The 62,454-nt window shown below is 27.9% G+C and overlaps 6 protein-coding genes and 1 long non-coding RNA gene across 13 annotated transcripts; 2 read left to right on the top strand and 5 right to left on the bottom strand.

The window, feature by feature from the left end:
- Window positions 1–2,319: 2,319 nt before the first annotated feature.
- On the top strand, window positions 2,320–12,995 carry LOC118441413 (facilitated trehalose transporter Tret1-like). 2 transcript variants are annotated; one of them, XM_035865762.2, is made up of 2 exons: window positions 2,320–2,612; window positions 10,360–12,995. In XM_035865762.2, the coding sequence occupies exon 2, from the start codon at window positions 10,402–10,404 to the stop codon at window positions 11,812–11,814; it is 1,413 nt and encodes a 470-aa protein (XP_035721655.2). In that variant the 5' UTR covers window positions 2,320–2,612; window positions 10,360–10,401; the 3' UTR covers window positions 11,815–12,995. The 2 variants fall into 2 exon arrangements, with proteins under 2 accessions (XP_035721655.2, XP_035721654.2); XM_035865761.2 differs by lacking the exon at window positions 2,320–2,612 and adding an exon at window positions 9,989–10,162.
- A 152-nt stretch (window positions 12,996–13,147) lies between these two features.
- LOC118441412 (cytochrome P450 4C1-like) lies at window positions 13,148–25,026 on the bottom strand. 4 transcript variants are annotated; one of them, XM_085660353.1, is made up of 13 exons: window positions 24,925–25,026; window positions 15,502–15,660; window positions 15,285–15,394; window positions 15,044–15,134; window positions 14,779–14,970; window positions 14,614–14,707; window positions 14,428–14,530; window positions 14,226–14,340; window positions 14,035–14,150; window positions 13,903–13,971; window positions 13,643–13,808; window positions 13,386–13,565; window positions 13,148–13,321 (listed from the first exon to the last, which is right to left on the bottom strand). In XM_085660353.1, the coding sequence occupies exons 2-13, from the start codon at window positions 15,653–15,655 to the stop codon at window positions 13,161–13,163; spliced, it is 1,551 nt and encodes a 516-aa protein (XP_085516479.1). In that variant the 5' UTR covers window positions 15,656–15,660; window positions 24,925–25,026; the 3' UTR covers window positions 13,148–13,160. The 4 variants fall into 4 exon arrangements, with proteins under 4 accessions (XP_085516479.1, XP_035721653.2, XP_035721651.2 ...); XM_035865760.2 differs by having other exon boundaries at window positions 15,502–15,593; window positions 24,925–25,023; XM_035865758.2 differs by lacking the exon at window positions 24,925–25,026 and adding an exon at window positions 16,369–16,500.
- Window positions 16,918–30,007, bottom strand: LOC146872678 (uncharacterized). The gene is made up of 4 exons (XR_014982748.1): window positions 29,772–30,007; window positions 29,557–29,635; window positions 19,915–19,977; window positions 16,918–19,606 (listed from the first exon to the last, which is right to left on the bottom strand). It is a non-coding gene; the product is annotated as an uncharacterized LOC146872678 (long non-coding RNA).
- On the bottom strand, window positions 21,691–25,071 carry LOC118441417 (cytochrome P450 4C1-like). The gene is made up of 13 exons (XM_085660354.1): window positions 24,925–25,071; window positions 24,094–24,250; window positions 23,907–24,016; window positions 23,589–23,679; window positions 23,324–23,515; window positions 23,159–23,252; window positions 22,973–23,075; window positions 22,771–22,885; window positions 22,580–22,695; window positions 22,448–22,516; window positions 22,188–22,353; window positions 21,931–22,110; window positions 21,691–21,866 (listed from the first exon to the last, which is right to left on the bottom strand). Exons 2-13 carry the CDS (start codon window positions 24,245–24,247, stop codon window positions 21,706–21,708), a joined length of 1,551 nt encoding a protein of 516 aa, XP_085516480.1. The 5' UTR covers window positions 24,248–24,250; window positions 24,925–25,071; the 3' UTR covers window positions 21,691–21,705.
- Window positions 30,008–30,441: 434 nt separating the features above from the next.
- LOC118441418 (cytochrome P450 4C1-like) lies at window positions 30,442–33,759 on the bottom strand. The gene is made up of 13 exons (XM_035865772.2): window positions 33,744–33,759; window positions 32,913–33,069; window positions 32,726–32,835; window positions 32,381–32,471; window positions 32,116–32,307; window positions 31,951–32,044; window positions 31,765–31,867; window positions 31,563–31,677; window positions 31,372–31,487; window positions 31,240–31,308; window positions 30,979–31,144; window positions 30,722–30,901; window positions 30,442–30,657 (listed from the first exon to the last, which is right to left on the bottom strand). Exons 2-13 carry the CDS (start codon window positions 33,064–33,066, stop codon window positions 30,497–30,499), a joined length of 1,551 nt encoding a protein of 516 aa, XP_035721665.2. The 5' UTR covers window positions 33,067–33,069; window positions 33,744–33,759; the 3' UTR covers window positions 30,442–30,496.
- A 6,153-nt stretch (window positions 33,760–39,912) lies between these two features.
- On the bottom strand, window positions 39,913–42,484 carry LOC118441411 (cytochrome P450 4C1-like). The gene is made up of 12 exons (XM_035865757.2): window positions 42,328–42,484; window positions 42,141–42,250; window positions 41,813–41,903; window positions 41,548–41,739; window positions 41,383–41,476; window positions 41,197–41,299; window positions 40,995–41,109; window positions 40,804–40,919; window positions 40,672–40,740; window positions 40,411–40,576; window positions 40,154–40,333; window positions 39,913–40,088 (listed from the first exon to the last, which is right to left on the bottom strand). The coding sequence occupies exons 1-12, from the start codon at window positions 42,479–42,481 to the stop codon at window positions 39,928–39,930; spliced, it is 1,551 nt and encodes a 516-aa protein (XP_035721650.2). The 5' UTR covers window positions 42,482–42,484; the 3' UTR covers window positions 39,913–39,927.
- Window positions 42,485–56,094: 13,610 nt separating this feature from the next.
- Window positions 56,095–62,127, top strand: LOC118441414 (facilitated trehalose transporter Tret1-like). 3 transcript variants are annotated; one of them, XM_085660113.1, is made up of 3 exons: window positions 56,095–56,249; window positions 59,861–60,890; window positions 60,972–62,127. In XM_085660113.1, the coding sequence occupies exons 2-3, from the start codon at window positions 59,903–59,905 to the stop codon at window positions 61,313–61,315; spliced, it is 1,332 nt and encodes a 443-aa protein (XP_085516239.1). In that variant the 5' UTR covers window positions 56,095–56,249; window positions 59,861–59,902; the 3' UTR covers window positions 61,316–62,127. The 3 variants fall into 3 exon arrangements, with proteins under 3 accessions (XP_085516239.1, XP_035721658.1, XP_035721657.1); XM_035865765.2 differs by having other exon boundaries at window positions 56,096–56,249; window positions 59,861–62,125; XM_035865764.2 differs by lacking the exon at window positions 56,095–56,249 and adding an exon at window positions 56,262–56,462 and having other exon boundaries at window positions 59,861–62,126.
- The last annotated feature ends 327 nt before the right edge of the window (window positions 62,128–62,454 follow it).

Genomic DNA, 62,454 nt, shown 5'->3' with positions numbered 1-62,454 from the left:
TTAACGTCCGTCTCAAAATTATATTACCGATATAATAAAAAATCACTTATCCAATTTACGACGTCCCAACACTCTCAGGCATTGGGATGAAATAAACAGTAATCTTATCTCGACTATTAAATATTTTCTACAATATATTTTTCCAACATAAAATCTCCCTATCCTTATCGAGAGATAAATTCCAAGACGTAATATTTACGCTCTACTTCGTATTAATGTTTCAACAAACATTTAGATTATCTGTAATCTTTTTATATGACGTGTATATATTTATGTATATATATATATATATTTTTTTTTTTTATAAAAATTACGTGAGATTCTATTTGTTAATGTTTTTTTATCTTTTATTCGATCGTAACAGGTTCTATTTGATCATTAGGTTCTTCTATCTGAATTAAGAGTTTTTAAACAAACAAAATACTGTAATAACATTTTGTTATAAAGAGATAATAAGGAAAAAAAAATGGCATATCAGATACAGAAAAATATGAATAGATAAAAAATAAATTACATTCTTTTACATAAATAGGTAAGTATACCTAATTTTAACATTTTCTTTTTTTTTTTTTCTTTTTTTTCTTTTTTTTTTTTTTTTTTTTTTTTTAATTATATACTGATTTAACGTTTTTATTGTCATTGAATTATTTTTATTGGCATTAAATAAAAATAATTTGATTTCATTAGAAAAAAAAAAAAAAAAAAAAGAGAAAAGAATCTATTTTTATCGGTAATATTATCGCGATAAATTGTCAACCTCAGCAATAATTTCTCCGTATCATTCTTTATCGTTTACTATCGATCAAAGAAAAAAGAAAGTACACGAAAAATTATTGTTTGAGATAATCGATATTTATAAATCAATGGAAAATATCAATGTTTAATCTCTATTTCTTATAAATTATTATATTATTGTTTTTATTTAAACAAAAACGATTCCTTCGTATTGATGATTAGTAACAATTAACGAACGAATAAATTAATTATACAGATCAAGAAGTTAAAAGGTAACGAAAGAAAATAGAAAGAAAAAAATGGAGGAAAATAAAAAAAAGATAAAAATAATCTTTATACCACTTCGATGTAAAGATTAAGCAACCAATCGATTCTTATTAAAAATAAAGGCATCTTATCTAGATACCTTTATTAAATCGCAAATTCATATTTCGCATTATCATATCGTGATCCAATAGTTAAAATATATCGATATACGTATAATCGAAATGATTTACATGGATCTACAATAACTCGTATCTAATGAAAGAATGAAAGAAACGTTATAATAATGTTTTCTGAAAGCGAAAACGTTATTATTGACGAAAGAACCTTGTAATGTCAGTTTTATATCAGTTTGACATGATAATATTTCGAAAAACATAGAATTTTAATTTAATATAGAATTTTTACCATTTTTTCATATAAAATAATACTATGATTTAATTGAATAGTTAACATGTGTTTGTGTATAAATCAAATACATAGTTCGATATGGTTTTTATTGCATTATTACTTGCACATTCCACGATTAAGCAATAGTTAATTAAATACATTAATGATAGTTGGAAAAAATAAGCGAATACATTTTTTAGTATTTTCTTTTTTTTAATTTGATTTGATCGAATAATACACATGCATATGTAATAAATTATAAATAAATAAATATACATATGCATATGTGTATGTGTGTATGTGTGTGTGTGTGTATGTGTGTATGTGTGTATGTTTGTATATAATAGATCAAATACGTCATTCTACATGATTCTCCTTTATTTTTACTTTTCACATTTCCTCTTTCATTGAATAATACACACATACACAAATATATATAATTTTGTAAAATAAAATAAATAAATATTTGCTGCATAATATTTTCACACTAAATAATACTTTCATTTAATCCAATAATACATACACATACATATACATATAATAAGTCATTCGATATGATTTTCTCATTACATTATTTCCACATTCCACGAATAAGCAATATTATCGGAAAAATAAACTTACATATAGAGGAAAAGTGGTAGTATAAAAAAAGTGGGGATTCAAATTGATAAGACAGAACCAGTAGGAAGGAGAAAGATAAGGATTTCGGTCTGACGAGAATAGTATGTATTATATATGTATGTATGTATGTATGTATGTATGTATATGTATGTATATGTATGTATATGTATGTGTGTATGTTTGTGTGTGTGTGTGTGTGAGAGAGAGAGAGAGAGAGAGAGTGTGGTTATGTGTGTGTGAAAGAGAAAGAGAGAAAGAGAGATAGAGGGAGTAGAAGAGAGGGAAAATAACAAAGCTCAGTGCACGATATACTAAAACGCCATATTTTGTAACGGGATGAAAACAGAAAAGAACGGATCGGTAACGAGTAAATACGATTTAACGTTTGAAAAGTGTCGAAAGTAATAGTCGAAGATAAAGGCTTCGTGTGTTTGTTAATTGTAACATCTCGTTTGGAGAGATTACATCAAACGCTTGTAATCGTTCATTGGAATATTTAGTGACTATATCGAGGAAATTTAATTAATTAACAAATTGGACCATTCAACGACATGCTTTATAGGGTTTAAAAGGACAACGATTTTTTTCTCGGCTATTATTGTGTACGTATCTTCTTCTTCTTTTTTTTTTTCTTTTCGACATTTATTTTGCTTTTTCTTTCGTCTGTTTATACATTTATTTCTCCTTTTTTTTTTTTTTTTTTTTTTTTTTACTACTGTCATTTCTATTCTTTTATTTTTTTCCTTTTAATTTTTATTTTCCGATATCTTCTTTTTCTTTTTTCTTTCCTCCTTTCCTTTCCTTTTCTTTTCTTTTTTTTTCTCTTTTTTTTTCATTTAAATATCTCGTTTTCGAAATATCATTTATTTATTTATTTATTCGTTCTTTTTTTTTTCTTTTCATTACTTATATCTTTTTATTATTTGCAGTTTTCATTTCTTTTTTCTAATATGTATATATATATATGTACTTTTTTTTATTTCAATCATAAATATCTCGTTTTTTCTACTTTCATTCCTCATTATATCTTTTTTGTCAAATATCTCCTCTCTTTCAATAGATTATATCTCTCTTTTCTTTTTCTTTTTCATTATTATTATAGCTATTTATTATTTCGAAATCATGTCATTTTTAAATTCATACAATTCGTCTTAACCTTACCTTTATTTCTTCACGCATATTTTATCTAACATTTACCTTTTGTTAATAACTTTGTTTTGTTAATAACGTTTGTATAAGTATTATATACATTTAATTTTAAGTGCATGCTATTACATGTATAAATAAATAAATAAATAAATAAATAAATAAATAAATAAATAAATAAATAAATAAATAAATTTATATATATATATATATTATACGTATGTACATATGTCTTTTTTGGCCTTGTGTTTTTTCGTTTTAAACTTTTTATTTTTTATTATTTTTTCTTTTTCTTTCTTTTTTTATTTTTTTTGTTCAAGAGAAAAAGAATTAAAAAAATGAAAATGAAATGTGAGAAAAGAGGTCGTCAACAACTTCTGTGAACATTGAAATTCTTTCCTGTTTTTCTTTTATTTTTTTTTATTTTTATTTTTTTTTTTATTTTTATTTCTTTTTCTTAACGAATCCTTTTAATGAGACTTCTTTCATGGATCCTCTCACAGTATTTCTTCGAGTAGACAACGAAATTTATTCATTTTATTTTTATGTTTGTGTATAACATATATATACGTACTGAAAGTTTTTCTCATTATTAAAATATACGGTTGCGTGGGATTATATAAATTACTTAAGTAATGCATGTTAATATAAATAAGTCGAAAAATAAATATTAACAGATCGTAATAATTTTTGAAGAGTAATTTTAACTGTACGAAATATCACCAACAGTAGAGATATTTATTGTCCTTATTTGAATTAATAATAAATTAATTTAACTTCACTAATATATCTTTCTTTATTGAATTAATAATGAATTATCAATAGCTATCAGAAAAATTAAATCATTAAAATTATAAACTAAAAATGAAAAGCTTTGATTAGAACAAGTAGAACCATTCTTATGTTTAATTCAGGACAAAAATGAATAAAAAAGAAAAAGAAAGGCTTTAATTGAAATTATTTAATTCGATTATTAATCGAGTATCTCATTCTTTAGGTAATTAAATTAATTTAATATAAATTATATACCTAATATCATAAAGGACCCATAGAATTCAGATGCATTAATAACACGCTATTATTAGATAAATTAATAATAAATATATTTGAATCATTTTTTAATGAAAATAGAATCTCTTTATAAATTGTTAAAAATAATATTATTAAAAATCAAACGTATATATATTTTCCTTTTAATGTGTGAAAAAAAAAAAAACTTCAAAAGTCATTAATTAATTCATAAATCCATAATTGGTAAGTAAGTATACACGAATGAAAAAAAAAAAAAAAGAAAAAGAAAGAAGTAAAAAAGAAGAAAAGAAGAAAGTTATAATATCATCGACAATAGGAAAATCTTGTAATTAAAATGGCGCACGTCTCGTCGTTTCCATTATTATATTTATTTTTCTTCATTTCTTTTTTTTTCCGTATACGAGAGATCTCATCTGTTGGCTGCTTTTCAAGATCTACTCATCGGTTGCGTCTGACAGAAAGTCAATAAAAAGGAATACCGCGATAATCTTTGCAGACGTCGCGTCGAGACGAGAAATTAGTATTCGATCTTCTTTCCTTCTTATAAAAAAAAAAAAAAAAGAAAAAAAGAAACGAAAAGAAAAAAATAAAAAAGAGAAAAACAAGAGGAAAACCTTCGAAGAGGAAGGAAAATTTTATGTCGACTACATTAAAATCCACATTATATGTAGTCAAGATAAAATTTTGTAATATGTATTTATAATATATAAATACGTATTATAAAATGTGCGTGTAAATCTAATACGTCTAAAGTTCATAGATTCTTTTTCTTTTTTTATTATATTTATATTATTTATATTACGTTTAGATTATATATATATATATATATATATTTAACTAATTTAATAATAATAATATATATATATATATATATATGTAAATAAAATATAAAAATAATATATAGAACATAGAATTTAGATATTTTAGATCTGCATCATATATATATATATATATATATATATATATATATATATATATGTATATTATTTATATAACTTTTCTGTATATTTTTATATAATTTTTTATAATTTTTAACTAATTAAACAATATAAATAAAAACACAAAACAAAATAAATATACTACGAATCTAAAATATTTTTATTTCTTATATGATATAACATATGTACTATACTATTAGTTATAAAAATACATAAAAATTATCTCGACAATCGAATCGTTATCTGTATAATAATCAGGATTTTTTTCACTGACGTTATCGATAGAGATAGAAATCGTTGTTCCAAAGTACTTTGTTCTTCTCTCTCTCTCTCTCTCTCTCTCTCTCTCTCTCTCTCTCCCTCTTTTTCTTTGTAGATAATCTATAAATGATATAATTTTGATCTCATTGCATAAAATAGAATTACGATAGACAATCTGTGTACAACCAGGAAAGAAATTATATCGTGCTTAGCAATTAAAAACTAGTTTACTCGGGCACGTTTATGAATGTCTTACATAAAACTCGTAACAAAATTGATTCTAAGATCATTTAAAGTTAGCACGAAAATGAAATCTTAGTTATGCGATCGTTACAAGAAGAGAGAAATAGCAAAAAAAAAAAAAAAGAAAAAAGGGTCGAAAATCGAATCTATGAACCAATCATCTGATTCGCGTAAAAATCATGTGAGAAAATTGCACATTCGCATTTTTATCTCTGCAAGAAAATACATTTTATTTATTCCATCACTCTCTCTCTCTCTCTCTCTCTCTCTCTCTCTCTCTCTCTCTCTCTCTCTCTCTCTCTCTCTATTATGATTTTTAATATCCTAAAAAAATTTTCTTCAGATTCTTAACAATCCGGTTTCTTCGTATTTAAACAAAATAATTATATCATTTAAAACATATATATATATATATATATATATATATATATATATATATATGTATGTATATATATATGTATATAAAATATACAGTATAAAGTATAATTTATACTATATGAACTAAAAAATAATTTTAATTTCAAAATACAATATAATATAAACAAATAAAACAAATGACATTGAAATTACATGGCATTATAAAGGATTAATACCACCACTTATACTGATATTAATTAATCCTTACAATTTCTTTCTTTTTGTATTAAATTATTATTAACTTTGACATTGGTTTATACTTTTTCTTTTACGTTCAATATTTATTTTCTTTTCTCTTTTTCTTTTTTCTTCTATTACGATCAGTAAAATAGTTTTACATAAGAAAGTTCAATAACAGCTGCAGCGGGATTCGTAAAACGAAAGAGAAAGTATATTGGGAAAGAGAAAGAAAGAGAGAGAGAGAGAGAGAGAGAGAGAGACAAACGATATGCTAGTAAAAAGAAAAGAAATAGAAGAAAAGAATATTCTAAGGAAAACATTGTTTTCACAAGCGCGGTAGAAAATCAGGGATTGTCTTGACAGATTCTTCAAAACTACGAAAAAGAAAGAAAGAGAAGAGAAGAGTAGAGAGAGAAAGAGAGAGAGAGAAAGAGAAAGAGTAACATAAAGGATGATCGTTTCATGTTTGAAAAATGAACGATGCAATGCTTTGTAAAAAAAACTTGAAAAAGAATGTACGTTGATTCCTGAAAATAAATAGTTTTCTTCCATCGAGGGAAAAAATGATCAAACAAATAAAAGAGATAGAAATAAGGCGAAATTACTTATATATATATATATATATATATATATATATATATTACTTATATATTATATATACTGATATATATATCAGTGTATATATGTATGTATGTATATATATGTGTATATATGTATGTATGTATATATATGTGTATATATGTATGTATGTATATATATGTGTATATATGTATGTATGTATATATATGTACATATATATGATTTAAAGCCTCATTATGTTTCATTTCAAATCTGACTTCTTTGTTTTCCTTTTTTCTTTTTTTAAGCAGACACTATTATTATTATTATTACTATTATTATTATTACTATTATTACTATTATTATTATTATTATTATTATTATTATTATTATTATTATTATTATTATTATTATTATTATTATTATTATTATTACTATTATTACTATTATTATTATTATTATTATTATTATTATTACTATTATTACTATTATTACTATTATTACTATTATTACTATTATTATTATTATTATTATTATTATTATTAATTTTTTTTCCGGAGAATAATGGACAATGGGTAAATTATTCATTATATAAATAATAATTTAGTTTTTTTATTATTTTCATGAAATTTGATGTCTTTGAATTTGAAATTTGATGATTTTGAATCGAAAATAATTTTTATTGAAAATATGGATGAACTTCGTTTTCGGTTTCTATAGCATAAATAAAATACTTTTATTTCCTATTGAGATTATCTAAGAGAAATTATATAATAAAGTCTAAACAAAATAATTTCTAATAATTTATCACGTGTTTTATATCAAGTTTTTATTTTTTTAATTACAATTTAGATATGTATAGGAAAAGATAATAATAATAAACACGCACGGAATTCAAATATTTTCTCTCTCTCTCTCTCTCTCTCTCTCTCTCTCTTTCTCGTTATTTTCATTGGTTAATTCTATTGTTATCTATGAATGAATAAAAATGTATTATCATTTAGATATGAAGTAAATATAAAAAAGAAGAAGCAAATAGGATCATCAAGATTCTAATAAATACTATATGAGTTAGGTTATATATACAACAGGCATATGCATACGCATGTAAATAGATTAACAGATACATATATATATATATATATACATTTATATTTTTTACGTAATGATGAATTGCGTTGTAAGAAACTTAGCTTCTTTATCTTCCAATCTTAATCTTCGTGATAATGTCAAAGATCTTGCATTCAAGGTTTAGACCCAATGACATATATTCTTGGAATAATGATCAATCTTTGATTTTTAAATATATTAACTTCCTTCTTATTTTTATTTTTAAGAGTATCATAAAAATTTCGTAAACTTATCGAAATTTTTTTTAAAGTCCTCGTCATTTTTCAAACGCTCAAATTGATTATATCTTAATTTGTATGCTTTATCGGGAAAAAATGTTCTTTTTTTCTTTCAGACAAATTTATCATCAGAGATAAAAAACAAATTCATACAAACAAAGAAACAATCAAAAAAATCGATAATACTTGTTACTATTATGAGTACTCAATAAAACTTGTTACTGTATGAGTTTCTCAAGATTTCGTGCGATTATTAGAATCACAATGTGATAATTGCAATTCTTCAAAGAACTTGAAAAATTTTTGAATGGACAATGGATAAAATAAAATGATTAAATAAATTTTCATTCCTTTTTATATATATATTTTTTTTTTAATGTACAGAACAACAAATATAAAAAACAATTAAAAAATATTTAAAATATAACGAGACTTAAATTATAATAAATCTTTGAAGTTGATCCAAGACAAAATACAGTGGAAATTTGCAAGGAACTTTAGCGCCACGGTTCAGTGATCCTTCGAAGCTTCTTTGGCCCCAGTCAAGAGAAAGAGAGAGAGAGAGAAGAGCGAGAGAGTGAGGGGGAGGAGAGAGAAAGAGAGAATTTCCGTGAATTTCAGTTCGCCCGCATTTGCAAATAAATTTTACGCCATAGCTATCGATTTCCGCCAGGAATTGGGACAATCGACTCTCTCTCTCTCTCTCTTTCTCTTCCTCCTTCTCTTTCTCTTTCTCTTTCTCTCTTTCCCTTTCTCGAGACAACACTTAGCCTTATACCAAATGCATCCTATCTTCAAAGAAGAATGATGGAAGGATATCGACTTTTGGAAAATAAAAGTTAGATTGATTCAATGAAAAACGGAAAACGGATTTGAAATTTCCTTTTTTTTTTTTTTAACAAGTTCGAAACATTAAAAGAATAAAAAGTCGAAAAATGAGATAAGTTCAATAATGATATATAATGTTGTGACGTAACCTTTTCTAATTTGTCAAGTTCAATTAGGAATAAAAGAAAGAGAGGAGAGAAAAAATATTAGATAAAACATTTAATTTTGCATTGTTTTCTTCTCTTCTTTTTTTCTTTTCTTTTTCTTTTTTCTTTTTCTTTTCTTCTTTTTCTTTTTTGAACATTCATTTATAACCTTACAACAATTTTCTTTTCTTAGTAAAATGCATTTGAGAGATAAATAAGCATATAAATATTATTTGTCTTTGTACGCGATCCTCGCAAATAAGAAATTACAAAAGAATAAGGAATTTAATTAGATGAAGATGATAAAAAATGAAATCACACTGAGTTGTTTGAAATTCGCTCGCAATTAATAACAGCGCCATCTACCATTGAAAATAAAGATCGCTTTATTATCGAGGATCAGTGGATATTTTACGTTACAATGCGATAGACGGAATATTTTTAATTTTCTTATTTTATTTTAACATCGACAAAAATTAATATACGAATATGTGTTTAGAAAAGCACACTATTATCGTATTATAACTCTAATTTGTTATTTAATCATTAGAAGAAAAAAGGGAACTCTTTTCGAAGACAGTCATGTTTTTATTGAATATTATAATTGCACTACCTTACCGACCAACAATATTAGAAATCGTTTCTCAATCGAGCATAAGTGACAACTTGTTTCGAAATACAATTTTTCTTGTGAACAATATTGTTATTAAGTAAAAATTGCAGTATGCTACGTCGACTTATGGATTGTTATAGCTACGTAAATTAGATTATTGTTACTCGAAAATAGTACAAAATTTTTAATTAATGTTATACAACATACGAAGTTACATTATTGAAAATAATCTTTCTTTTTATCTTATAAAATAATAACAATAGTAATAATAATAATAATACAAAAAATATTGCTACGTTTAACCATATTCGAAGTTTAGTGGTATTAGGAGAAGCTTAAAATTTTCATTGTTTTTCAACAATAATCTCTTAAAATAATACAATCAAAATGATAGAGGAAAATGTTTACGAATCAAGGCCAAGTGTATTTAATTACACTGAGGTTTGTATTTTTTAAATAGAATAGTCATTTTTATTATGTGTTATATTATAATATTGTTATTGAGCTATCTGCTAATGACTATATTGCTTAGTCTGATTTCTGCTGTATATTTATATTGTTTGAATTTATGATCAAAGTTTATTAATATACGCTGTTATTTAATAAGTATCTAATAAAATATTTTCTTTATTTTTTAGGCAGACGACAGAACACCATTACTACCAAATACTGAAAGCAATATGGCAGAAAAAACAGCCGGAATTTCTCAAGAAACCCTTGTTTCCCAAGGTGGGCAAACAATCAAAGCAAAGAGGCTTCCTCAATATATTGCAAGTTTAGCAGCTACATTAGGAGCTGTGGCAGCAGGAATGACATTAGGATGGACCTCACCAGCTGGATTAAATGGTGTCAATTTAAAAACTATATCTGATGTTCCTATTAGTTTAGAAGAGTTCTCATGGATCGGAGCACTCACACCACTTGGTGCTGCAGTAGTATGCATACCAATTGGTATTCTTACAGATATAATAGGCAGAAGGCTTTCTATGTTAATACTCACGATTCCTTTTACAATTGGCTGGCTATGTATTATTTTTGCCAACTCTGTAACTTTATTTTATATTGGAAGGTTCATTACAGGTGTTAGCGGTGGAGCTTTTTGCGTGACAGCTCCCATGTACACCGCAGAAATAAGTGAAAGTGAAATTCGTGGAAGTGTGGGTTCATATTTTCAGTTACTCCTCTCTGTAGGTATTTTACTTACGTACCTTTTAGGTACCTGCGTAAATATGTTCTACTTATCTATTATATGTGCAGCTGTACCAATAATCTTTTGTATAATATTCTTCTTCATGCCTGAAACTCCTACATTTTATTTAATGAAGGGAAATGAAAATGCTGCTAGAGCAAGTTATATTCGACTTCGCGGAAATCAATATAATTTTGAGCCAGAATTAATTGCACAGAAAGAGGCATTAGAAGAGTCTAAGAAAAACAAAGTATCATTTCTAACATCATTGAAATCAAAAGCTTGTAAGAAAGCCATAATAATATCGTATGGTCTTATGTTATTTCAACAATTAAGTGGAGTAAATGCTATTATATTTTATGCTGGTTCTATATTTTCTTCAGGAAATAATTCTCTTCAATCTGATACAGCTAGTATCATAGTAGGTGTAATGCAAGTAATTGCTGTATTTGTTAGTACATTGATAGTTGATCGTTTAGGTAGAAGGTTATTGCTTTCAATATCTATTATTGCTATGTTTCTATGTACACTCATACTTGGTGTTTACTATTATATTCAGGAAGAAGGAGATGCAAGTAATATAAGCTGGTTACCTCTTTTATCTATTTGCGTTTTTATAATTTTATTTTCACTTGGGTTTGGTCCTCTTCCATGGATGATGATCGGAGAACTTTTTGCTCCAGAAATCAAAGGTGTTGCTGGCAGTAGTGCTTGCTTATTGAATTGGTTAATGGCATTTATAGTCACCAAAGTTTATTCTAATTTAGTCATTGCTTTACATTCTTATGGTACATTTTGGTTATTCTCACTCATTTCTGCTATTGGTATCGCTTTTGTCCTATTGTTGGTTCCAGAAACGAAAGGAAAAACATTAGAACAAATTCAACGAGAATTAAACACATAGTTAGGCATTTAGAAGAAATCTCTAATATGTAAAATACATTTTTATGTAAGAGATTAAACATTTTCATATTGCAAGACTGATTCTTTTGTAAATTTTGGAAGTCTGTAATATGTTTTAGACGAATATATATATATATATATATATATATATATATATATATATATATATATATATATATATATTATTTATAATAAAAGAGATATATTCTGTACCATTTATAATCGTTTAAATAAACGTATATTGCTATTATTATTATTATAATTAGAATTAGAATTTAAACGAAATTAATTTTCAAAATGTCTTTTAAAATTCCTGTTGTTAAATAATCGTATTCGATCGATGTGTTACCTAGCGGAAAATCTTTGATACTAATACTTATGTATCCATTGAAAATAGTATTCATATTTGTAAAAATACAAATTAATACTATTTTTATTTTGAAACATAGTAAATCTGTCGAAGATTTAAAAGCGTATTTTTAATATTATATAGAGAGCACCACTTTCGTATAAATCTATATAAATATTCATACAAATAATATTTTTCTGTTTTTATTTGTACATTATGATATGAAATAAATTACAATAAATAAATAAATTGAATAAGTCAATTTTAGAAATATTTAGTAACACGTTCAAATATATAACAAATCACATTTCTCATAATTCTTGTTCGTTTGATAATAAAAATATCTATAGAGCATGAATTTTTATAATTAATAAATCATTAAAACAATTTTATTTTTATGAAAAGTTATTGTGAAAAGCAAAAAAAAAATAAAAAGAAAAAAATTTTCACTCACAATTCTATTTGCGTTTCTTCATACCGTGTATAAGTGAAATATACTAAAAAAATATCTGTATAATGATATTTGATAATATCAGTATAAGTGAGATAGACTAAAAAAAAAGAGAGAGAAACAGATGATCGGAATGATGAAGTGTAGTTGACGAAACGAATCAACGAGAAATAAGACGAAAATAAATGTGTCTCAAAAGAATTTCTGTTATAAATATTTTCTGTTATAATTAATTTGTTTAAATTCATTGTAATAACGTTGATAAAATAAATTGATTTTCGCCCGAGTAACTTAATGTTACAAAGCGCAATTTGAAGGTTGACAAATGTAAATTTCAAAATTTCGATCATTTATCTTCAAATAAACAAGCTTAGAAAATAGATTTACTTGTATATCTCAAGCGTCTTATTTATTTTAATATTTAAATACATAGATAAATCTAAGATTTTATATTCACATCGAACATCACCAGTCATAAATAAATCACTAACAGTTGTAATTCCGAATTATTTCATTTTTAAGAAAATAGAAATGTGAAAAGATAAGACTATTTTATTGGGATAAATTTAATATGAAGTGACTTAGACGAATTCAGCGTAAGATTTGCCATCAATTTTACATCATCAAGATCACTCACCGGTTCCAAATGAAAGTTATGCAATATATAAGCTACTATTACTTTTAGCTCGAGCATTGCAAATCTCTGACCTGCAAAAGTAGAGATAACTCAATTATTTATATTCCATTTTTTTTATCTTTTTGCATTACTTACCGATACAGTTTCTTGGTCCTGCACTAAATGGGACATAGCAATATGGATGACGGCCTTTCAAATTTTCTGGCAAAAATCTATCGGGATCAAAAACTTCGGGATTAGGCCAATATTCTGGATTTCTGTGGATGCTATAGATGTTTATGTGACACATCGAGCCAGCCGGGATTAAATAATTTTCTGAAAATTAATATTCTTAGTTGTTTGATTTAAATGATAAAACGAAGGTGAATCTGATATATAAGTATATTATATACTTAGTTGTATATCCTGCGTCAAATAACGAAGTATAAGATGAACGCTTGGATATAAACGAAGTGACTCTTTCAAACATCTCTCCAAGTACGAAAATTCTTGAAGCATCGGAATCGTCAAATTATAGTTTTCTTGCATAACCATATTAACTTCGTCTCTTATACGTTTCTATTTATGAACAAATGATTAATTATTCATGGTAAATATCAAATGCATATTCATCGATAAATATTAAATAATTCTTTAGTGATGAAAACATTACCTGGACATCTTTGTGTTTTGCAAAAAGACTCAATGCAAAGCACAACGCCACTGCAGTAGTGTCGTGACCCTACAAAGATTATTTCCTCAGTTTCACTAATTAGTCTAAATATATTAATATACTGGCACTTACCTCAAACATGAAAGTGTCAATTTCTTCTTGGATGCCTTCCACATCGATTATATTTCCTTTCACACAAGCGGATATAAGCAGATCAAGCAGAGCAAGTTTCTTTTTGAACATCGGATCTGTGTCGGAAAAATTCGAATAATAATTTTATCGTGATTATAATTTTTTATTAGTAAAGAATGTGGATGAAATACTTTTATTATTATCCACGCGTTCTTCACAAGAGATTTCATTCTCATCCATTTCTTCATAATTATGTAAATATTTTCCATTAGTTTCTTCATGGAATTGTATCCTTTCGGAAATTATCTAACACAAAAATGACAATTTCACAGATCTGAGTGGTTTACTTTAATTAATAATAAAATGATTTATGCATTCAAGGGAGTAACATACTTTTTTCGAAAAACTGTGCAACGTTTTCAATAGTTTCCTTTGTAATCGACCAGATGAAGAAAATCCATATATAATATCGGAATACATCCAAGGTCTCACAAATCTAATAAATGATAATTCTTTTTTAGATATATTTCCTTCTAACAGCCAATCGAATTTATTCCTATTAAAAGAATTAATAGTCACCTAGAAGCTGTGATATTGCCGAAACTACGAACCGCATCACGATAATTAGATCCTAATTCGCCCCTCTCCTTCAAAGAGGTACCAAGGGCTGCTTCTATAAGTGAGCATTTGACAATAATTTTTCTTTGTTAAATATCAATGATTAAAAAAGGATACATTACAAACCGCATATTATGTTAAGTGTATGTTGACTGATAAATTCTTGTAAATCTTTCACTACTGAACCTCCTTTTTCTTCCTCTTTTAAAGATGTTATAAGATACCGTGCTTCATTATTTAAAGTGACAACGAAATGTTTCAGGATATTAAAATGAAAGGCTGGTGTCAATATCTTTCGACGTATTTGCCATTTCTCACCTATCAAATGAAAAATAAAACGTTAAATAATATTAAGCACGATTACTGAATTTCTATTTGTCCAAACTATTACCTCCACTAGTTAGCAATCCGGTAGACAGCCAAGGTCTCAAGAAATTGTAAGCTATTCCTTTTTCAATATTTTTAGTGCTTCTCATAACTACCTACGATCAATTTATATTATATTTTCTTTTTTCCATAAAAATATATTGATAGTGAACATTCGAAATAAGAGAGAGAGAGAGAGAGAGAGAGAGAGAGAGAGGAAGAAACAGATAAAAAATGTAATCTACTCATACCGCATAATAATTTACCTCAATATCATCCGGATGAAGTAAAATTACTATCCACAAATAAAAGGTCCAAATTTTGTAAACTGGATAAAATTTTGCATTTATATCCCAAATTCTTTCGAGGAGATGTTCTAAACAACAAGTATTATATTTAGTGCTAAGTAAGGACTGGATGGAGTAAGAATCACAAGTTAAAATACAATTCGTGCAGACATAGTTTGGTTTAAATGCACTTTACCATTGTCAACTTGAAGATGATATATATTTCCTATTATGGGATATTCACTTGGTCCAGGAATAGTATTAAATATTCTTCCCATTCTTCCATATCTTATGGTGCAATGCAGTAGAAATAAAATGAAAATTGAACCCAATGAAATAATAAAGAACATAATGTCTGTGGGAAAAGTGAGATTAACTAAATAAACTCATTCGAATAGACTATCTTAACTATCTTAATTACTATCGAAGTTACTATCGTATGCAAACTTGAAAAAATATTTATTATTTATGTATATTAATTATAAGTAAATGTAGAAAACAATTAATGAAAATAATTATCGTACTGATGAGATGCGAAGAAGCTATATAACAGATAAGTGCGACACCTTAATATTCCCATAATGCTATATTTTCGTTTTATTTTTCATTAAAAGTTATGAAAATATAATTAATTTTCTCTCATCTGTCACAAATTTAACAGTCAAATGTAAAAATGAAAATATTGCAAGTTTAGAAACACAATTACAAAGTATATCATATTTCAACGGTAGTGACGAACATTCTACTTTAATAAAAATAGGACACAGTTATGTTACTACAATTTTAAAACGATCGTATAATTATATGAATAAAATTTTTCTAATTAATCCATACATTTTAATACTGTTATTTAAAATATCTTACGTGTTTATTAATGATCAATGTAATTATTACAATCAAAGAAAAGTTTTAAAATATATGAATCAAATCATTTTATTTTATTCGTTTGATTTATTAGCAAACACATTCGTACATGTAGGCAATATAAACGATTCATTGAAATAGTATATAACAATCAAATCAAACAAAATAATTAAAAACAACAAACACGTTTCAGCCTTACCGTGATCTCTCAGAAAAAGAAACGTTAAACAAATATTTAAGTCTCGTTATATCTCACAATCGTAATACATGTTCCGCTTAAATCTACAAGACGAATAAATAATTCTTATCGAATATTAGTCTTATATACTTGAACAAATATGCATTAAATTACAAGCATTTGAAAAATACAATTAAGAAAAAATTTATCAATCCTATCATTAAACTCAATAATATACTCAAAGCGCAGAAACTTACACTCTTCTTAAAATAAAGTATTTATATCTCTATACTACATAATTTGGATAATATATTTGTTAATTTCGCTGGTAGATAAATCATTATAAATTTTGATAATTAAATAATAAAATGTGGTAATAAATATGATAAATTTAAATTTCGAATAAATATCATATATTAAGAATTTTTTGAACGTAGCATTCAACAATAAATTAGAATACAGTAATAAATCAAAGGTCGAATAGATTAGAATTTTCTTGTCAATAATATTAAAGGCGTAGAACTATTTTAAAATATATATAATATAAATATAAGATAAGGCCTTTTTTTAAAAATTTGACTTTACAGCAATTCAATGACACGAAAACAGAAAAAAGGGTAGATAGGAAATGTAAAAACATAGATATAGATGCAGAAAGACAGAAACGCTTAAGATTTTGTTCAGCATTTTTTTTGGCACAGTTAGTTTTTTCAACTTTTTCTCGATCTCAATTTTCTGCTTCTATTTTCTATTACTAGATTCAATAAAACAAAAGCAATCAAGTTAATTCGACATCTTCTTCCAATCGTTCTCGTTTTTATTCGATTGCTTTTTTATATTACGTGAAATGTAAAACATACATTTGTAAGTACGAAAGATATCGTTAATAGGCGATATTGATAATATGTTTCGAGAATGTACACATGCTAGAACTACTTAAAACTATGATATATGAATTAGTAATTATCAATGTAAGTATCCTATACTCCATAACATACAAATTTCTTAATAAAGATATCTAATCTCACTCATTTGCGAAAAGCCGCTCGTCGAAATCGTTATCCATACGTGTTATTCTTATTTTCTTCAATTGATATCTACATATTTACATATGTGTTCAGCTATAAATATATTTATATCTCTTCTGTTGCCCTTTAACATCGATTTTATCCATCGGTTTAACAACTGAGAAATCACTGCTATATACAGTTTTTTCCAAGATATGAATAATTTATTTTCCTCTCCTTTTAGTGCTCTTGTACAAGTCAAATATTATTCTATGACATGAAATATGCATATAAGCAGATTTTTGAAAATCGGTAGTAATAAGGACGATTGTTTTTCATTGCGTTTGGACGTGTTTTGTTGAGTCGAAATCATTATTTCTAGCTGATTCTCTAGCTTGTTTATATCCCTAATATCAATTGAAAACAGCCTGAATTCTGTGGCACATTGTTAATGCCAGGTAGTCTTTAATGATAATTTCACAAATGATAATTTCTTATTTATTTAGACAATTCAATACTGTTTCTAGACTCCACGTTACGTCGTATTTCGGTTCTACCTACCTTAGTTTGGAGGGGTCTTTACAAAACCTTTTGATACTGGCATTTTAACCAATATCGGGTCCCAAAAATAGGGTCACAATTGAACTAAACGAGTGATGGATCCGTACATTAGATAAAAATCTTGGTATTTTTGAAATTTCTACTTTAAATGGATCTGTCTGCATTAAACGACAAAACTTCCACCACCTCTTGAATGTTCCTTCATACTGATCTATTGATGAATCGCTTAACAATGCCTTGCTACTTTTAATGCTTCTGATGGCACTTCTCTTATTGTGTACGCTTGTTCGATAAGATTCCTGCCATCACAGAAAACTGTCCACCAAAGAGGGACAGGCCCCCCCGTCGGAAGAGTATAACAATTGTTTATTAAGTTTAAAGATAGTTGGTTCTGATTCAAACATATTTATGTAACGAGGGTATCAAGTTTGAGAAGGCCAACTTGTGTTAAGAATATCCCTTTATCATTCACACTTAAGATTTTCCTCAAGATTCTTGAGATGAAAACAAAAAGCAAAAACCATAAGCTCCAATTGACAGTGAATGCGACAGCTGTCATCGCATCCGGATTTTTCTTCCATGAAATATATTTATTGCACTATGTGTTTATTCGAACAAGTCTACTTCCGGGTTAGCAAATTTATTACAGATTTTATTAAATGCTTCCTTACTTAACTCGTATTTTGTCTCTGACTTTAGTCTCCTAGATACAAGATCTGCAATCTTATTTTCTCTAAATTGAACATACGAGGATAATATCCAGATATTTCTTTCCCCACATCATTTCCAGATTACTTTTGCCCTATTGCTTAGTCTTTTAAATTGAGAATCTCCCATACGATTAATACAGACAATCGGTGTTGTATTATCAATCCGTAAGAGAATATCACAGTTTCGTCTATTATTTGCAAAACATTTTAATTTAAAGAAAGCTCTAAAGAATTAAAGATGATTAATTGGAGACTCCTTATCGACTTTACTCCAAAAACCATTTGTGGTTTGCCCATCACAATGGGCTTCACATCTCATTAGTGACGCATCTGTAAATATTTCCAGACAATAACTCGGAAATAAATATTTCCTTTTAAAAAAATTATGCAATTAAGTGTTCCAAGGCAAATAAGCAAGAACGGACATTTTGCTGTTTTTTTACAAGCCTTTTATCTTTATTTATGATTGGCTCTAAAAGTGACGATTTTATTTGAGCATTCATATACTGAAGTTCTAACGTTAAACATTTTTCAGGAGTTGGATACTTTCTAAAAAATCATTCGCGTTCCTCTATTGGATGTCCTTCTTTAAGAACGTCTTTCCAACGTAAGCATGTCACTATGAACCGCTGATGTTCTTTCCTTGTCACCATCCAACTGCTTTCCAATTGCTTCTGATTTATTTGGCACCGTTTCTTCATCTGTTTTCTCCGGAATTTTTTTGTCACTTGAATTTTCAGCTCCATTTGTAGTTAACTGCTGATCTTTAATTTAAGGATCTGCAGCTACTGCTGGTGTTTATTTGTTCGTTGTCCTTTGTAAGCCAGCTGACTTTTCCACTGGCTTTTTAGCTATTTTTTGACTGGGTTTGGGTAAATTTTTTAATATTTGCTCATGAGAAATTAAAGTGTCCTTTTATGGGCAATTTTTCATCTGAGGACTTATCACTCTCTGATGACTCCGTTGACGAGTATTTTCTACCTACCATTGATAGAAAATTTTAATAATGTATCAAGGTTCTAACAATATCTTATTGTCGTTTTTTGTTTGTTTTTTTTTAGAATAATAATAATAATACTTTTATGAATTTTGTTTATCTGTCAGTATTATTTTTAGAGAGAACTAGTCAATTTTTTTGGTTCTCGACCAAATAAATTATTTTATATCAATAAATTATGTAACTGACAATTATTTATGAGAGAAAACTTGTTCACTCTTAAATATAGGAACTTGATCTAATTACTGAAAAAGATAAACTAAAAAACATCACAGTTATAGGTTATACTTACTTTTTGCTTTAAGACATTAATTTGTTCTTCTTGATCACTCAATTCTCTTTTCATAGATTTCAACGATCTTAATAAATTATTTTCATCATTTTTATGATACTTTTCTTTTTGTATCCTATTTTTATTTCAATTCTTATGTCTCTGAAAGTTGAATAATTTTAATTCTAATACGGTTTTTCTTGCAGAATTAAAGAAATGATATTATCGACCGAACGCCATACGACAAGGAATGGTGGCGTGGCGGGAAAGATGTTTGCTTTAAAAATGTGATGAGATTTGTACTTAGTAAGGGTACAAACTAGTGATCGGACGAAGAGGTGCGCAATACAATTTCGTCCATTGCAAATTCTACTATGTATACCTAGAGAGTGTTTAAAACTTGAATAAAAGGTGGGTCTGAAAATCTTCTTTTCTCTCCGCAAAACAGGACGAATTCTTATGCACTTTATAATACATATACACATATATTGAGCATTATTTATATCTAAATATACTATACATTCGACAACTGTTGGCCCTGCAAAGTCGAAATACTTAACTGTTCATCAAAGACGACATCGTTTGAGAACAATCCAATCATTACCTTTAATCCAAAATATACGAATTAAATCACTTTCATTTATTCGTTTGATTTGTTAAAAAGACACACCTTCACACGTAAACAATATTGAGAAAAACTTGCAATAATATTTAACAATGAAAGAAAAAGATTATTATACTACATTTACAGAATTCGCACTTACTCTCGGAAATATAACTGCTTAAGACAAGATACGTTCGATCATTGATTCGTTGTAACATGAAATGAATAATTCTCCAGGAATATAGATAATATTAAAAGAACGTCAGCCTTGTATATTGATATACTCGTGCACAAATCCGTGTTAAAAATTATAATTGATTTTAGAATAAAGTAACACTCGATTTATAGTGTTAAATCGTGAAAATCCTGGCTCTTGATATTCTTATATCTATGTTTATAGTCCATGATCTTTTTTTTTTAAATGCATTAATCAAGTAAGAAACACGATAAATGTGCTTGACGGATACGGTAATGTACCTTTATAAATCAACACTTATTACATAATCAGATATCAATGGACTTTAAGCCGTGACCAGACATCGATCAGAATTGAAGATATTAATTCAAATCCATGTGAAAATCGAATATATCGATGATTTTATTTACAAAGAATATATAAAAATAATAAGTAGGTATGTGTAAGATTTTATTAATTAAATATTCAATTCTTTTTAATTCAATGAAACGGTGAAAGATAGAATGATCGAGCGAGTGAGTAGAAGAGGATGAAAGAGAGGATGAGAAAGAAAGTGGGGGAAAGAATGATAGAAAGAATGAGAGAAAGGACATTTTTGAATCGTACATTAATGGCTAGTATGATAAGTCGAGTGTCTTATACAGACATGATATCCTCGTAAAAAAAATGACAGTTATATCTACACGCGAAGTTAAAGACATCTTGCGATAGAAATATTCCCAGTGATGAAATTATAGTTTCCATCACCCAGTTTCTTTTTTCTACTCTTCTTCCATTAATATTTATTCGCATAACTGTAATTTTTTAGGAGTCATGTATAGACCATCTAGGTAAATATTTTCAAATCGTTATTATTAGATTCTATTAATGTTAATTCAATTTGATTTTTGATTTTACGACGCTTAATTTATTTCACACGTCAAGAACAATTTTCTAACTATTTAATGTGAAGATTACATTTCTATTTCTTCTATTTTTTCAATTCTAGAAAGATAGAATTTCTAGAAAGATCCTATTTTATTGGTATAAATTTTACTTGAAGGGGCTTGGTCGAATGCAGCGTAACATCTTCCAACATTTTTACGTCCTCAAGATTACTCACCGGTTCCAAATGAAAGTTATGCAATATATAAGCTACTATTACTTTTAGCTCGAGCATTGCAAATCTCTGACCTGCAAAAGTAGAGATAACTCAATTATTTATATTCCATTTTTTTTATATTTTTGCATTACTTACCGATACAGTTTCTTGGTCCTGCACTAAATGGGATATAGGAATATGGATGACGGCCTTTCAAATTTTCTGGCAAAAATCTATCGGGATCGAAAACTTCGGGATTAGGCCAATATTGGGGATTTCTGTGGATGCTATAGATGTTTATGTGACACGTCGAGCCAGCCGGGATTAAATAATTTTCTGAAAATTATTATTTTTATTTGTTTGATTTGAATGATAAAACGAAGGTGAATCTGATATATAAATATATTATATACTTAGTTGCATATCCTGCGTCAAATGACGAAATATAAGATGAACGCTTGGATATAAACGAAGTGACTCTTTCAAACATCTCTCCAAATACGAAAATTCTTGAAGCATCGGAATCGTCAAATTATAGTTTTCTTGCATAACCGTATTAACTTCGTCTCTTATACGTTTCTATTCATGAACAAATGATTAATTATTCATGGTAGATATCAAATTCATATTCATCGATAAATGTTGAATTAATTTTTAGTGATGAAAACATTACCTGGACATCTTTGTGTTTTGCAAAAAGACTCAATGCAAAGCACAACGCCACTGCAGTAGTGTCGTGACCCTACGAAGATTATTTCCTCAGTTTCACTAATTAATCTAAATATATTAATATACTGGCACTTACCTCAAACATGAAAGTGTCGACTTCTTCTTGGATGCCTCCCACATCGATTATATTTCCTTTCACACAAGCGGATATAAGCAGATCAAGCAGAGCAAGTTTTTTTTTGAACATCGGATCTGTGTCGGAAAAATTCGAATAATAATTTTATCGTGATTATAATTTTTTATTAGTAAAGAATGTGGATGAAATACTTTTATTATTATCCACGCGTTCTTCACAAGAGATTTCATTCTCATCCATTTCTTCATAATTATGTAAATATTTTCCATTAGTTTCTTCATGGAATTCTATCCTTTCGGAAATTATCTAACAAAAAAATGACAATTTCAAAAATCTAAATGGTTTAGTTTAAATAATAATAAAATGATTTATTCGTTCAAGAAATTAACATACTTTTTTCGAAAAACTGTGTAAGGTTTTCAATAGTTTCCTTTGTAATCGACCAAGTGAAGAGATTTCAAATATAATGTCGAAATAGGCCCAAGGTTTCACAAATCTAGTAAATGATAATTCTTTTTTAGATATATTTCCTTCTAGCAGCCAATCGAATTTATTCCTGTTAAAAGAATTAATAGTCACCTAGAAGCTATGATATTGCCGAAACTACGAACCGCATCACGATAATTAGACTCTAAGTCGCCCCTCTCCTTCAGAGAGGTACCAAGGGCTGCTTCTGCAAGTGAGCATTTGACAATAATTTTTCTTTGTTAAATATCAATGATTAAAAAGAGATACATTACAAACCACATATTATGTTAAGTGTATGTTGACTGATAAATTCTTGTAAATCTTTCACTACTGAACCTCCTTTTTCTTCCTCTTTTAAAGATGTTATAAGATACCGTGCTTCATTATTTAAAGTGACAACGAAATGTTTCAGGATATTAAAATGAAAGGCTGGTGTCAATATCTTTCGACGTGTTTGCCATTTCTCACCTATCCAATGAAACTTAAAACGTTAAGTATTATTCAGCACGTTAAATAAATTTTGATTCATTCAAACTATTACCTCCACTGGTTAGCAATCCGTTAGATAGCCAAGGTCTCAAGAAATGGTAAGCTATTCCTTTTTCAATATGTTTAGTGCTTTTCATAAGTACCTGCGGTCAATTTATGTTATATTTCTTCTGTTTCATAAGAATATATTGATAGTGAATATTCGGAATGAGTGGAAAATAGATAGAGGTAATGATAGAGAGAGAGAGGAGAGAGAGAGAGAGAATGAGAAAGAGAGAGAATGGGAAAGAGATCGGGAGAGAGAGAGAAAGAAAGAGAGGAAATGAGAAACATATGAAGCGTTTTCTTTTTTTGCCCCCAAATCATTTACCTCAATATCATCCGGATGAAGCAAAGTTACTGTCCAGTACCAGAAGCACCAAATTTTGTAAATTGGATAAAATTTTGCATTTGATGCCCATAGTTTTGCAAGGGTATTTTCTAAAATAAAATAATAAATTTTAAATTAAGGAAGAAATGCACCGAATTGAAAGAATTTTACTTTCGAAAGAGCTTACCATTGTCAATGAAAAAATGATGTACATTTCCTATTATAGGATACGCATTTGGTCCTGGAATATTATGAAAAATTCTTCCCACTCTTCCATATCTTATAAAGCAATGCAGTAGAAATAAAATGAAAATTGAACAGAATGCAATTGTAAGGAACATTATCTGTGGGAAAATTAAAATTAACTGAATAAATTCATTCGAATGTACTATTGCATGCAAATTTGGGAAAACATTCATTGCTTATATATATTTACTTAGTTAAATGTAACAAGCACTCTACAAATATAATTATTGTATTGCTGAGATATGCAAAGAAGCTATATAACAAATAAGTGCGATACCTTAATATTCCCATAATGCTATATTTTCGTTTTATTTTTCATTAGAAGTTATGAAAATATAATTAATTTTCTCTCATCTGTCACAAATTTAACAGTCAAATGTAAAAATGAAAATATTGCAAGTTTAGAAACACAATTACAAAGTATATCGTATTTCAACGGTAGTGACGAACATTCTACTTTAATAAAAATAGGACACAGTTATGTTACTACAATTTTAAAACGATCGTATAATTATATGAATAAAATTTTTCTAATTAATCCATACATTTTAATACTATTATTTAAAATATCTTACGTGTTTATTAATGATCAATGTAATTATTACAATCAAAGAAAAGTTTTAAAATATATGAATCAAATCATTTTATTTTATTCGTTTGATTTATTAGCAAACATATTCGTACATGTAGGCAATATAAACGATTCATTGAAATAGTATATAACAATCAAATGAAATAATTAAAAACAACAAACACGTTTCAGCACACTTACCGTGATCTTTCAGAAAAAGAAACGTTCAACAATATTTAAGTCTCGTTATATCTCACAATTGTAGTACATGTTCCGCTTAAATCCACAAGACGAATAAATAATTCTTATCGAATATTAGTCTTATATACTTGAACAAATATGCATTAAATTACAAGCATTTGAAAAATACAATTAAGAAAAAATTTATCAATCCTATCATTAAACTCAATAATATACTCAAAGCGCAGAAACTTACACTCTTCTTAAAATAAAGTATTTATATCTCTATACTACATAATTTGGATAATATATTTGTTAATTTCGCTGGTAGATAAATCATTATAAATTTTGATAATTAAATAATAAAATGTGGTAATAAATATGATAAATTTAAATTTCGAATAAATATCATATATTAAGAATTTTTTGAACGTAGCATTCAACAATAAATTAGAATACAGTAATAAATCAAAGGTCGAATAGATTAGAATTTTCTTGTCAATAATATTAAAGGCGTAGAACTATTTTAAAATATATATAATATAAATATAAGATAAGGCCTTTTTTTAAAAATTTGATTTTACAGCAATTCAATGACACGAAAACAGAAAAAAGGGTAGATAGGAAATGTAAAAACATAGATATAGATGCAGAAAGACAGAAACGCTTAAGATTTTGTTCAGCATTTTTTTTGGCACAATCAGTTTTTTCAACTTTTTCTCGATCTCAATTTTCTGCTTCTATTTTCTATTACTAGATTCAATAAAACAAAAGCAATCAAGTTAATTCGACATCTTCTTCCAATCGTTCTCGTTTTTATTCGATTGCTTTTTTATATTACGTGAAATGTAAAACATACAATTATAAGTACGAATGATATCGTTAATAAGCGATATTGATAATATGTTTCGAGAATGTACACATGCTAGAACTACCTAAAACTATGATATATGAATTAGTAATTATCAATGTAAGTATCCTATACTCCATGACATATAAATTTCTTAATAAAGATATCTAATCTCACTCATTTGCGAAAAGCCGCTCGTCGAAATCGTTATCTATACGTGTTATTCTTAGTTTCTTCAATTGATTTCTACATATGTGTTCAGAAAGTCTCCGCAGCAAGACTCATATACATTTCTTCCATCTTTCCAATTTTCTCGTATTCTCATTCGAATATTTCTCAACTTCATCGCATTCATTCTACATTTTTTAACTTCAACTAAAACGCCAAAATATAGTACTTGCATTACCATTTAAAATTTATTAGAAATAAATGACTCTATTCCTCCTATTCTCTCTCTCTCTCTTTCTCTCTCTCTCTCTCTCTCCCTCCCTCTCTCTCTCTCTCACTCTCTCTCTCTCTCTCTCTCTCTCTCTCTCTCTCTCTCTCTCTCTATCTTTCACTATTTCTTACTATTCCTTAAATAGCTTTCTACAAGATGTGTTTTCTTTAAGTCGTTAGTAAAAAGAACATAAATTAATCCAATGTGTAACAAAAACAGGAGAAAAGAATGGATCGAAATTGAATGCAATTGTATGATAAGATCACTAGGAAGTACCTCTACTTTATGCAAATGTCACCACATATTTAAAGACAATTTTTTTCTTGTCACGTTACTATTTCATGTTGTATGGGATTCGATCGATAATCTCATTGATTTTAAAGTGCTTATATTCTTCTGGAATTATACTTTCAAGATAATAAGGGAATCTGATCTTTCGGAGGAAGCGCTTTATACAATTACGATAGAACTTCATGTAAGTTCGCTGAATCGTTAAATTGTATTTCGTGCATCTTCCCCGACCATTAGGTAGATGTTTATAGTATATATGGCACAGTTTCCTATTGAATTACAGATGTATTGGGAAAAATACTTTTCTCCCTCTATTTCTATGATAATTTACATAGATATATATATACCTTTTTTTTTCTTAAACCAAGCAAATTATTTATTTTTTACTTAAAACGGCACTACCAAATAGCTTCATATCCTGTGTAATATTTCTGTCATAGAATTTCGTAAAAGTCTTTGAATTCGCACTCCAGCCCACTGTGCTTCCAATAAGATCGATGTTAATTCCGTGGTTGACATTGATGCATGTTGCGAACTGTAAGCTATAAATAGGTTTATATCTATTCTGTTGTCCTTTAACATCGATTTTATCTATCAGCTTAACATCTGAGAAATCACTGCTTTATGCTGTCTTTCCAAGATATGAATAATTTATTTTCCTCTCCTTTTAGTGCTTTTGTACAAGTCAAATATTATTCTATGACATGAAATATGCATATAAGCAGATTTTTGAAAATCGGTAGTACTAAGGACGATTGTTTTTCATTGCGTTTGGACGTGTTTTGTTGAGTCGAAATCATTATTTCTAGTTGATTCTCTAGCTTGTTTATATCCCTAATATCAATTGAAAACAGCCTGAATTCTGTGGCCCATTGTTAATGCCAGGTAGTCTTTAATGATAATTTCACAAATGATAATTTCTTATTTATTTAGACAATTCAATACTGTTTCTAGACCCCACGTTACGTTGTATTTCGGTTGTACCCACCTTAGTTTGGAGGAGTCTTTACAAAACCTTTTGATACTGGCATTTTAACTAATATCGGGTCCCAAAAGCAGGGTCACAATTGAACTAAACGAGTGATGGATCCGTACATTAGATAAAAATCTTGGTATTTTTGGAATTTCTACTTTAAATGGATCTGTCTGCATTAAACGACAAAATTTCCAGCACCTCTTGAATGTTCGTTCATACTGATCTATTGATGAATCGCTTAACAATGCCTTGCTACTTTTAATGTTTCTGATGGCACTTCTCTTATTGTGTACGCTTGTTGGATAAGATTCCTGCCATCAAAGAAAACTGTTCACCAAAGAGGAACAGCCCCCCCCCCCGTCGGAAGAGTATAACAATTGTTTATTAAGTTTAAAGATAGTTGGTTCTGATTCAAACATATTTATGTAACGAGGGTATCAAGTTTGAGAAGGCCAACTTGTGTTAAGAATATCCCTTTATCATTCACACTTAAGATTTTCCTCAAGATTCTTGAGATGAAAACAAAAAGCAAAAACCATAAGCTCCAATTGACAGTGAATGCGACAGCTGTCATCGCATCCGGATTTTTCTTCAATGAAATATATTTATTGCACTATGTGTTTATTCGAACAAGTCTACTTCCGGGTTAGCAAATTTATTACAGATTTTATTAAATGCTTCCTTACTTAACTCGTATTTGGTCTCTGACTTTAGTCTCCTAGATACAAGATCTGCAATCTTATTTTCTCTAAATTGAACATACGAGGATAATATCCAGATATTTCTTTCCCCACATCATTTCCAGATTACTTTTGCCCTATTGCTTAGTCTTTTAAATTGAGAATCTCCCATACGATTAATACAGACAATCGGTGTTGTATTATCAATCCGTAAGAGAATATCACAGTTTCGTCTATTATTTGCAAAACATTTTAATTTAAAGAAAGCTCTAAAGAATTAAAGATGATTAATTGGAGACTCCTTATCGACTTTACTCCAAAAACCATTTGTGGTTTGCCCATCACAATGGGCTTTACATCTCATTAGTGACGCATCTGTAAATATTTCCAGACAATAACTCGGAAATAAATATTCCCTTTTAAAAAAATTATGCAATTAAGTGTTCCAAGGCAAATAAGCAAGAACGGACATTTTGCTGTTTTTTTACAAGCCTTTTATCTTTATTTATGATTGGCTCTAAAAGTGACGATTTTATTTGAGCATTCATATACTGAAGCTCTAACGTTAAACATTTTTCAGGAGTTGGATACTTTCTAAAAAATCATTCGAGTTCCTCTATTGGATGTCCTTCTTTAAGAACGTCTTTCCAACGTAAGCATGTCACTATGAACCGCTGATGTTCTTTCCTTGTCACCATCCAACTGCTTTCCAATTGCTTCTGATTTATTTGGCACCGTTTCTTCATCTGTTTTCTCCGGAGTTTTTTTGTCACTTGAATTTTCAGCTCCATTTGTAGTTAACTGCTGATCTTTAATTTAAGGATCTGCAGCTACTGCTGGTGTTTATTTGTTCGTTGTCCTTTGTAAGCCAGCTGACTTTTCCACTGGCTTTTTAGCTATTTTTTGACTGGGTTTGGGTAAATTTTTTAATATTTGCTCATGAGAAATTAAAGTGTCCTTTTATGGGCAATTTTTCATCTGAGGACTTATCACTCTCTGATGACTCCGTTGACGAGTATTTTCTACCTACCATTGATAGAAAATTTTAATAATGTATCAAGGTTCTAACAATATCTTATTGTCGTTTTTTGTTTGTTTTTTTTTAGAATAATAATAATAATACTTTTATGAATTTTGTTCATCTGTCAGTATTATTTTTAGAGAGAACTAGTCAATTTTTTTGGTTCTCGACCAAATAAATTATTTTATATCAATAAATTATGTAACTGACAATTATTTATGAGAGAAAACTGGTTCACTCTTTAATAGAGGTACTTGATCTAATTACTGCAAAATGTAAACTGAAAAACAACACAGCTATAGGTTATATTTACTTTTTGCATTAAGACGTTTATCTTAATAAAAGACGTTTAAGTTGTTCTTCTTGATCACTCAATTCTCTTTTCATAGATTTCAATGATCTTAATAGATTATTTTCATCATTTTTATGATACTTTTTCTTTTTGTATCCCATTTTTATTTTAATTCTTATGTCTCTGAAAATTAATCTAATATGGTTATCTATTGCAAAAATAAAGAAATGAGGTTATCAAACGAGCACCATACAACAAGGAATGGTGGTGTGGCGGGAAAGAAGTTTCCCTTTAAAAATGAGATGTGATTTGTACTTACTAAGGGTACAACCTAACCATCGGTCGAAGAGGTGCAGAATAAAATCGGGTTATACATCGATAAGATTTGGGGATATCTATTCAAATTGATGTTCAAAACGAATATATCGATGATTTTATTTATAAAGAATATATAAAAATAACAAGTAGGTATGTGTAAGATTTTATTAATTAAATATTCAATTCTTTTTAATTCAATGAAACGGTGAAAGACAGAATGATAGAGCGAGTGATTAGAAGAGGATGAAAGAGAGGATGAGAAAGAAAGTGGGGGAAAGAATGATAGAAAGAATGAGACAAAGGACATTTTTGAATCGTGAATTAATGGCTAGTATGATAAGTCGAGTGTCTTATACAGACATGATATCCTCGTAAAAAAAATGACAGTTATATCTACACGCGAAGTTAAAGACATCTTGCGATAGAAATATTCCCAGTGATGAAATTATAGTTTCCATCGCCCAGTTTCTTTTTTCTACTCCTCTTCCATTAATATTTATTCGCATAACTGTAATTTTTTAGGAGTCATGTATAGACCATGTAGGTAAATATTTTCAAATCGTTATTATTCAATTCTATTAATGTTAATTCAATTTAATTTTTGATTTTACGACGCTTAATTTATTTCACACGTCAAGAACAATTTTCTAACTATTTAATGTGAAGATTACATTTCTATTTCTTCTATTTTTTCAATTCTAGAAAGATAGAATTTCTAGAAAGATCCTATTTTATTGGTATAAATTTTACTTGAAGGGGTTTGGTCGAATGCAGCGTAACATCTTCCAACATTTTTACGTCCTCAAGATTACTCACCGGTTCCAAATGAAAGTTATGCAATATATAAGCTACTATTACTTTTAGCTCGAACATTGCAAATCTCTGACCTGCAAAAGTAGAGATAACTCAATTATTTATATTCCATTTTTTTTATATTTTTGCATTACTTACCGATACAGTTTCTTGGTCCTGCACTAAATGGGATATAGGAATATGGATGACGTCCTTTCAAATTTTCTGGCAAAAATCTATCGGGATCAAAAACTTCGGGATTAGGCCAATATTGTGGATTTCTGTGGATGCTATAGATGTTTACGTTACACATCGAGCCAGCCGGGATTAAATAATTTTCTGAAAATTATTATTTTTATTTGTTTGATTTGAATGATAAAACGAAGGTGAATCTGATATATAAATATATTATATACTTAGTTGCATATCCTGCGTCAAATGACGAAATATAAGATGAACGCTTGGATATAAACGAAGTGACTCTTTCAAACATCTCTCCAAATACGAAAATTCTTGAAGCATCGGAATCGTCAAATTATAGTTTTCTTGCATAACCGTATTAACTTCGTCTCTTATACGTTTCTATTCATGAACAAATGATTAATTATTCATGGTAGATATCAAATGCATATTCATCGACAAAATGTTGAATTAATTTTTAGTGATGAAAACATTACCTGGACATCTTTGTGTTTTGCAAAAAGACTCAATGCAAAGCACAACGCCACTGCAGTAGTGTCGTGACCCTACGAAGATTATTTCCTCAGTTTCACTAATTAATCTAAATATATTAATATACTGGCACTTACCTCAAACATGAAAGTGTCGACTTCTTCTTGGATGCCTTCCACATCGATTATATTTCCTTTCACACAAGCGGATATAAGCAGATCAAGCAGAGCAAGATTCTTTTTGAACATCGGATCTGTGTCGGAAAAATTCGAATAATAATTTTATCGTGATTATAATTTTTTATTAGTAAAGAATGTGGATGAAATACTTTTATTATTATCCACGCGTTCTTCACAAGAGATTTCATTCTCATCCATTTCTTCATAATTATGTAAATATTTTCCATTAGTTTCTTCGTGGAATTCTATCCTTTCGGAAATTATCTAACAAAAAAATGACAATTTCAAAAATCTAAATGGTTTAGTTTAAATAATAATAAAATGATTTATTCGTTCAAGAAATTAACATACTTTTTTCGAAAAACTGTGTAAGGTTTTCAATAGTTTCTTTTGTAATCGACCAAGTGAAGAGATTTCAAATATAATGTCGAAATAGGCCCAAGGTTTCACAAATCTAGTAAATGATAATTCTTTTTTAGATATATTTCCTTCTAGCAGCCAATCGAATTTATTCCTGTTAAAAGAATTAATAGTCACCTAGAAGCTATGATATTGCCGAAACTACGAACCGCATCACGATAATTAGACTCTAAGTCGCCCCTCTTCTTCAGAGAGGTACCAAGGGCTGCTTCTGCAAGTGAGCATTTGACAATAATTTTTCTTTGTTAAATATCAATGATTAAAAAAGGATACATTACAAACCGCATATTATGTTAAGTGTATGTTGACTGATAAATTCTTGTAAATCTTTCACTACTGAACCTCCTTTTTCTTCCTCTTTTAAAGACGTTACAAGACACCGTGCTTCATCGTTTAAAGTGACAGCGAAATGTTTCAGGATATTAAAGTGAAAGGCTGGTGTCAATATCTTTCGACGTGTTTGCCATTTCTCACCTATCAAATGAAACATAAAACGTTGAATAACATTAAGCATGTTTATCGAATTTCTATTTGTCCAAACTATTACCACCACTGGTTAGCAATCCGGTAGACAGCCAAGGTTTCAAGAACTTGTATGGTAGATTTTTTTCAATATGTTTAGTGCTTCTCATAAGTATCTACGGTCAATTTATATTATATTTCCTCCGTTACATAAGAATATATTGATAGTGAACATTCGGAATGAGTGGGAAATAGAGAGAGATAATGATAGAGAGTGAGAGAGAGAAAGAATAGGAAAGAAAGGGGGAGAGGGAGAATGAGAAAGAGTAAGGGAATGAGAGATTGGGAAAGAGAGACGGAGAGAGAAAAAGAGAGAGAGGAAATGAGAAAAATGTAAAACCTTTTCTTTTTTTGCCACCAGATTATTTACCTCAATATCATCCGGATGAAGCAAAGTTACTGCCCAGTACCTGAAGGTCCATAATTTGTAAATTGGATAAAATTTAGCATTTGCTGCCCAAAGTTTTGCAAGATTATTTTCTAAAATAAAATAATAAATTTTAAATTAAGGAAGAAATGCACCGAATTGAAAGAATTTTACTTTCGAAAAAGCTTACCATTGTCAATGAAAAAATGATGTACATTTCCTATTATAGGATATGCATTTGGTCCCGGAATATTATGAAGAATTCTTCCCACTCTTCCATATCTTATAAAGCAATGTAGTAGAAATAAAATGAAAATTGAACAGAATGCAATAGTAAGGAACATTATCTGTAGGAAAATTAAAATTAACTGAATAAACTCATTCGAATGTACTATTGCATGCAAATTTGAGAAAACATTCATTGCTTATATATATTTACTTAGTTAAATGTACCAAGCACTCTACAAATATAATTATTGCATTCTTGAGATATGCAAAGAAGCTATATAACAAATAAGTGCGATACCTTAATATTCCCATAATGCTATATTTTCGTTTTATTTTTCATTAGAAGTTATGAAAATATAATTAATTTTCTCTCATCTGTCACAAATTTAACAGTCAAATGTAAAAATGAAAATATTGCAAGTTTAGAAACACAATTACAAAGTATATCGTATTTCAACGGTAGTGACGAACATTCTACTTTAATAAAAATAGGACACAGTTATGTTACTACAATTTTAAAACGATCGTATAATTATATGAATAAAATTTTTCTAATTAATCCATACATTTTAATACTATTATTTAAAATATCTTACGTGTTTATTAATGATCAATGTAATTATTACAATCAAAGAAAAGTTTTAAAATATATGAATCAAATCATTTTATTTTATTCGTTTGATTTATTAGCAAACATATTCGTACATGTAGGCAATATAAACGATTCATTGAAATAGTATATAACAATCAAATGAAATAATTAAAAACAACAAACACGTTTCAGCACACTTACCGTGATCTCTCAGAAAAAGAAACGTTCAACAATGTTTAAGTCTCGTTATATCTCACAATCGTATGTTCTCACATGTTCCGGTTAAATCTACAAGACGAATAAATAATTCTTTTCGAATATTACTCTTATATACTTGGACAAATATGTATTAAATTACAAGCATTTGTAAAATACAATTAAACAAAAACTTATCAATTCTATCATTAAACTCAATCATATACTCTAAGCACAGAAACTTTCACTCTACTTAAATTACAGTATTTATATCACTATACTACATAATTTGGATAATATATTTGCTAATTTCGCTGGTAGATAAATCATTATAAATACTGATAACGAAATAGATATGATAAATTTAAATTTCGAGTATATATCATATATTAAGAATTTTGTGATAAAAGTAATGTTCAACAATAAGACATAACACAAAGATATAACACAAAGAATTTTGTGATATAAGTAATAAGTAATATTCAACAATAAATTAGAATGCTGTGATAAATCGAAGGTCGAATAGATTAGAATTTTATTGTCAATAATATTAAAGTCGCAGAACTATTTTAAAATATACATAATATAAATATAAGATATGGCCTTTTTTTAAAAATTTAATTCTACAGCAATTCAATGATACGAAAATAGAAGAAAGGGTAGATAGCAAATGTGAAAACGTAGATATAAATGTAGAAAAACAGAAATGCTTAAGCTTCTGTTCGGCATTTTTTCTTAGCACAGTCAGTTTTTTCAACTTTTTCTCGATCTCAATTTTCTGCTTCTATTTTCTATTACTAGATTCAATAAAACAAAAGCAATCAAGTTAATTCTATATCTTCTTCCAATCGTTCTCGTTTTTATTCGATTGCTTTTTTATATTACGTGAAATGTAAAACATACATTTATAAGTACGAATGATATCGTTAATAAGCGATATTGATAATATGTTTCGAGAATGTACACATGCTAGAACTACCTAAAACTATGATATATGAATTAGTAATTATCAATGTAAGTATCCTATACTCCATGACATATAAATTTCTTAATAAAGATACCTAATCTCACTCATTTGCGTAAAGCCGCTCGTCGAAATCGTTATCTATACGTGTTATTCTTAGTTTCTTCAATTGATTTCTACATATGTGTTCAGAAAGTCTCCGCAGCAAGACTCATATACATTTCTTCCATCTTTCCAATTTTCTCGTATTCTCATTCGAATATTTCTCAACTTCATCGCATTCATTCTACATTTTTTAACTTCAACTAAAACGCCAAAATATAGTACTTGCATTACCATTTAAAATTTATTAGAAATAAATGACTCTATTCCTCCTATTCTCTCTCTCTCTCTCTCTCTCTCTCTCCCTCTCTCTCTCTCTCTCTCTCTCTCTCTCTCTCTATCTTTCACTATTTCTTACTATTCCTTAAATAGCTTTCTACAAGATGTGTTTTCTTTAAGTCGTTAGTAAAAAGAACATAAATTAATCCAATGTGTAACAAAAACAGGAGAAAAGAATGGATCGAAATTGAATGCAATTGTATGATAAGATCACTAGGAAGTACCTCTACTTTATGCAAATGTCACCACATATTTAAAGACAATTTTTTTTCTTGTCACGTTACTATTTCATGTTGTATGGGATTCGATCGATAATCTCATTGATTTTAAAGTGCTTATATTCTTCTGGAATTATACTTTCAAGATAATAAGGGAATCTGATCTTTCGGAGGAAGCGCTTTATACAATTACGATAGAACTTCATGTAAGTTCGCTGAATCGTTAAATTGTATTTCGTGCATCTTCCCCGACCATTAGGTAGATGTTTATAGTATATATGGCACAGTTTCCTATTGAATTACAGATGTATTGGGAAAAATACTTTTCTCCCTCTATTTCTATGATAATTTACATAGATATATATATACCTTTTTTTTTCTTAAACCAAGCAAATTATTTATTTTTTACTTAAAACGGCACTACCAAATAGCTTCATATCCTGTGTAATATTTCTGTCATAGAATTTCGTAAAAGTCTTTGAATTCGCACTCCAGCCCACTGTGCTTCCAATAAGATCGATGTTAATTCCGTGGTTGACATTGATGCATGTTGCGAACTGTAAGCTATAAATAGGTTTATATCTATTCTGTTGTCCTTTAACATCGATTTTATCTATCAGCTTAACATCTGAGAAATCACTGCTTTATGCTGTCTTTCCAAGATATGAATAATTTATTTTCCTCTCCTTTTAGTGCTTTTGTACAAGTCAAATATTATTCTATGACATGAAATATGCATATAAGCAGATTTTTGAAAATCGGTAGTACTAAGGACGATTGTTTTTCATTGCGTTTGGACGTGTTTTGTTGAGTCGAAATCATTATTTCTAGTTGATTCTCTAGCTTGTTTATATCCCTAATATCAATTGAAAACAGCCTGAATTCTGTGGCCCATTGTTAATGCCAGGTAGTCTTTAATGATAATTTCACAAATGATAATTTCTTATTTATTTAGACAATTCAATACTGTTTCTAGACCCCACGTTACGTTGTATTTCGGTTGTACCCACCTTAGTTTGGAGGAGTCTTTACAAAACCTTTTGATACTGGCATTTTAACTAATATCGGGTCCCAAAAGCAGGGTCACAATTGAACTAAACGAGTGATGGATCCGTACATTAGATAAAAATCTTGGTATTTTTGGAATTTCTACTTTAAATGGATCTGTCTGCATTAAACGACAAAATTTCCAGCACCTCTTGAATGTTCGTTCATACTGATCTATTGATGAATCGCTTAACAATGCCTTGCTACTTTTAATGCTTCTGATGGCACTTCTCTTATTGTGTACGCTTGTTGGATAAGATTCCTGCCATCAAAGAAAACTGTTCACCAAAGAGGAACAGCCCCCCCCCCCGTCGGAAGAGTATAACAATTGTTTATTAAGTTTAAAGATAGTTGGTTCTGATTCAAACATATTTATGTAACGAGGGTATCAAGTTTGAGAAGGCCAACTTGTGTTAAGAATATCCCTTTATCATTCACACTTAAGATTTTCCTCAAGATTCTTGAGATGAAAACAAAAAGCAAAAACCATAAGCTCCAATTGACAGTGAATGCGACAGCTGTCATCGCATCCGGATTTTTCTTCAATGAAATATATTTATTGCACTATGTGTTTATTCGAACAAGTCTACTTCCGGGTTAGCAAATTTATTACAGATTTTATTAAATGCTTCCTTACTTAACTCGTATTTGGTCTCTGACTTTAGTCTCCTAGATACAAGATCTGCAATCTTATTTTCTCTAAATTGAACATACGAGGATAATATCCAGATATTTCTTTCCCCACATCATTTCCAGATTACTTTTGCCCTATTGCTTAGTCTTTTAAATTGAGAATCTCCCATACGATTAATACAGACAATCGGTGTTGTATTATCAATCCGTAAGAGAATATCACAGTTTCGTCTATTATTTGCAAAACATTTTAATTTAAAGAAAGCTCTAAAGAATTAAAGATGATTAATTGGAGACTCCTTATCGACTTTACTCCAAAAACCATTTGTGGTTTGCCCATCACAATGGGCTTTACATCTCATTAGTGACGCATCTGTAAATATTTCCAGACAATAACTCGGAAATAAATATTCCCTTTTAAAAAAATTATGCAATTAAGTGTTCCAAGGCAAATAAGCAAGAACGGACATTTTGCTGTTTTTTTACAAGCCTTTTATCTTTATTTATGATTGGCTCTAAAAGTGACGATTTTATTTGAGCATTCATATACTGAAGCTCTAACGTTAAACATTTTTCAGGAGTTGGATACTTTCTAAAAAATCATTCGAGTTCCTCTATTGGATGTCCTTCTTTAAGAACGTCTTTCCAACGTAAGCATGTCACTATGAACCGCTGATGTTCTTTCCTTGTCACCATCCAACTGCTTTCCAATTGCTTCTGATTTATTTGGCACCGTTTCTTCATCTGTTTTCTCCGGAGTTTTTTTGTCACTTGAATTTTCAGCTCCATTTGTAGTTAACTGCTGATCTTTAATTTAAGGATCTGCAGCTACTGCTGGTGTTTATTTGTTCGTTGTCCTTTGTAAGCCAGCTGACTTTTCCACTGGCTTTTTAGCTATTTTTTGACTGGGTTTGGGTAAATTTTTTAATATTTGCTCATGAGAAATTAAAGTGTCCTTTTATGGGCAATTTTTCATCTGAGGACTTATCACTCTCTGATGACTCCGTTGACGAGTATTTTCTACCTACCATTGATAGAAAATTTTAATAATGTATCAAGGTTCTAACAATATCTTATTGTCGTTTTTTGTTTGTTTTTTTTTAGAATAATAATAATAATACTTTTATGAATTTTGTTTATCTGTCAGTATTATTTTTAGAGAGAACTAGTCAATTTTTTTGGTTCTCGACCAAATAAATTATTTTATATCAATAAATTATGTAACTGACAATTATTTATGAGAGAAAACTGGTTCACTCTTTAATAGAGGTACTTGATCTAATTACTGCAAAATGTAAACTGAAAAACAACACAGCTATAGGTTATATTTACTTTTTGCATTAAGACGTTTATCTTAATAAAAGACGTTTAAGTTGTTCTTCTTGATCACTCAATTCTCTTTTCATAGATTTCAATGATCTTAATAGATTATTTTCATCATTTTTATGATACTTTTTCTTTTTATATCCCATTTTTATTTCAATTGTTATGTCTCTGAAAATTAATCTAATATCGTTATCTCTTGCAAAAATAAAGAAATGAGGTTATTGAACGAGCGCTATATAACAAGGAATGGTGGTGTTGCGAGAAAGAAGTTTGCCTTTAAAATGTGATGTGATGTGATTTGTACTTACTAAGGGTACAACCTATGCATCGGACGAAGAGGTGCGGAATAAAATTGGGCCATACATCGATCAGATTTGGGGATATCTATTCTAATTGATGTTCAAAACGAATATATCGATGATTTTATTTATAAAGAATATATAAAAATAACAAGTAGGTATGTGTAAGATTTTATTAATTAAATATTCAATTCTTTTTAATCTAAAGAAACAGTGAAAGAGAGTAAGATAGAGTGAGTGAGTGAAAGAGATAGAAAGATTCAGAGAAAGATATTTTTGAATCGTTAATTAATGGCTATTATGATAAGTCGAGTGACTTATATAAATATGATATCCTCGTAAAACTGTTACATTTACACGCTAAATTAAGGACATATTGCGATAGAAACATTTCCAGTGATGAAATTATAGTTTCCATCACCCAGTTTCTTTTTTCTACTCTTCTTCCATTAATATTTATTCGCATAACTGTATTTTTTTAGGACTCACATATTTACCTATATGATCATATAGGTAAATATTTTCGAATCGTTGTCATTCGATTCTATTAATGTTAACTCAATTTGATTTTTGATTTTACGTCGCTTAACATATTTCACACTTCAAGAACAATTTTCTATTTAATGTGAAGTTTACATTACTGTTTCTTCTATTTTTTAATACATTTCTATCATAAAAACTGGTCCGATCGATTATTTAATTCTTTTAGAACGAGAATAAAAAGAGTAGGACAACTACGTTCATTGAAGTTCTATTTTATCAATAATAAATTTTCTCTCTCCTCCACCCTCTTTCTCACTCTCTTTCTCTTTTAATATAGTTTACTATATTTATTTGTTGTTTGCGTCGAATATTAATATATTATATAATGTATATTAAAATATTATTCATAATATATATTATAATTTATATTAATTATTATTTGATTAAAACAAGTATTGATAAACAAATATTAAAAATTAATAAAGAAAACTATCCTGCAAGCAAGATGGATTTAATTGGATGAAAAATTCTATATAAAATAATAAAAATTTATTTCTTAATATTATAAATATGTATTATTTATAATATTAATATATGGATTCGTTGGCGCTGCAATTTTTGAAACATTCAATTTATTTATAATTAATAACAAATATTTGCAATAAAACAAAGACTATGTAATACTTGTTGTTTGTTGGTGTTCGAACCACAACGGATTTTTAAGCTGTTCATCAAGTACAACGTTGCTTATAATTATCTATCTCTTCGACAGACATTATCGACAAATTACCAAGAAATGCACTGAGTACATTTTGAAGAAAATGAATTCTAGAAAGATCCTATTTTATTGGTATAAATTTTACTTGAAGGGGCTTGGTCGAATGCAGCGTAATATCTTCCAACATTTTTACGTCCTCAAGATTACTCACCGGTTCCAAATGAAAGTTATGCAATATATAAGCTACTATTACTTTTAGCTCGAGCATTGCAAATCTTTGACCTGCAAAAGTAGAGATAACTCAATTATTTATATTCCATTTTTTTTTATCTTTTTGCATTACTTACCGATACAGTTTCTTGGTCCAGCACTAAATGGGATATAGGAATAAGGATTACGGCCTTTCAAATTTTCTGGCAAGAATCTATCGGGATCAAAAACTTCGGGATTAGGCCAATATTGTGGATTTCTGTGGATGCTATAGATGTTTATGTTACACGTCGAGCCAGCCGGGATTAAATAATTTTCTGAAAATTATTATTTTTATTTGTTTGATTTGAATGATAAAACGAAGGTGAATCTGATATATAAATATATTATATACTTAGTTGCATATCCTGCGTCAAATGACGAAATATAAGATGAACGCTTGGATATAAACGAAGTGACTCTTTCAAACATCTCTCCAAATACGAAAATTCTTGAAGCATCGGAATCGTCAAATTATAGTTTTCTTGCATAACCGTATTAACTTCGTCTCTTATACGTTTCTATTCATGAACAAATGATTAATTATTCATGGTAGATATCAAATGCATATTCATCGACAAAATGTTGAATTAATTTTTAGTGATGAAAACATTACCTGGACATCTTTGTGTTTTGCAAAAAGACTCAATGCAAAGCACAACGCCACTGCAGTAGTGTCGTGACCCTACGAAGATTATTTCCTCAGTTTCACTAATTAATCTAAATATATTAATATACTGGCACTTACCTCAAACATGAAAGTGTCGACTTCTTCTTGGATGCCTTCCACATCGATTATATTTCCTTTCACACAAGCGGATATAAGCAGATCAAGCAGAGCAAGATTCTTTTTGAACATCGGATCTGTGTCGGAAAAATTCGAATAATAATTTTATCGTGATTATAATTTTTTATTAGTAAAGAATGTGGATGAAATACTTTTATTATTATCCACGCGTTCTTCACAAGAGATTTCATTCTCATCCATTTCTTCATAATTATGTAAATATTTTCCATTAGTTTCTTCGTGGAATTCTATCCTTTCGGAAATTATCTAACAAAAAAATGACAATTTCAAAAATCTAAATGGTTTAGTTTAAATAATAATAAAATGATTTATTCGTTCAAGAAATTAACATACTTTTTTCGAAAAACTGTGTAAGGTTTTCAATAGTTTCTTTTGTAATCGACCAAGTGAAGAGATTTCAAATATAATGTCGAAATAGGCCCAAGGTTTCACAAATCTAGTAAATGATAATTCTTTTTTAGATATATTTCCTTCTAGCAGCCAATCGAATTTATTCCTGTTAAAAGAATTAATAGTCACCTAGAAGCTATGATATTGCCGAAACTACGAACCGCATCACGATAATTAGACTCTAAGTCGCCCCTCTTCTTCAGAGAGGTACCAAGGGCTGCTTCTGCAAGTGAGCATTTGACAATAATTTTTCTTTGTTAAATATCAATGATTAAAAAAGGATACATTACAAACCGCATATTATGTTAAGTGTATGTTGACTGATAAATTCTTGTAAATCTTTCACTACTGAACCTCCTTTTTCTTCCTCTTTTAAAGATGTTATAAGATACCGTGCTTCATTATTTAAAGTGACAACGAAATGTTTCAGGATATTAAAATGAAAGGCTGGTGTCAATATCTTTCGACGTGTTTGCCATTTCTCACCTATCCAATGAAACTTAAAACGTTAAGTATTATTCAGCACGTTAAATAAATTTTGATTCATTCAAACTATTACCTCCACTGGTTAGCAATCCGTTAGATAGCCAAGGTCTCAAGAAATGGTAAGCTATTCCTTTTTCAATATGTTTAGTGCTTTTCATAAGTACCTGCGGTTAATTTATGTTATATTTCTTCTGTTTCATAAGAATATATTGATAGTGAATATTCGGAATGAGTGGAAAATAGATAGAGGTAATGATAGAGAGTGAGAGAGAGAGAGAGAGAGGAGAGAGAGAGAGAATGAGAAAGAGAGAGAATGGGAAAGAGATAGGGAGAGAGAGAAAGAAAGAGAGGAAATGAGAAACATATGAAGCGTTTTCTTTTTTTGCCCCCAAATCATTTACCTCAATATCATCCGGATGAAGTAGAGTTACTGTCCAGTACCAGAAGAACCAAATTTTGTAAATTGGATAAAATTTTGCATTTGTTGCCCATAGTTTTGCAAGGGTATTTTCTAAAATAAAATAATAAATTTTAAATTAAGGAAGAAATGCACCGAATTGAAAGAATTTTACTTTCGAAAAAGCTTACCATTGCCAATGAAAAAATGATGTATACTTCCTATTATAGGATATGCATTTGGTCCCGGAATATTACGAAGAATTCTTCCCACTCTTCCATATCTTATAAAGCAATGCAGTAGAAATAAAATGAAAATTGAACAGAATGCAATTGTAAGGAACATTATCTGTGGGAAAATTAAAATTAACTGAATAAATTCATTCGAATGTACTATTGTATGCAAACTTGAGAAAACATTCATTGCTTATATATATTTACTTAGTTAAATGTAAATTTTTTATAATTGTATATAACAATAGAATGAAACAAAATAATTAAAAACCACTTTCGTGTTTTACACTTACTTTAGTTGCTCGGAAATTGATCCGTTCACCGTTAAAATAGAATTGTTAAGTCTGTTCGATCGCTAAATTGGCATATATGTAATGATTAATTCTGAAAGACTAATAAGATAATTCTTATCAAATATTACTCTTATATATTGGTATACACTGCTATATACTGGTATATACTGGTATACATATATGTTGTAATATAAGATTTCGTAATATACAATTCCAAAAAATTTCATGAATTCAGTATTAAAAATCATGATCATGCACTGAAAGTGTAAACTTCCACTTTTCTTGAAGAACTATTTCTATAGTTCTATTCTACATAAATGTTGCCAATCTCCCAAACACATGAATCTTTATATATGCGTTCATTCCGAAATAAACATGATAAATCTGCATTACGTATAATTTGTATAAATCAAGATTTATTGAATATTTTATTCAAAAATCATTTATATTGTAGACATAGATTAACCCTTTCGCTACGAGCGTCGTCTATGGACGACATCCGCGTGACGACCTGTGTGTACGAGTGTCGTCTGTAGACGACGTCAGTGCATAACACTTTATATACAAAAAAAAAAAAATAAAAAAAATAAAAAAAAATAAAAAAAAATAAAAAAAAAAAATCTCCAAATATGTTGTATAAAAATTAAAACATCATACGATCAAGAGAATGACGAGGCTGCACCGAAAGATGTAAGTCCGAACACATAAGCGCGGTATGCACACTTTTCGGCGCAGTGCTCCGTTCAGCGGTGTCACTCCGGCGGAGCACACTGCCGTAGCGAAAGGGTTAAACATTGATTAAATTAGGTTTTTCCTCGCTATTATGCTAAATACATGTCTCGTAAAATTAATTTACAAATATATATAATATATATATATATATATATATATATATATATATATATATATATATATAATGGTCCTGATTAATCATTCAATTCTTTACTAATTCGATGAAATGGAGAAAGAAAGAAAGATGGATAGAAACTGTAGAGAAACATGGAAGTAGAAATAGAAAGAAAGAGAAAAAGTTTAGATTTTATTCGGCTTTTCTCTTCGACCAAATCAGTTTTCTCTACGTTTTCTCTTTTTTTCTCTCTATTTGTTTTCTCTCTTATTCAACTCGATAGAAACGTACAATGGAATCAACAAAAACACAACTCGTGTTATCTTCTTGGTATTCATTTACATTCTGCTTCATATATTTATATTATATAAGACATACAATGCTACAATCAACATATATAGTTGTAATGATGATTAGTATCGCTAATGAATTATATTTATAGTATTGTAAAACGAGTGAATGCTCAAACTATCGTTAAGAGGCGATATACATAGGATTATTTCCTGATCAAAATAACTTTCATACTATATATGTTATAAGCTTTCATGTCACTTCATTAAATAGTCAAACAAGATAAAAGATATATTATCAGTTTATATATATATATATATATATCTCACTCTGTTTCAAACAATTCTCAATTGCAAACATATCGCATTATATCTATATTTTCTTTTGTTTTAACAAAAACGCCGAAATATATTAATTGTATTATCGAGTACATGTCGATTTTTGAAGATTGTCCTTTACGCTTGTTCTTATGTCCCAATGTTGAATGTGTTTTGATTCTATTGTTCGCTAGTTTTTTTTTCACTAACTTCGACGTCAATCATGCACAATTTCTAATTCGATAATGCTAATATGCGATTATGTTCTGTCCATTTCTTTTGTTGCTACATTTTATTGTCTGATTTGTAATATTGATTAGTTGACCTATTTAAATCATTGCTTGTTAAATTCATTTATAAAATTATTTAACGTTTAAAATTTATTTAACATTAAATAATTTTTCAACATACATTACATAATTTTAAATTTGGTGATGATTATTGCAAAATATGTGAATACTACCATCCGTGTCTAAAGAACTTACAAAAAAATTAAGGTTCTGGATAGATATATATGCATATGTATTACAGCAGAATTCGAACACAAATATCTTTTTATTTCCCGAACAAATGCTCTGTCCTACTGAACTATCCAAGATATCTCAGGACAAAGTTTTCCCACTAATTTTTACAAGCACTAAAAATAAAAGCAATCATTAAGATATTTAGCAATCTAGGGTACTACATATATCACATATATTACAAATATCACCGGATGATTTGTCAACACGCAATAGTATGCCGGTATCAGTACGAAGGGTTTAGATGTAGAACTCTTTTCGCAAATATTCCTTTCCTCCTAACCATTACCATATCCGTGTTTTGCTGTGTAAAGTTTTCTTAACAACTTGAGAAGTGCCGATGTAAGTCCTGTTTGGCATATAGCCCCAGTGCGCAGCGCATTTCTTTTCTTGTCATTACCCAAAATGTGGAGGAATATCTGAACTTGTTGATAAAAAATGTATACAAGTTATCTTTTGGTCAAACATTTATATCATTAATTACAAGAACGAGTTCGACAGTTCGATAAAAGTTTGGCACACTTATATCACTAAACATCAAGAATGATATATATAAACAAAACGATATGTATGAAATGATATATACAAGATATAATATGACAAAGATATCCAAAGTATATCGACGATAGCGTTCTTTTTATCTTTATCTATATCTATATAATGTAAAAATTCATGAGAATATTTGGTTTCTTCGGATATCTAAAACTAAGATTCGAAACTGGGTCTTTCACTTTCAAGATATTTTCAATCCTCTAATTATACTAATTGAGATATCCAGATTTTGAAATAATACTTCTCATAAATACCTTTTAAACAGCAATAGAAGATGTTCATTTATGTGTGAATATATGTGTATAATTTGCGTATGTAAGTATATGCATATTTGTATATATACATATTTGAGTGTAGTAATATATGTATGTATATTACTTTGTATGTATATACATTCGAAATATACGTATATATATATGTATATTTACTATAGATATATTTACTATAGATTATATATATGACATAAATCTATATATACTATACGTATACATATTATTTATGTTCACACATATTCATATGTACACATATCACTGGTATACGTCAGCGGATCTAATAAAAATTATGTAATTAGAAATTTTACAAAATATATGCATGTATGTACGTTTAAATGTATTTGTGTATAGACGTGTATGTATTCTTATAAACATATGTACATATATTGGAAAGATTTCGCCGTCGTCTAAGATCTTCTTTTGCACGTTCGAGATCGGCATCGTTTATAGGGTCCTGAATGATAACAAAGATTAGCGATCGGCCGATGAATTGAAACAGAACGAGTCAGTTTATCGAGAACCATTGTAACAGAAACATCCTTTTAAATATCTGTTGAGATTTGTTTGAACATATATTATATTTTCATCTACGACCAAAAAATTCTTCATGAATGTCATAGAAAAGACGGCCATAAATTCGTATTTGCTATACGTCATGGTTGCAACTATACATATAATTAACCTAATATTTATCGTTAATATCTTCATCTTTAACAGGATATAACAAAGAATTGATCAAAGAATCTGTATAGTAGACACCATTTACTGAAAAGTTACGTATAATTCTATGAAATTTTTCGTGGAAATTTTAAAAATGTTTTTGTGTTGAATTTGTTGAAGATAATTTATAAACTTTAATCAATTAATAATTCATCAAAATAACGATATATTCAATGTATTTCAATATTTTCTCACACAACATCTTCAAGAAGTTACCTTTCTGAATAATTACGATAAATAAACGTTCTGTATCGTAAATGTAACAGTACAAAGGAGAAATGATTTATTTCTTAAACGACTAGTTTTATTTAATAAATTAGTCCATTTCTATCTTCCTGATAATTTGACAGAAATTAAATTACGTTCTTTTGGTTATCGAAATTAGATTGTTTGACTTCGTTAATTTTGATACTGGTGATGGTTTAGATAAAAATAAATTACAATGAAAAGTAATATCAACTTTCATATGTATTAAATAACTCATTTTGGTAAACGACATTAGTATAATTTAAATATTAATATTCATTTTAGAATACATAAATGTTTTAAGTTTAAAGAAATATATAGTTGTGTTCGTAATAACGATTCCATCTTCAGACTGTTTTCTTACGTTTTTTTATCGTGTATTTTTCATTGTAGTAAATATACATGGTTACCCTATATACACGAACGACCCTAGAAGTACAATAACAAAAACATTCGATAAATAAATTATGAAATTGCCAACGATGGAAGAAAATCTATAAACAAGAAAGTATCCATGGAGCTACAGCTCAGTTGAAATATTAGTTATGTAATCAGCAAAAATTATGTGATGTGATTCGTATAGATTTTTCAAAAATTCTAAATTTCTGACGTACGCAAACTGTATGTAAGTATTTATATATATATATATATATATATATATATATATATATATATATTAATAAATAACAATTATTGTACATTTGTATACATTCAAATATTTACGAGCAATATTTACATTCTAACCGACGTACAATTGTAAGAATTATCGAAAATGTTTAATCTATATTCGTTAATAAATGTATTTATTTCAGATAGAAATATTTTGAAGAATCCACTAAGCTGCATCTATGTAAATATTATTCTAAATCTAAGGCAATAGTTTATCAGATAATTACAGGACACGTAATCAGATAAATTAAGGACACGTAATCGAAAGAGAAAAGAGATACGGAGAAGAAAAAAAGAAGAAGAAAAAAATGGAAGAAAATTAATGAGCAACAGTTAAGAAATGTTAAAGAAAATATTTTATTTAAATTCAGTAGACATTTAATCTTATCGTTCAAATATGACATTTCTCATTAGTTTCTAATATATATACATATAAGTATTCTATATTTTTTATCCACTATAATATAGATAAAAGACACATGCACATAAAAAAAATTATTCTGCATAAATATATGTTCATATATTCATTCACATCTATATTTGCATTTCTATACCATTTCTGTCGTGCAGCCAATATATTTGCTCGTAATTTTTTTGCGGATTATATGTTCATGATATAAAACTTTTAATAATCTTGCGGAATAAATTTCTACAAGATATATTATTTTAAGTATATATCTGTTATTATGTTATATAGTGTGTATCTTATTTCAAGTATACTATTGTTTTCGTGATATTCTTGTGAATTCGTAAGATTATTCTACGAGAACTTTCTTGAAATCTCTTAGAAAGTTATCACTTTCTTCACTCTGGCATAAAGCAATAGGAGGAAGATGATGAGTAAGTAAAGAAAGAAGAGGAACAGATGGTCAACGAAAGGGGCAGAACTTCCATCAAAAGTGTATTTTCCTTTCGTTTGTAAACAATATATTTGCAATATATTCTATCATTTATTACCTCATGTTACAACGTATTAAAAAAATGTTACACTATAGCGAAATATGCTACATAGGTTGCTAATTCATGTTTCAAAGAACGTATTGCATGATTGTACAATGTATTGTAATAATTAATAAATCATATTAAAAGTTATAGTAAATATTTTACGAATTTTATTGTTCGACATTTATAAGTACTATTCGAATTTGAATTTTCCATTAAACTCCGTTGAGAATCGCAAATCAGTACAACCCATTTCTCTTATACTCGTCCTTTCTGTATAGCAATAATAAAATCACTATTTATCTTATCTAGAAATTCAATGAAAATATAAAATATTACCTACAAAGCAAAATTTTCTTACACGCGAAGATCACTTTCTATTATCCTTCTCACTATATTTTATTAGAATATATTATATTTCCTTTTTCTCTTATATCGCCAATTTCTTTTTTAGAGGTCATACGATTGTTCTTCCCGTACTTGAACGGAATTAATCTTTACATGTGTCCAAAACGTCTCCAGGAGAAGACTAATGAATGGTTTCCATCTGTCCCTCTATTTCTTTCAAACGATTGTCGATTGCAAACACATGCCGTCACATCTAAGTTTTCTTTTGTTTAAACGAAAATGCCAAAATATAAGAATCATGCATAATTGATGAGAATGTTCTTCGCAGAGAAGGAAAGTTAACTGACTGAAACGATCAACAGCTGTTCTACATTTGCTTAGAAAAAATTTCAAACACATGGCAGAAAAGAATGTATCTGTCAAACGGATGTGCAATGGGAACAGAAAAAATTATGCGTCTTAACTAAATGACGTATAGTGAAAAATGTTCAAGTAGACATTCTGAAAATTTTTCCCATTGTATTTGACCACGATGAGAAACTGAGTCCAGCATAAATATGGAAATCGTACGACTATGTAGCTCAAATCGTACTCTGTATATAAAAGACGTCAAAGACAGATGAATGGTTCGCAAATCTCCTTTTCTCCTGTACCATCCCGGAATTTCTCATAAGAAAAAATAGCATTCTTCGAACAAAAACCTTTGTCATGCTTTATACCTTCCTACCTGGAATATGGTTTCAAATAATTTAGGCAGATGGTCCCGCTGGGTCATTGTTCAAATATCCAGCAGGTCTATCCTAGACCAATTCTTTCAAAAAGCTCAGAGGAGGGACTTGGCCATGACCAATCAGACAAGGGCATTTTTTCGAAATTTGAACTCCGCCTTCAATGTGCATACAGAAGGGAGATGTCGGTCGCATGAAGTTACTATATAATCGATTTGGCGCAATGGATTTCTCAGTATTATAAGAGTACTCCGTGCATCTCAACACTTGTACACATTTACAATGTAAATCAACCACTATACAAACATTCTTGGACTTATTACGGCCAGCCACGAAATTAATTAACCCTAAAATAATTCATAGATCCGGACTTATTTGGTCACTTTACGATCAACCATGGAATCATTCTTGCTAATAGTGATGCTAAAACATAACAAAATTATACTGGTGAATAAGAATCTTTCGGACTGGAATCATCAGAATTTATTGAAGTTTCAATAGTTCTTCCAATTGGATCCATATAAGTGTGGAAGGCACTTCTTGATGATGAAGAATCCATTTAAAAACTCATATTTTATCAAGAGAATCGCAAGTCTTGCTAGTTCCTGAAGATACAATTATAAAACTAACTTTTAATGGAAATAGATCGCTCATTAGAGCGACATTTTCTACATTTACGGATCATACTACTCTACCATTATGACCAGGCGGAAATTTGAATTATGTATCCGGAATCTAACAACAACCAAATCTGAAGCCATTCACCAATTTCTAATCCATTTAACGATCTTCAAGTCTTTCACCAATCTATAAACCAACCATCAATATCTTGCTATATGCAAAAAACTTGGAAAATTCGAAATCATCGACATTGTGACGAAACAACGATTGGCCGCAATTCTACAAGGAAAAAACATCAAAGTGCGTGATATTATAGGTGTTATTTCGTCTACAAATCTTCCCGAATATTTTGTCTTAGAACGCGTTGTTACAAAGTGTAAGGATGAGCAAAAAGTTGATATCATTTTAAGGGTTTTCTGAAATTTCGTTCTATTTTCGTTTCATTCAGTATTGCTTGCACGTGTTAAAGGCTCCGTAAAGTGTATCATAAAAGCTAATTATATTTATCTATTATATATCAATAACGATAAAAGGTCAGTACAGTTGTAGACGTCGACATTTGAAGATCATCGCGTATGCTTGTTCTTGCGTCCCAATGTTAAATGACTTTTGGTTCCATTGATTGCCAGAATTTTCTCACTACCGTCGGCATTTTTTTTGTACGATTTCTTATTCTATAGCACTAAAATGCGATTATGTTCTCTCCACTACTACTATCGCTATTTTTTATTACCTAGTGTTTAATATTGGTACCTATTTAGATCACTACTTAATCATTATTAAAGTGCATAAATTCCACCTTAAAGAATTTATCAACTTATATTGCATAATTATAAATTTGGTGACTATTATTGCAACCAATATGAATAATATTGTCTGTGTCTAAAATCTTTGCAAAAAAATTAAGGCTCTGGACATACATATATATATATATATATGTGTGTGTATGTATTATAGCAGAATTCGAACACAGGTATCTTTTTCACTTTACGGGCGAATGCTCTTGACCAACTGAGCTACCTAAACACCTCAGTCCCAAAATTCTCTCCAGAATTTTTATACTCATAATGAATTGAATGTCAACATCAAGGCACTTTCAGCCATCTTTGGTAGGTACTTTGTATTGGCATAAATATCACAGATAGGTATCCAACATTTTTTTATGCCGTTTGGCGCGTTGGGTTACAATATAGACACACTGCTGCTACTGATGTGTGTCATACCACTTTTGCCCTCCCCGCCAAACCACTATCAGACAGCTTATTGTCATCATATTGTCACAGTATACAACAATTTTCTTCACAATTTGAGGAGAAGTTTCGGAAGAGAAAGTCATGTTTTTCTATATTATATATAATCAGCAAATTATAAATATAATACAGAAAAGAGGCATTACTTTTTTCCTACCTGAACTCAGAAACATGAAGAAAATCTTTGGCGTATGATTTTTTGGTTTGTGTGAAGAAAATCTTTGTATTATGATTTTTTGATTTAGTTCTTAAAATACTTACATCAATATTTTAAACACTAATGATATGTACAAGAATAGACTCTGATGAATATTTACAATAATGAGAGAAAATATATTAGAATATTATTAATCATACAATTTTGTTTAGGAACAAAGATTTCTATGAAAGTGGCTTGGACTGTTGTTCAAACACTCTTTCGACGTTTGAATGTAGAAAAATTCGTGAAGATATTTTGTTTCCTTCGGATATTCTGGGCCAGGATTCGAACCTGGGTCTTTCGCTTTCCGTGTATGATTTCCAGCCTTTGCTTATACCAATGTAGCTATCTAGGCCCTGTAATTATATTTCTCTTAAAAGGCTTTTAAATAACAATAGGGAACGCTCATCTACATATGTGTATGTGTATCTGTATTTGTGGTCTGTGTATGTATTATAAATATAGATACAAATATATCCACATGTATACATACTGAAATATAATAATATATGTATATATATATATTACCTATTTACATAATATTCGAAATATACATATATATATGTACTATATATATTGTTTATGTTATGTACTTATACGTTCACACATTATATATGTAGATAAATTCAGCCATATATACATATAACTTTGTAATAATTGGTGCGAATAATAAAAATTATGTAATTGAAAATTTTACAGAATACATGCATGTATATATGTTTAAATACATTTGTTTATATAAGTATATATATATATATATATATATATATATATACTTATATATATATATATACGTATATATATATATACGTTTTGGGGAAATTTCGCCGTCGTCTAAGATCTTTTTTTGCATGTTCGAGATCGGCTTTGCTTATAGGATCCTGAATAATTACGAAGATTAGCGATCGGCCGAGGAACCGAGACAGAACGAGTCAGTTTACCGAGAACCACTGTAACAGAAACATCCTTTTAAATATCTGTTGAGATTTGTTTGAACATATATTATATTTTCATCTACGACCAAAAAATTCTTCATGAATGTCATAGAAAAGACGGCCATAAATTCGTATTTGCTATACGTCATGGTTGCAACTATACATATAATTAACCTAATATTTATCGTTAATATCTTCATCTTTAACAAGATATAACAAAGAATTGATCAAAGAATCTGTATAGTAGACACCATTTACTGAAAAGTTACGTATAATTCTATGAAATTTTTCGTGGAAATTTTAAAAATGTTTTTGTGTTGAATTTGTTGAAGATAATTTATAAACTTTAATCAATTAATAATTCATCAAAATAACGATATATTCAATGTATTTCAATATTTTCTCACACAACATCTTCAAGATGTTACCTTTCTGAATAATTACGATAAATAAACGTTCTGTATCGTAAATGTAACAGTACCAAGGAGAAATGATTTATTTTTTCAACGACTAGTTTTATTTAATAAATTAGTTCATTTTTATCTTTCTGATAAATCGATAGAAATTAAATTACATTCTTTTGATTATCGAAATTAGATTATTTGACTTCGTTACTTTTGATATTGGTGATGATTTAGATAAAAATAAATTACAATGAAAAGAATGTCAACTTTCATCCGAATTATATAATTCATTTTCGTAAACGCGACTAGTATAAGTTAAATATTATTATTTATTTTAGAAGATATAAATGTTATAACAAAAAAAAATATGAATTTATATTCGTAATAATAATTCTATTTTTAGAATGTTTTCTTACGCTTCGTTATCGTATATATATTGTTGTAGTAAATACGCTTTGTTACCTTGAACAGTACGACATGAACGACCTTAGAAGTACAATAACAAAAACATTCGATAGATAAAACATGAAATCGCCGACGATGAAAGAAAATCTATAAACAAGAAAGTGTCCATAGAACTACAGCTCAATTGAAATATTAGTTATATAATCAACAATAATTGTGTGGTATGATTCATATAGATTTTTCCAAAATTCTAAATCTCTTACGTACGCAATCTGTATGCAAGTATTTGTATATGTATATTCATAAATAACAATTACTGTAAATTTATATACTTGCAAATATTTACGAGCAGTAGTTACATTCTAGGAAACATTCACTTGCAAGAATCATCGAAAATGTTTAATCTATATTCGTTAATAAATGTATTTATTTCAGATAGAAATATTTTGAGGAACGAATTGAGCTGAATCTATGTGAATATTATTAAAAATCTAAGGTAATAGTTTATCAAATAATTACAAAGAGAAACGAATATACAATCGAAAGAGAAAAGAGATAGGGAGAAGAAAAAAGGAAGAAGAAAGAAATGAAAGATAAAATATGAACAACAGTTAGGAAATTTTGAAAAAATGTTTCATTTAAATTCATTAGACATTTAATTTTATTGCCCAAATATGACCTTTCTCGTTAGTTTCTAATATATATTTAATATCTTATATATTTTATTGACTATTAAATAGATAATAAATACATAAAGTTATTCTATATAAACACACATTCATCTATTTATTTACATCTACATAAGCGTTTTTGAACCATTTCTGTTGTGCAATTAATACATTTCCTTGTAACGCAATCGTAGAACAAATGTTTATGATATAACAATTTTTAATAAACTTGTAAAAGGAAGTTAATATATATTATTTTATATATACTGCTGTTACTACGGTATTCTCGCGAATTTGCAGAATCATTGTATGAGAACTTTTGCGATAATCTTTTAGAAATTAATCATTTTCCTCGCTTTAGCGTAAAGTAACAATAAGAAGAGTAAGATGAAGAGTAGATAGAGGACGATAAGGAAGAGATGGAGAAGGAAGAGTGCGGAACATCCCCCATAAGTGTATTTTCCTTTCATTTGTAAACAATGTAATTGTAGTATATTCTATCGGTTGTTATCTCATGTTGCAACGTATTGCAACATATTGCACCATATTGAAATATGTTATATCAGTTGCTAACTCACGTTCCAAAGTTGCTATTGCACCATTGTATCAGTTGTTAACTCATATTGAAAATTATACTAAATATTTTACTTTAATGTATATATTACTTTAAATAATTATACTAAGGATTTTGTCGTTTGCTAAATGCAATAGAATTTAAATGTGAATTTTATAAGAATATTTCATATTGTTTATATTCGTTCATATTTAACTTTCTAATAAAAACTAATTTCTTTATGAATTAATTTTATGATAAAAAAAATTAATTGTTTAGAAATTAAAAAGTAAAACGTACATTTATTAATTCTTTTAAAGAGAGATTAATTGATGTCCTTGCAAAAAATTATAATATAAAAAATTATAAATACAAATTCGTGATTGTAAAATTATATGGAATTATAGAGAATTAAATATAGTAGCCAAAAATTAATGCAATTTAATTTACAAAAATTAAATAAATAAAGATACTTTCTTTTTCTTCATTTTTTCTCTTTTTTTTTTTGGTAGATATAGGAAAATATAATTAATCAATTTTCGATGCTTTCCTTTCATTTTTGTTAATCACTTTCTCTCTTTCCTTCTTTCAATGCCCATATTTTTGATTATTCGTAAAAAATGTACATATATAATATGTATAATAATGATTAAACGATATATATATATATATATATATATATATAAAATGATTAAATATAATAATGTATATAAATGTATATATAAATATATATTATAATTTTGTTATAAAAATTACATAAGATTTTATTCTTATTTCTTTATGATTGTAACACGTTAAATCTCCTTAATGATTTTTAAATAATAAACATTGATACCGTAACAACATTTTGCTTTACGGAAAAAAAAATAAAATGAAAATAAACGTTATTTTCAATAGAAATGTATTCTGCGAAATAATTCGCAGGAATATATGAATAAAAGAAAAACTATGGTGTAATATCTAAAAGAAAAAGATTAATGTTTTATATTCATCCGTTGTCGATAACAATAATCATTATCACAATAAATAAAAATAATTCAATTTTTTTTAGAAAATATCATTTTTATTGATGATATTATCACGATAAATTGTCTGGATCAAAACTGATTTCATCCTATTGTCTTTATCGTTTATTATTGATTATAATTGTTGATGAAGAGGGAAAAAATGTACAGTTTATTATTTCTTGATATAATTCGTATAAATGGTTAATAACAAATAATAATTAAATAAGTTAATTATATTGTAATAAAGTCAAGAAGCGTCAAGAAAAAAATAGAAATGAAAAAAGGATAAAAATTATCTTTGTACCATTTCGATGTAAAGATTAATTACTAATCGATTTGGTTATCATCTATATGCTTTTATCAAACTAATTTCTGAACAGAATATCTGTTCCATATTATCATATCGTAATCTATTTGATAACATCTGTTGATATATAATAGTAAGTATCAATATATTGTATAATAAACGTACAGAAATCTTTATAAAGCAAAACATTATTTAACGATATGACCTTGAAATGTCAAAATGATAGATCTTTGTAATGAGGCAGCCAAATGTATCGATAAAAATTGAAAAAAATAGAACAGATTTTTTATCATTTCTTTTCATATCCAATAATAATTTGATTTAATAGATAATATGTATGTATATATCTACCTATATATACATATTTATATGTATGTACATAAACTGAATTAATCATGTATATAGATTTAACCTTATAATATGTATTGATTCAATATACAATTATATATAATATTATAAATAATAGGATAAATCAATTTTCAATATAATATTTTGACAAATAATAAAATTATATATAATATTAAATAATAGTATCATTTGATCGATCAATACTTGTATATATCATGTATACATCATTCGATACGATTTTAATTATATTATTATTTTTCTTACAGAAAAAAATGAACAAAGAAACTCGTAGAGAAGTGGAACGATTAAAAAGGTATAAATACACGAGTTGATAAGAGGAAACCAGTAAGAAGAAAAGAGATAAGGATTTTGGTATAACAGGAAGAGAGAGAAAGAGACACGCACAGAGAGGAAAAGAGGGAGATAGAATAATAAAGGTTAGTGAACTAAATCCCAAAATGTCATCTTACGTAATGGAATGAAACGGAAGGATTGGCAACGATTTATAATTCGAAAAGTTTATTATAAGTTAAAGTAAATACTTGTTAGTTCTTCCTATTATTAAATATTTTGTTGTGATATTACGTTAAGTGCACGTAACCGTTCAACATGCCATTTAGGGATACAAAAACCTTCTCGGCTGTCATACAGTATGTGTATTTTTTTATTTATTAATATTTTTCTTTCATCTTTTAACATATTTTTTCTTTTTTCTTTTTCATTTTTCTTTCACTAAACATCGTTTCTGTTCTCCTTTTATTATTTTTCTTTTCTTTTTCTATTATATTTCTTAGCGAATCCTTTCATATCTTCCCTTAGAATCGACGACAAAATATATTTCGTTTATATACTTTTAAGTTTCATATATATATTTTTACTCAGAATTATATTAATCATTAAAACATACAATTACGTATGGACGGAATCGTATACATTTCTTAATAAATTAAATAGTATATAAATATTAGTATGAAAAAAAAATTTAATTCAACATAATTAACACTTTAATGATTTCCAAAAATAATTTTAAAGTATACCGAAAATTTATGATAACATAAATATTAATTATATCCTTATTGATATTTAATATAAATTACCATGACACATTAAATTCCAAAAATGATTTATTCGAAATTTCAGATGAAAAATCTTTGTTTAGAACAGACTTAATATTCAATGTTTAATTTAAACAAAAACATGAAAAATTTAAATAGGCCTAATTCCGTTCGATTGTTAAAAAAAGTACATTTTCCAAAATAACGTTGGACAAAATTCCTCTTTGCCGATTCCTCTTTTTCATTCGTCATTCACTATTCCTCATTCTTTCTTACCGATCAGACGATCCTTCGCTTCTCTAGTTTCTAGTATTTTTCTTAAATGATCCGTTTATTTGTCAAATTGATTAATTCCACAAAACAAAAAGCCAAAAAAATTAATTAAATTATTGCCAACAATTCGCGTTATTTATTATTCAACGATCATAAAAATTTTGATCATACAGAAAATTGAAAAAAAAAGAAAAAGGAATTCTAAAATTCGAATTAATCATTTTCGCCTGTGAATTGCTCAAATAGCGTAACAGGCACGTTCTTTATATTATATTTAATTTAATAATAGAAATAATATATTAAAATAGCATGAAGTACAAAAAGATAGAATTGAAATGCCCTAGTAACATGAGAATTATATTTTTAATAAGATATATGCGCCATAAGATCAGTAAAAAATAAATCTTAGAATCGATTCGTTATCAGAGTAATAATAACCAGGATTCTTTTCAACCTTGTTATCGTTATCTAAAAATATCGTTGTTTACATTTTTCTTAATTCTTCATTACTTTCTCTCTCTCTCCCACTCTCTCTCTTTCTCTCTCTCTTTCTCTCTCTCTCTCTTTATCTTTCTCTGTCTCTCTCCATATCTTTCTCTTTCTCTCTATCTAACTACCCATTTATCTGTATCTCTCTTCTCTCTCACTCTCCCTCTCTCTCTCTCTCTCCCTCTTTCTCTCTCTCTCTCTCACTTTAATCTTAGACAAACTGTAAATGATATAATTTTGATGTTGTTATATAAAATAGAATTACGATCGACAGTCTCTGCAAAAATGGAGAAAAGAGTAAATCGAATTTAAAAATTGATTAAAAAAAAACTCTAATCAGACTAGATCGATTAGATCAATGAAGCTATGATTGAATCGCGTGAAATCAAACAAGAAAATTGCACATTCGTATCATTATTTCTTCGACAAAATGCATATTTTTATTTCCTCCTCTTTCTACCATTCATTCTTATTAATTCTCTTATAATTCATTTTTCTTATTTCTTAACAATCCTCTCTGAACTAATTTCTTTTTATATCTTAAAATAATAATATAATTATACAAATAATTTCACTAATATTTAGTATAACTTGTGCAAGTATAAGTATATTACAATAAATGTTATTGTTCCATTCTTTATATGCGAAAATAGAATTTGTTTATATTCACTATAATTCAATTATATTTTGGTATCTAAAAAAGTGATGTATTAATAATTAGAGTATTATTTATTTTAATATAATTTTACTATAATAATTCGTAATAGAGTTTAATTATGTATGTCAAGATAAAATTTTTTTATAATGCTCTATAATCCAATTTCCTTTCGTGTCCGGTGATAAAAAAATCGATAAAATAAATGATTTAATAATTATATCTGTAAATTATGATAGTATTACTTTATTATAATAATTCATAATAGTTTCATTTTCAATATCTACACAGACTGCTGTTTAAATCCTATATAATCAAATGTTTATTATTTACTAAAAAAGAAATTATATAAGTTAATAATTATATTTTGAAATAAATAATTTGATAATTGTACAGTATAACTTATACAAGTATAATAATATTATTATAATTCGTAATAGTATTATTATTAATATTCACAAAGGACTTTATTTGAATTCTTTATAGTTCAATTGGTTTCATATCTAAAAAAGAAAAAATCATTATATAATTCGAGATTTCTATAATATAAAGTATAATTTATATTCAACAAAAAAATCAATTTTCGAATATGAATTGTCAGATAATGTTAATTTCCTAAAATGAAATAATGTAAATAAAAAAATACATAATATCAACATTATATGGTATTATAAAAAAGTAACATTATTACTTGTACTAATTTCTTTGATTAAGTAATATATTCATTTTCTTTTCTCTACATTTTTTTCAACTTCGACACTCGCACATTTCTTTTCGTTCATTTCAAAATGATAGATTAAATAAAGATATAAATCTAAAAACAGTAATATTATTTTATACTATTCATTATTTAATGGACACAATAAAGTTATTACATATAAAATGTTAAAAAAAAAAAGAAAAGAAAAAAGAAATATGTATTATAATTTATATAAAAAAAGAAACAGAAAATATCTAAAAATAAATTATATTAACATTTTTTAATAAATTTTTATTAAATTATATATCAATTTTAACATGTTTATTTTGTTTTACTATCGACGAAAAATGTCCGAGTACATGTTTAGGAAAATACACTAAAAACAACATTTTTTAAATTGTTATTTAACTGTTAGTCTTTTAGAAAATAGTTCTATTTCCATAAGAAGTTATCGGTCCATTATTTTATCTTACGATGTTATAAATAAATGTTAATCTATCAATTAAAAATGGTACGTTCTTTTTATTTTCAATATTGATATTATTCTCCAATCAGTATGAATAATACCTAACAATAATGTAGGAGCGTGATGTTAAAATCGAGGTGGGTTTATTGTAACAATACAGAATATTAAATTATTTTATAAGTATTCAAATGAAAAATTACTCGTACGATCGAACATAATTGTTCATTTTATTATTTATTATATTATAATTTCGCTTTTGAAGAAAGAATCTACTAATATTTTTTTGTTTTGGCAATATCATGCAATCAAAATTTTAAATACTTCATTTTTCTCTTCTCCTCTGTAATTTATGTTTAAAACTTATTAATACATGCTGCTATTTAGTAACAAAATATTTTCTTTAATTTTAGATAAACGAAAAAGCACCATTACTAAAAGATATTCGAAGAAATATGGCAGAAAAAATTGTTGGATTTTCTCAAGAAATCCTTGTCTCTCAAACTGAGCAAACAATCAAAGCAAAAAGGTTTCTACAATACATTGCAAGTTTAGCAGCCTCCATAGGTGCAATAGCAGCAGGAATGTCAGTATCATGGACTTCTCAAGCTGGTACAGATGGTGTCAATATAGCAACCATATATAAAATCACCATTACCTCAGAAGAATATTCATGGATTGGATCACTCGCAGCACTTGGATCTGCAGTAGTGTGTGTACCTATTGGTACTCTTGCAGATATAATAGGCAGAAAATATTCTATGCTAATGCTTGTAATTCCTTTTACAATTGGCTGGCTTTGTATTATCTTTGCAAAGTCTGTCGCTTTTTTTTATGTTGGAAGGTTCTTAACAGGTTTTAGCGGCGGAGCATTTTGTGTAACAGGTCCTATGTATACCTCAGAAATAGGTGAAAGTGAAATTCGTGGAAGATTAGGTACATTTTATCAGTTATTTCTCACTATAGGTATTCTACTAGTATCCATCTTAAATATTGGCGTAAATATGTACCAGTTATCCATTATATCTGGGTTTATACCAATAATCTTTGGTATAGCATTTTTTTTCATGCCAGAAAGTCCTGTATACTATTTAATTAAAGGAAATGAAGATACCGCTAGGAAAATTTATATTAAACTTAGAGGTTCTCAATATGATGTAGAACAAGAATTAAGTATGCAGAAAAAAATGATAGAAGAGGCTAATAAAAACAAGGTATCTTTTCTAACTTTATTGAAATCTAAAGCTTGCAAAAAAGCCATATTAATATCGTATGGACTTATGGGATTTCAACAATTGAGTGGAGTAAATGCTGTTTCATTTTACGTTGGTTTTATATTTGACAAAGCAGGAGGATTTGTTGGACCTAAAGAAGCTGCTATTGTCATAGGAGTAATTGGAATAACTATGGTATTTATTAGCACATTAACAGTCGATCGTCTAGGTAGAAAAATATTGCTTATAATATCTAGTACTTTTATGGCTTTATCTAATTTAGCACTTGGTATTTACTTCTATCTCTTAGAAACAACAAGTACAAGTAGTCTAGGCTGGTTACCACTCTTATCTGTTTGTTCTTTCATCGTTTCATTTGCAATTGGATTTGGTCCTCTTCCGTGGATGATGATCTCAGAATTTTTTACGGCTGAAACCAAAGGTATCGCTGGTAGTAGTGCTTGCTTATTGAATTGGATACTGGCATTTATTGTCACTAAAACTTTTGTTAATTTAAATGATATTATTCATATCTATGGTACGTTTTGGTTATTTTCCCTTATTTGCGCTTTAGGTGTTGTTTTCGTTTTATTCTTTGTCCCAGAAACGAAAGGAAAAACGTTAGAACAAATTCAACGCGAATTAAGCGCATAGTTAGGCATTTAAAAAAATTTGTTATATACAAATTACATTGTAATATAAAAGGTTATACAAATTGCAAATCTGATCTTTTTGTAAAATAACTATAATACGTCTTAGACAAATAAATTTCTGTATGCAAAGATATGCAAAGGGTTATAAGTCAAATTTTGGTTAAAACAGAATAAATACGCTAATATATTCTAGATTATCATTTTTTGCTTAAGATTCTAATAGTGCAAATCAATTTCACTTTTTCCCCATACTTTTATCTGAAATTCTAATATTATATGAAAAACCAAAAAAAATAGATCAAAATATACATTTTTAATATATAAGTCATTTTCCAAAAAAGAAAACAAAATTAAAAAAACAATATCTTTAAATTGATTATGATGTTTATTTTGTAAGTCTAAAATCTGATCTTTCATAACACTTTAAGTATTATAAGTGCTTGTTTGCAAAATTAATATTCTTTTTCTCGCCCACAAGAATTATATAATATTATTTATAATAAAACAATATTATTCTCTACCATTTATGGTCGCTTTGAAAAATTATACAATGTATATTGTTATTGTTATAATGAAAATAAGAAACTAAATGAAATTTATTTTAGAATCTTTTTTAAAAATTCCTATTAAAATCCCAGTCATTTAATTATTTTGTATTCAATTAAGAAGCTATCTGGCGGAAAATGTTTGATACCTATACTCGTTTATTTTAATCCAACAAGTATTAAATAATGTTCGAAATTGTATGTACCTATAGAGAGCTATATTATACAATTAATTTGTATATACAAATTAATTCGATCTTTCTTTTATCAACTAATCAATACCATATTTTTAAGTTTATATCAAGATAAAATTATGCACACCGTCTTTAAACCATATGATATTCATAGAAGTAATATTCTTTTCTCCTCTGTTTATTCTAATATTAAATAAATAATATAATATTCATACCAGTAACATTCTTTGTTTTTATTTTTTGTAATATTAAACAAATTATAATGAATAAATGAATTAAATAAATAAATTTTTTCAAACATTCATTAATATGTTCTTTCATGTAACAAATTGCATTTTCATAACTACCCTTTGAATGACAATCAACTTAAAATTTAGAGAGTGTCAACAATTTATCAATCA

The sequence above is a fragment of the Vespa mandarinia genome, chromosome 11, assembly GCF_050613455.1.
Source record: "Vespa mandarinia isolate Hongniang chromosome 11, ASM5061345v1, whole genome shotgun sequence".
In the NCBI taxonomy this organism is placed as follows: Eukaryota; Metazoa; Arthropoda; class Insecta; order Hymenoptera; family Vespidae; genus Vespa; species Vespa mandarinia.
Note: the sequence above shows the minus strand (reverse complement) of the source record. Positions and strands in the feature narration are given on the sequence as shown.

What these genes read in the sequence shown, in the direction of transcription:
- LOC118441413 (XM_035865761.2), top strand. Translation starts at nt 10,109, where the DNA reads ATGATAGAGGAAAATGTTTACGAATCAAGGCCAAGTGTATTTAATTAC. An exon ending in GTGTATTTAATTACACTGAG is followed by an intron (nt 10,163 to 10,359) that starts GTTTGTATTTTT and finishes TTTATTTTTTAG; the next exon opens with GCAGACGACAGAACACCATT.
- LOC118441412 (XM_085660353.1), bottom strand. Translation starts at nt 15,655, where the DNA reads ATGTTCTTTATTATTTCATTGGGTTCAATTTTCATTTTATTTCTACTG. An exon ending in TTCATCCGGATGATATTGAG is followed by an intron (nt 15,135 to 15,284) that starts GTAAATTATTAT and finishes AATTGATCGTAG; the next exon opens with GTAGTTATGAGAAGCACTAA. An exon ending in ACGCGTGGATAATAATAAAA is followed by an intron (nt 14,151 to 14,225) that starts GTATTTCATCCA and finishes TTTCCGACACAG; the next exon opens with ATCCGATGTTCAAAAAGAAA.
- LOC118441417 (XM_085660354.1), bottom strand. Translation starts at nt 24,247, where the DNA reads ATGTTCCTTACAATTGCATTCTGTTCAATTTTCATTTTATTTCTACTG. An exon ending in TCATTTTTTCATTGACAATG is followed by an intron (nt 24,017 to 24,093) that starts GTAAGCTCTTTC and finishes ATTTTATTTTAG; the next exon opens with AAAATACCCTTGCAAAACTA. An exon ending in CGGATTGCTAACCAGTGGAG is followed by an intron (nt 23,516 to 23,588) that starts GTAATAGTTTGA and finishes TTCATTGGATAG; the next exon opens with GTGAGAAATGGCAAACACGT.
- LOC118441418 (XM_035865772.2), bottom strand. Translation starts at nt 33,066, where the DNA reads ATGTTCCTTACTATTGCATTCTGTTCAATTTTCATTTTATTTCTACTA. An exon ending in TTCATCCGGATGATATTGAG is followed by an intron (nt 32,472 to 32,725) that starts GTAAATAATCTG and finishes AATTGACCGTAG; the next exon opens with ATACTTATGAGAAGCACTAA. An exon ending in ACGCGTGGATAATAATAAAA is followed by an intron (nt 31,488 to 31,562) that starts GTATTTCATCCA and finishes TTTCCGACACAG; the next exon opens with ATCCGATGTTCAAAAAGAAT.
- LOC118441411 (XM_035865757.2), bottom strand. Translation starts at nt 42,481, where the DNA reads ATGTTCCTTACAATTGCATTCTGTTCAATTTTCATTTTATTTCTACTG. An exon ending in CGGATTGCTAACCAGTGGAG is followed by an intron (nt 41,740 to 41,812) that starts GTAATAGTTTGA and finishes TTCATTGGATAG; the next exon opens with GTGAGAAATGGCAAACACGT. An exon ending in CAAAACACAAAGATGTCCAG is followed by an intron (nt 40,577 to 40,671) that starts GTAATGTTTTCA and finishes GTTCATGAATAG; the next exon opens with AAACGTATAAGAGACGAAGT.
- LOC118441414 (XM_035865764.2), top strand. Translation starts at nt 59,903, where the DNA reads ATGGCAGAAAAAATTGTTGGATTTTCTCAAGAAATCCTTGTCTCTCAA.